This window comes from Eubalaena glacialis, chromosome 18, assembly GCF_028564815.1.
Source record: "Eubalaena glacialis isolate mEubGla1 chromosome 18, mEubGla1.1.hap2.+ XY, whole genome shotgun sequence".
Classification (NCBI taxonomy): Eukaryota; Metazoa; Chordata; class Mammalia; order Artiodactyla; family Balaenidae; genus Eubalaena; species Eubalaena glacialis.
Window position 1 is genome coordinate 49,838,101 of NC_083733.1, and position 72,089 is coordinate 49,910,189.

The following is a 72,089-nucleotide window of genomic DNA, read 5'->3' on the forward strand; positions in this document are numbered from 1 at the left end:
TGAAGTCACCTTTGGGCCTGAGGTTTTCTTTGTCAGAAGTGTTTAAATTATGAATTCAAGTACTTTAATGCATATAGGGCTCTTCGGGTTATCTATTTCTTCTTGAGTGTACTTTGGTAGTTTGTATCTTTCAAGGAATTTGTCAATTTCACCCAAGTTGTTGAATTTACTGACAGAATTATTCATAATATCTCCTTATTCTTCCTTCAATGCCTGTAGGATATGTAGTAATGTCTCTTCTTTAACTCCTGATATTGGTGATTTATGTGCATCTTTTTTTGATTGATAGATCAGTCTCTCTAAGAGCTTTATCAATTTCATTGATCCTTTATAAAAACAATATTTTTATTATTATTTCCTTTATTTCTGCTTACTTTGGGTTTCAAGTCTCTTCTTTTTCTAATTTCTTTTAGTAAAGATTAAATCATTAATTGTAGTCCTTTCTTCTTTCCAAACACAAGCATTCAATGTCATAATCTTCCCTCAATCCCTGTTTTAGCTTTGACCTACCTATTTTTACATGTTTTCATTCAGTTCATCAGTTCATAATATTTTCAGGTCATAGTATTTTCTTACTGCTCTTGTGATTTCATCTTTGACCCATGGGTTAGTTAGACGCATGTTGTTTGATTTCCAAATGTTTGTGGATTTTCCAGATACCTTTATGTTATTGATTTCTAGTTTAGTTCCACTGTGGTCAGAGAACATACTCCTTACAATTTCAGTTCTTTTACATTTATTGAAAATTGTTTTATGACCCAGTATATGGACTGTCTTGGTGACTATCTCAAAAGCACTTGAGAAATGTGTATTCTACTGTTGTAGGGTGTTCTCTAAATGCCTCTAAATGTCATTTAGTTTTGATTGATTGATGTTGGAAAATGTTTAACTGGACCCCTGGAGGGAAAAAGCCTTGCTTTGTAGCACTTGATGACTTCTGTGGAAATATCCTCCCATCGTGGCCAAATTTAAGCTACTGATGTGATGTCATTGAATGTGGAGTTGGGAGGAGATGCACATAGATCACTTTCAGAAGTGGCTAAAGCACTTGGATAATGTTGTTCAAATCTTCTATATTTTAATAATTTTATTGTTGGTCTGCCTGTTCTTTCAATTACTGATAGATGGGTGTTGAAACCTCTAAAAATAACTGTCAGTTCTTCCATTCCTGTTTTCAGTTCTCTCAGGTTTTGTCTTAATGTATTTTAAAACTTTATTAAGTGTACACACACATTATAAAATGTACCTCTTTAACCCTGGTAATATTTTTTATTTTGAAATCTCGTGTGTCTGATATAAAATATAGCTACCGTAGCTTTTCTTTCGATTAGTGGTTAGGTATAGCATTTTTCATCCTCTAACTTTTTTTAAAAAAACCTTTATTTTGGAATAATTTTATATTTACAAAAGAGTTGGAAAGAAGTACTGAAATTTCCTATATACCCTTCACTCATCTTTTCCTCATGTTAACATCTTACATAACTATGGTATATTTTTCAAAATTAAGAAATTACATTAATACATTATTATTAACGAAACTATGGGCTTTTTTCGGAATATTCCCAGATTTTTCCACTAATGTACTCTTCTGTCCCAGGACCCAATCCAAGAGTTCACATTTGTCATCTTCATTTCATTTGTTCTGTGATAATCTCTGTCTTTTTTTTTGTTTGTTATTGCCTTTATACTTTTGAAGAGTACTGGTCAGGTATTTTATAGACTGATCCTCAGTTTGGGTTTGTCTGATATATTCTCATAATTATACTGGGATTATAGAAGAAAAATTGCCTTTCCCATCACATCATATTGGGGGTAAATGATATCAAGTGACATTACTGGTGATGTTAACTTGGATCACTTGGTTATGATGACATCTGCTAGGTTTCTCCACAGTGTTCTCCACTTCCCATACTCTATTCATTGGGACTGAGTCATCCAGTTCAGGGGAGACATACAAAGTCTGAGGCTTAGTTAATGTGCATTTATAAATATTGTTGACTAGGGTCATTCCATTGTATATCTATACCACAGTTTGTTTTATCCATTCATCTGTTGAAGGACACCTTGGCGTCCTTTTACTTTTGCCCTCTCTGTGCCCTATATTTAGTGCATATTTCTTTGGGACAATATATATTGTTTTATATCCAAAATTATTTGTTTTTTAATTTAATTTAATTCAATTTAAATTAATTTAACTACAATGCTTAAGCCATTTATATTTATTGTGCTTATCAATATGCTTAAGTTAAAGTTTATCATCTTGCTATTTGTTTTTTATTTGTCTCATTTATCTTTATTCTTTTTTTCCTGCTTCTTTATCTTCTTTTGGGTTAATTTTTTTTCTACCTCCATTTTATCTCCACTACCTCTTGGTCTTATTTTTTGTGATTTACAACATACATCTTTAACTTATCACAGTTAACTTTTAAATAATTTCATGCAACTTCACAGATTTTATAACAATCTTACAACAGAACACTTACATTTCTTCCTTTCCTTTTTAGCTATTGCTGTCATATATTGTATTAATATTTTTTTTTTTTAATTTATTTTCGGCTGTGTTGGGTCTTCGTTTCTGTGTGAGGGCTTTCTCTAGTTGCGGCAAGCGGGGGCCACTCTTCATCGCGGTGCGCGGGCCTCTCACTGTCGCGGCCTCTTCCGTTGCGGAGCACAGGCTCCAGACGCGCAGGCTCAGTAGTTGTTGCTCACGGGCTTAGTTGTTCCGCGGCATGTGGGATCTTCCCAGACCAGAGCTCGAACCCGTGTCCCCTGCATTGGCAGGCAGATTCTCAACCACTGCGCCACCAGGGAAGCCCCTGTATTACTTTTATTATTAACTTTTTGTGTGAAGATTCTGGGCCAAGAAAATGCCTCTAATCAGACAGTCCATGATTAAATCCTGGCTCTATTATTTACTCACTGTGAGACCTTAGATACATCATTTTACCTATCTGTTCCTTAGTGTCATTGTCTGCAAAATGGGACTAACAGGTGTGATGTGATGAGTACATGAAATAAGGCATGATGTGTGTGGCCCACCACACCTGGCACAAATGGAGCTGGGGGACATAACTTGCCTCGGGGACCAAACACAAAAAGGCTCTCAGAGCTGAAAGTAAACAGTTTCCCAGCTCTGAGCACACACCGTTGCTTGGTCTTCATGATCTGACTCTCTGTGACACCAAGAGACAACAGCAGATGCCATAATGAACCATAGTGCCAAACAGAGGGAGCCCAGCTGTGTTGACACCAGCAGGCATAGCTGATTTTTTTTTCCCCAAGAAGGAAATTAAATTAAAAATCAATCCTACTTAATGTGAACTCCCTGAATCGCTAGGACTAGGTTACTTAGGAAACTTGCTTCTGTAAACCCCAGATGTTGAGCTTGAGCGGCTTCTGTCTACAGACACCAAGTAGGATGCCTGCTGGAGAATGGAGGCTATGGGCTTACCTCCTGGCCCTGCTGGCTGCCTCTTTTCCTGAGCTGTTAGCTTTCATCTGGAGGGATGAGCTAGTGCACTATGAGATGGTGAGTTCTAAGGTCAAACAGACCCAGTTGTGAATCATGGCCTCTTACTCACTAACTGTTACCCTGGGGAAGTCACTTAGCCCCACTAACCCTCTGTTTCCTGATCTGTAAAATGGGAGAAAAATGAAACTTATTTTGAGCAACTAAACAAGAGCGTGTTTTAGCTAAGGAGAATAACGTGATAATATTCTGAAATGTTACCTAATATCTTCCCCTCTCTCCTTCTCTTTCATTTGATGCCTCAGTTCATCTTCTTCTTGTCAGTCAGGCCCAGGGCAGAAGTAAAGAAGTAGAAAGCAGACCAAGGCGTCTTTTTCTGACTTTAAATTCCCAGAAACCCTAGGCCCAATGGGAAGGGCAAGACTCAAAGTACCAATTTGGGAGAGACTGGGAGGCCAAAGAGCAACGTGTGCTGCCAGAGTGGAGAACACTCTCTGAGCTGGAGCAGTGAGGAGCTCGGGAAGGGGCGCCAGAGCTTGAGGGCCCCCAGGGACCCTGAGAAATGGGCCCTGTTTCCAGCCACCCAGTGGCTTTTTGGGATCTATCAATGGCAGGAGCAGGGAGAAGGAGACTGAGTCCCATGGCCTGGGCCAGCCTCGGAGAAGTACTAGCTGGTGCTGTGTCCCAGCAGACAGGCCGCAGGCTGCCTCAAGATGTCCAGGAAGGGCAGGGCCACCAGAATGGTCCTGCACACCTGGGAGTTCAGATTGCCAAGCTGGAAGGAGCTTGAGGACAGGAAGGGAGCCAGGCTGTGTGGACAAGACAGACAGAGACCAAACAGAGGATGCAGCAGTGATTTAGCAGGGGGTGCCAGCAGCCCATGGAGGGTGGCATATGAAAGTTTCTCTCTGCCCTCCTTCCCTCTGCACCCGCATTTGTTGAATGTGTGCAGGTTAGATGAGCTTATAATTCTACAGTGTGACTTGACTGTGACAGTAGCACAATCATGGCCCACACCCAAGGCCCCAGGTTTGCACAGTGATTTAAAATGTCCAGAGCTCTGTCATGCTCATGGCTGCACTGAACCCCCCAAACAGTCCACCGGACACCCAGGCCCTGGCTATGAAGGATGAGCTCCTGCAAATCAAAGTCCTTTCCTGCACTCAGCATCCCCCTAAGACCTATGGAAGGGAGGCATCATCTTTTAAAAGCAGTGATACTCATGTCCCAAGCACGTACTGAGCTCTCGCTGTGTACCGGGACCCGGGGAGGTGAACAAGGCAGAGAAGAGACAGGCCCTACTCACAGGGCTAACAGTCCAGCATTTTTAACAATCAGTAGCAGAAGTAACTATATAATCACTGGTTTCTGGTGAGTGAGCAGAGACTTGGGCTCAGGACTTACTCAAGAGGCCTGCTTCTCCCCAGTGCCTCTTGTGGCCGTTTAATAATCGATCAATCAGTCAATCAAACCATTCATAGCTGTTCCCTGTGCATGTTCTGGGAGCCCAGAGCTCCTCTGGCCAAAGTGATTTCCTAGAGATATGCAGACAGGAGACCCAACCCAAACACCATAAGAGGTGTGAACACGAGCAGTTGACAAGCATTAAAAGGCTGCGATCAGGCACACACACAGTCATTTCTGCTGTCTGATCATTTCAGCAAGCACAGCGCAGGGCCACAGGGCCCGCCTTCTGGGGTTCCTGGGTCTCTTTCATGACATTCACCACATCCCTGGCCATCTCTTGCACTGTTCACTACTATTTTCATTACATCCACTTACCTCTTTTACATGAACAAGGGGTTTTTAAAAGAAACTTTTTACAACTATCATAAATGGGGAACCATTTGACATAAGTAGGAGATAATAGTAAAATAATACAATGACATAAAGCAGTATTTATACATCATGGTGAGATTCACTTCCCTGCCCCGGCTCCAGCCTGAGACAGGTCTTAGGTGAAAGGGAGCCCCAGGATTGAATGAGGAACGTAAAGAAAATAATGTTCCTGCCATGGGAACTTGGTGCTATCTGCCAGCTTGAGCCCCAGCCTTACCTCTCTGGCCCGCCCTCACTCCAGCTGTGAACATGTTGATCTAAATCTTCCACCTGGGCCATACCTCCTAGTCTTGATTCTGGTCGGGGGCACCTCATCACACCTCCAGATCAGATTGGTTTTCCCTCCTTTGCTGTTTTACCTCCCCTATTCCCCTACCTCTGCTTTCTGCGATCACTTCCCAGGTAAACCACCTGCACACAAGCCCTGGTCCCAGGTTCTGCTTTTGGGAAAGCCCAGGATAAAACATGGTGTCTTCGGGGCACCCAAAGTCACCTCGTGCACTCCCAAAGTTATGAATCCTACAGCCCCACTCCATCACCTGTTAGCTGTGAAACCTGGAGTTGGCCAATGAGCATTTCTGAGGCTGCTTCCTCACATGAAACGGCAGCAACTGTGCTTACTTTACAAAGCGGGTAGGAGGATTAAATGATACAATGGTACATAGCCACCAGCTGAAGGAAAAGGCAGTGGTTGCTATTGGTTTGAATCCAAGTAGCCCATCCAGATGCCTGTAGACTAGCCTTTGTCCCAAAGGCAGTGGCAGGGTATGCAAGGGTGAGATTCCATGATCCCTGAGCAGGGGCTCACCTGGTGTGTCCTGGGTGCCGGCCAACTGTCTGTACTGTTAGAGATGTTGGACTGTCCTGTCTCAGGGTGGAAGGTCCAGCCCCAGGAGGTCTTTATCCAGCTGTTTGGTCCAACAAACGCTCCATGGGGCTCCCTGCCTGGCTGCCCCTAAAACCACTGGAGATGGTGGCTCCTAACTCTTCCCATGCAGAGTTCAACAGCTCTGGCTTGAGTCCTCCCACTTTTCCTTTCTCTGCCTCATGAATACCACCTTGTCCTGAACTCTTCTCCCACCTGCAGGCCCTCCATGTGCATCCAGTTCATGGTCCAGCCACACCCGACAGCCCTCTGTCTTTCGACATGCAGCTTGCATCCTCTGTTCTTCCTGGCAGACTCTTCCTCTCTCTTCAAGAGCCAACTTAAATCCCATGTGCACAAAGCCTCCCCTGGTGCCCTGCGGGAGGTGTATCTCTGAGAGACCTTAGCCTGTGCATTGCACTGCAAGCCTGAGCAGGTGGCTGTATGTGTGGATACCTCTCTAGCTCCCTGGCTTGCTGGCCTGCTCTGCCCTGGGTGGAGAGGGGTTTAGAGGAGCCTGGCGCTTTCCTTCAAATGGATGAGGCTCATCTCTAGACACATGGGACTGATTGTTATTACCCAATTGTGTCAGACTCATTCCTGCCCCAGGACTTTTGCACTGACTGTCTATCCTCCTGGAAATGCCCTCAGTCAGATCTTCATGCCCCTCTTGTTATTCAGGTCTCAGCTCACATGTCACCTCTTTAGAGAGCTTCCCTGACCACCCAGTTGAATCATGTTCCTCTCCCTCCATCTGACATTATTTGATGTATTTTATTCTTAACTCTGTGTCCCCTGCCCCCACTCCAGAATATAAGCTCCATGAGGGCAAGGACCTTGCCTATCCCCAGACTCCCAGGTGCTGGCACAGAGCCTGGCCCCTAGGAGATGTCTGTATGTAGTTGTTGAATGAATTAATGAACCAGTCAATGAGAAAACAAATCAGTGGTCTCACCAGCCAACAGCCTCAGGACAGGATAGGGCAGTGGAGGACAGGGCAGGTTCCTGTAATAGATGAGGCACTAGAATCAAAGAGTGACAGCCTGGAGCCAGTGACACCGGTATCCTCACCCTGGGCTACTTCTCTGATACTCCATACCCACCCCTGCCCACCAGAGTGAGCCCTAGGGGGCATCCAGGAAGTGGTGTCCTCTCCCCATCGCTGCCATCACTCCCATCGGGATGCTGCTGGCTTTTCTCTTGAGCCATAATTCAGCCATTCGCTCCTCCATTCATTCACCGTGTCACAGAGCACAGGGCGTGGCACAAAGACGGGTGAGCCACAGACCCTGCATTTCATGGTCTAGATTTCTGTATGTTATAGCCAAATCCTGAGAGGGCTAGAACTTTTCAGGAAGAAAACAGTTCAGTTCACTGTTTCATTATTTTTTCTGTCTTCTTTCTTTAAGATCTGGGGCTGCGATGCTCCCAGGAAAACAGTAAGGCATTATAGGTGGACTTCACTACAAAACCAACCCAGCAGGAAAATGCTAAGTGAACTAAGATGACATTTTCACACTGATTATTTTAAACAATAATTCATTCAAGGATTGATAAAAGCCCTAGTGTGATTTTGAGAGTTTTTTTTTTTTTTTTTTTTTTTTTTTAATATGGTGAATAGATAACTATTTCTTCCTTATTCCAATCCCAGAATTCCTAATTTGGGGGATTTTGGCCTTGGAATTGAAACTGACCTCCTGTCCATGCAGAAATCCACAAAAGACCCACTCCTCTTATTGCTGCTTAGGGAATACAGTGCTTTCCAAAGTGCTATAAGCTCCTTCCCCAGGGAGCGGGGCTGGGTAGTGGGGGACCAGGTAATTCAGGTGTGCGGGGTAGGCAGTTACGCCACAGGCCCCAGCCAGCGCCTGGCTCTGGCATTCTGTTTGAGCAGTGTTCTTTCCATTATTCTGGCATTTAACAATATAGATTTCTCATTTTTTTTTTTTACATCAAAATCTTATGCTACATTCAAAAGTTAAGAGATGGGACCATACTGGACTTGTCATTCTCCCAAGGGAGCTGAGCAGTGCTGTTCTCCAGACCTGGGTCCCCAGGTCCCACCTCCTCCAGCCCCTACCTGGCCTGCTTCACCAAGAGGCATCTGTGTCTGTGACCCTGGTTCACGCCAACCATGCTTCCCCAACTTTCTTCCAGAAACACCCACTACCCCTTCACAATCTAGCAGCTCTGGGACACAGTCAAGTTTCTTGCATCAGCACATCTATTCAAAGGCTTCTATTTGATCTTGAAAAAATTGTGCATTTTCCATTTTACTATATAATATGTCCGAGTGTTTTAAGTAAACTTTTGTTTTTCTTCCTAAAATGTGGAATCAATGTGTCCCTCCAGGAAGATGTGCGGGGCTGTCCTGACAATTCTCCCAGGTGGGCGAGAGAAATTCTCTGGTTTGAGAAATGCAAGAATTCCTTAATCTTGTTGTTCATCAGAACTTTTGTTCCTTTTCTGAATCTTCCAAGTTACTAACTCATGACTACTTTTTATAATCAGAAATTAAATGCTCTCCTTTGAAATGCCATTAATTTCGGTGTCTTGGTCTGGCCCTCGGGGACATGAGGCCCTTTGAGCTCGCCCACAGTGTTTGTGCGGGAAGGGGCCATGACTCATGCCCACACGGGGCCTGGCTGGCCCGTGGCAGGAACTCCGGGCATCCTACACTTGGGTTGTACAGCGCTGTCCTCGGAAACTTTCGCGGGTTATGGCTTCGGAAGGGTTCCGGAGAGATCAGGAGCAATCGATAGCACGCATTACAGGAGAGAGAGCGCTAACAAAGGTGCCGGTAGGTCATGCATCTTAAAACCGCTTCTCGGGGACTTTAATTGTCGGGATGTTCAGGAGAAGAGTATGACCTTATGGGGGCATTTTCCAGAATGGAATAGTCTATATATTAAAAGGCAGCAAATGATTCATAACTGGATGGCGGCACTGGGCCTATGGGCCCATGTTTCCCATGTGGATTTTTTCTCTGCATTGCAAACTCTTACATTAAATTGTGATAAATGAAGAGTGGGGGCTACTCATACAAATCAATGACTCTAGTGTGTGTGTCATTAGCCTGAGAGATGCAAGCAGCGGTCAGTCCCATAAATCATGTGATGATCTGCTGTCTGCAACACGATGCGAGCAAGCAGGCGCATTAGGGAGGTTAAGGAATGAAATTAATCTGTGCATTTTCCTCTCCCCCTTCCGCCTTCCCCATCACCTGGTCATACGGAAAGAATTAAAATCACATGATCTGAACTAAACCAGCTCCAGAACAGTAAATTGGTTAAGTTTGACTTCACCTTTCGACTTTGAGTTAATTATGTATTAGGGGATTAATTTAATCGCAGACACTGGGAAGGCAAATGGAGACTAGGGGAAACCCGCCAGGGCCTCTCATCCAGGTGCCAAGGTTATTAATTGCTCTGGCTGTGCCACGGGCTCTACCTGGGCAGACCACGGGATGGGGCCTGCGGGATCAGCCACGCCCGCGTTTGTGTCCGTCCTGTTCTGGGACTGCAGCGGCAGAGAGTCCGCCAGCCCACAGAGGATGCTGCTGCTTGTTTGGGTTTCAGAGGGGGCCCCACCTCTTGATACACAGGGCTGCCTGTGATGCTTGGTTGCTGGAGCGTCCTAGGTGACTGGTCTGGGAGAAGCCTTACACAAGGCATGTAGTAAGATCTCACCCCGGATGGCAACTCATGCTCCTCCAAGAGCCACTAGCCTTGGCGTGAACACCTCCCATGAGCAGAAGCTCTTCACCTGCAAAGCTGTCCATTTCACATTGCAAAACTCTGATGTGGACCACTCAAGTGTCGTCCCCCTTCCCCCCCACATATGCTCTTCAGACACCTGAGGACAGTGGCTGTTTTCTCCCCAGAGGTCCTCTGCATGTGTCTCTGACAGCATCATTTCCAGTTCCCTCACACTTTCAGTCTCCTTCTGCCATGCAATGTCAGCCAGGTGAGAGCCGCTGTAAGCAGAGTAGGGCTAGTGGAAATGAGACCTGTGGTAGAGAGCAGGGTGACCAGCTCCCTTCTCAGTGCAGCTGCCTGGCAACAGCCCTGGAGCAGGACGGGAGGTGCGGCTCCCATCTGCGTGAGGGTCATGTCTGATGAAGAGTCCATTGCCTGAACTGAGCCACGTGAGAGAAATTCTTAGAACATTTGTCTGTTTGGAGTTAAAACACGAGGATGCTGAATGGATTCAACACTGACCTTTTGCTTATAAAAACTCACGAGGTCCGACGTGGATGGTAGCACTATGTTTTGTTGTGCACAGCACTTCACAGCTTCCTGAACGCTTTCCCATGCTTATGTGATATTGTTTAATCTTCCCAACTACCCAGGAGTGGGGACTAGGGACACTCATTCAACTCCGAAGGAAACTGAGACTCAGAGAGTTTGAAGGACTTGTGCCTCTGGTGCACTTGCGCCTCTGGTGGCTGGGAAGTGGCTCAGCTGCCAGGCCAGCTAGTTGCTCAGGGCAGAAAGGATGGGGTCGTTTAGGGGTTCTCTTAGGGCTCAGATGGAAGGCTGTGCAAATCTAAGTCTCCTTGCCCATCTCTGGAGGCCCGATGCAACCCCCAGACCTATGCATTGTGTTTCAAACACAGTTTTAAAAAAAACTACACTGTGTTTCAAACGCAGTTAAAAAAAAAAATTAAGTTGAGCAAAGAGCTGAAAACTAAGAGGTTTCATTTAAAGAAGGGATTACAGTTTCCTCTTGAAACCTGGGAGAAACCTCTTGAAGTCTGGTCACAGGTTGCCATCCCATTGTGGTGGTGCTGGGATAGAGATGGGCAGTGGATCCTGCTCAGAGGGGCAGAAGCTCTCAGAGGCGCCTAAGACTCACCCTGGCCAGTAGGCCACATGGAGATAGTGACCCGAGTCATGCCTCATCTTGTTGCCCAATGCCCTGATGACCCACCGCTGACCTTCCCATGTAGGCCCCTGGCCGTGCAGGCCTCTCCCCAGAGCCCAGTCTTATGCAGCTCCCTCCTCCAGGAATGCACACTCATCACTGTCACACATGCCAACCTTCCTCGTCCTCGTCCAAGTCCTTCTTGGCCTTCAAGTCCGGCTCAGGCTGGCTCACCAGACCCTCAGTTAGCCCTCTTTGGCCTCCTCCTTCCTAAGCTCCGACAGGACTTCTCAGCTGATTGACACAGGGAACACATCAGAGCCTGAAGGGCCCAGGTGATATCTGAATGCACCCTTCCTTTCTAGGCAAATGAAGTCAAGGCCAGCCGGGGTCCCGGCCTGGCTATATCACCAACCCACACCTTCCCCACGCCCGTGAGGTGTCTCAATTATGCTGCTATGTGAGTACACTTCTCGCCTGCCCTTCATTTTTCATTCTTTTGGGGAAACATAAAAAAGTACAGAGAATAGCCAAGGACCTAATTCCTCAACATCCAGAATTAGCAAATACTAACATTGGCCATATTTGTTGCAGATATCAAAAATAACAACAATCCAGAGCCCTGTCCTGGGGGGGCTGCCTGCATGATACATTTCAGGTCCTGACACCACCCCGATTCCATTCCATTCTCTCTCTCCTGAGGTAGCGTCTTTGCTGTACATCCTTCCAATCCACGTTTGTATGTGTGCACACACACACACGCAACCCAGAGCGCACAGAGCACACATGCACACACACCTGTGCACACACATGCATGTACACACATTCTTAAATTTTATATACTGTGTGGTTACATGCAAGTATAAATCTTTGCTTTTATTCCATCATCATGGCATTTTTGAGGTCCAAGCACCCACGGCTGGGAATCCATTTAGCCACGCAAGAGGCATTCCATGAGGGATGTACCATCTTGTCTCCCTACTCCCCTTTAGATGGGCATGTACATTGTTTCCAATTTCTTACTGTCACCAAGGATGAAGCTCCGGCAATCCTGTGCATCTCTGCTGGGGCTCATTAATGAGGCTTGTTCTAGTGTTTCAGCTGTTCTCTGACGTGTCCTGGGTCTCTCTCCCTAGGGGCACTGAGGCCTTTGGGGGCCTGCAGGGACGAGGTGTGAAGGTGTCCAGCACAGCCTCCAGCCAGTGCCTGGTATTTTTCCTGGAATGTGTTCATATTTCCCTTGGTTTCCCACACAGGCTGGCACAGGCTGGGCACACCGCGTGCTCCTAGCAGGTGGGGTCTGCACACGCAAGCCCCAGGGAAACCCAGCCCTCGGCCCGCGCTTCCCAGGCCCATTAAACCTCTCACTTTGTATTTCCTAATTCCTTTAAGAAATCCCAAACCTGTCTCCTTGGATAGAACTAAAATAAATGTAATATCTATTGCTATCGCTTAAACACAAATTATAGTATTTTTTATTAAATAATCTGTTGTCAAATGCTTGACATTCTTCATAATAGATAAAAAAGCAACTAAAACTAGTTATTTTCTGTTACCTTAGAGGCTTGCAACATAGTTTGTAGTGTATTTACTTGTTATGTTCTGCTTGTCGCATTTCATTATAAGCACGTGAATTATTTTCCCTATTAAATTAAATGCAGTCTCCCCTCCCCCAGCTACCCTTGAGCTTTTATCAAAGGTGAAGGTCTGGAGATGGGGAAGCAGGGAGAAGCCACCTGGAGATCAGGGCGGAGCTGGCGCTAGTGGAGGTCAGCCCCACCCCTGTGCTGGTAGCTGGACCCGGGAACCACACCCACAACCCCCCCCCCACCCCGACCCAGTGAGCCCTGGCTGTGAAGGCCACTTGTGTCACCACTCTGGCCTTACATTCATCGAAGCCCATTTCCACACACTGTCTCTTGCCACCTTCTCAGCAGCCCAGTAAAGCGGGCAGGCTGGGTCCACTGTACCCATTTTACAGCTAGGCGAATGGTTCTGAGATAAGGGGTTTCAAGTTGAGGTCAAGTTCAGGCTAGAGCCCTGCCTCCCCCCACCGCATCCCTACCACTGCCACACTCTCATTTTGATTGAAGACCTCTGCGCACCCGGCACTTGGCTAATCGTTCCACGGGCAATGCGTTGTTCGATCCCAAAACTGTTCTTTGAGGTAGTAGTGTTATGATCTCTCTTCCAGTTTTTCTGACCCTGCGGTTCACATAGGATGGAGAACTTGCCCGTGGTTGTACAGCCAGTCAGTGCAAGGCCAGGGTTCCAGCCGGGTCCGTCTGACTTCAGAGCCCAGCTCAGAAGCAGTACAGGGAAACAGCTAACCTCTTGGGGCGCACAGTTTCTTTTTAGAATTTGATGAAATCTATGCCCCCCTTCCTGGGGCAGTGTACATTTCTCATACCAATAACATTTGACATACAATTTTATGGACTTCCCAGATTTTCTGTAGGCCATCTCTGTGGGACCCATGCAGGTCTGTGTGCGCCAGGTCAGAAGGCATCCTCCTGAGAGCTTGGGAGTATTCCCTTTTTGTTTACCCAGCCCCAGCCTAAACAAACTGAAATGGGACCAGACGCGAGAGTCCCCAGTCCCTGCCCTTCCTTCCTAAACTCTTCCTGGCAGCAGAGTGTCACCAGATTTTGAAATGGACCCAAGTGGGGCTCAGGAGTGTCCCTCAAGGCTGGGGCAGGACCTGGTCTTCTCTGCATCCCAGAGGGCTTGGAGGATGCTGAGCCTGAACACCCGCTCAGACACTCCCGCTCTGTCAGCTGCTCCCCACCTGCCCGCCTACGGTGGCGCTTCTTGAGAAGAAGAGTTAAAGCCTTCAGGTCACCTGCAAGCCTCTGACGATATCCCTTCAAGAACACAGACATGGGCAGAGCCTGGCAGAAATCCAGGGAAGCTCAGTTTACTCATCTCTAAAATGAGAAGATCCTTTCCAAGGACTGCCATACAAACGACAGGGCTCTGACACCTTCATCACCAAGGACATCACACGTTTCTGTTTCTCCTCTCCCTACGTGTTTAGCTTGTGGGTCCCTGGTCTGACCCGTTCTTGCTGTTTAATCTTACAGAGAACATTCTCAGGATTCCTCCTATCTTGATGTGTCTTTCAGCACGGGCCACTCCATCATGTGAAAGCTTTGTGGCAACACAGATCCTCTCATCTGAGGCTGTTTCCAGAGCTGTGCTGATAACACTCGCCTCGGCGGTGCAGGGAGAATGGGAGCTGATAAGCCCATGTGAACATCAGAAAATTATACCTCCTAAACACAACAGCCAAATCAAAGTGCTAGGAAACATCTACAGGTACCTGTGGAGGGGAGATCAAAGAAAACGTACCTGGAAATTCTTTGGCTGGAAAAGAGGAAGCCAGATGAGAAGAATGTGGGCTTCATGCATGGGCATTTTTGGGGTCCCAAAATTGCCAACAAAGCCACCATGATGGAAGTACTTTCTCCATTGGCCAGTGGTCAGGAATGGGTGTGAATGGAAAAGACGAGGCCAAGGGAAGGGACCAGGCTTTGCGGTGGGCAGACTCTGAACCTGACATCCAACTTGCCCATTTGGATATACTGTTAGCTTAGGTTTTGTCTGTTTCATTTGGGGGCTTCCCTCACCACCATTCCTCAAATACCCTACAGCCCTTGAGTGGTAATTAAACATCCACCAGAAATGAAATAATCAGGACTGGTCATGGCACAAGAGAGATGAAGTAGTAAGGAAGCGAGGAGGAGGGATGACAAAGATAGAAGGAAGAACATGTGGAGAAGCAGAGATGGGGATGGAGGACGGGAGGAAGGCAGGGGTCCAGGAAACAGAAGGCATCCCTCAAAGTCCTCGAAGAGACACTAGGAGAATTTTGGAACCACAAGAGCAAGGCAGTGTGTCCCACCACAGTCAGTGGGATGGAGCGCTGAGCAAATGTTCTGGTTTATCCAGGGGCCAAACCACACATCCTGGAATCTCGTATCTCATCCTCTTCCTCATTCTTACCCATCCCAGTGCCAGATTTTTCAGGCCGATAAGGCATTATGGCTTTTCTCAAAGCCAGCATTCCCATGGTATTTTGGTCAAGCATCTCTGCCATCCTCCTAGGCTTCTCATGCCTTTTCTGTTTCAACCCCAAGTCTGTTTCCCCCATCCCGGTCCTCAGTTGGAATTATCTTGAGGCCCTCTCAAACTACAGCTGGTTGGCTGCTCCTTGCAGCACCCTGGGGAACTCAGCCCAGTTCATGGTCTGATTCTCATATAATAAACCCTATTCTGCTGCCAAGGTCTCCCACATAGGAGATGAGACCACCCACCCTGGAGGTGCCCTCTTCTCCCCGAGGCCAGCTCAGTCCTCCCCTGGGATGTGGCACTCTCTTGGAGAACATCTTGATGTAGATGAAGGATGCTCCATGAATCAATAAATCATAAGTCTGCTGGACAGCACTCAGGTAGGTAAATGCATGTGTGTTCTTCACTCAGCGAACCCTCCTGAAAAAGATAATACACTCAGTATCTTACTCTGCTGACATATTTCAACTCAATTGATAATGGGCCAGGATTGAGCACAGCTTAGAGAGTGAATTACCTGTTAGCCATCCCTTCAAGTTTAGGGTTGCAGTGACCAACAAAATCAATGTCAAAGGATTCTTGTTGTCTCGGGCAATACCTACAGTGACTCCTAATGAAATAAACCATTGAAGCCTTTTAATCAGAGCACCTGCCTGAAAGGAGGAAGCCATCCGGGAGGAGGCTGGGGCTCTAGGGACCTGTTTTCCCCTCACCAGTCAATGCATGAGTGATTCTTTAATTGTAGTAATGATGCGTTTACCCTGGACCCAGATGCTCGGGCAGCAGGAGGCAGCAATTCTCTGGGGCGCAGAGCTGGCGTGACCTCAGCTGGGGCTACACAGGTCCCTGAGCAGGGCTGTATCACCAGGGGCCATGGCAGCGCCTCCAGGGTAGGGACCTGCTTTACTCCCAGACATGTGATAAATCTCTATGGAAAGAAAGCCCTGCAATAAAGGAGGCCCTGCTCTGTATCTGGATCCCAGGGTCAGTGCTATGAAAGTCAGAGTCGCTGCAAATGGGCTTCTGCCCCCACACCTGCTCTGCCCTCCTCCCCTGCCTGCATCCCTCTAAAACATCAGTTAACATCACTTTAAATAAATTCAAATATTAGGAAGCTCAAGGAAATTCAGAAACAATCAAGGTTGATCCAGACGCTTTCTGAAAAGGCTTGCTTTTGTGGTCACTTGTCCACTCCAGGGCACGTTTGTGGCTTGCCTCTCTAGCATTCATTCCTCCTTCTCTGGGGCTCGTTCCCTGATTTTCTTTGGAAATCTGTCTTCTCTTACTCCTGTGTCTGAGAGCACTCTCCCCTCAGCTCTGTGATGGGCATGGGATCCATGCCTAAGCTGGTCGGTTACGCATGAATCCCATGCAAACCGACCTGTTCCCCCAACAAACTCATCTTGTCCATCAGGAAACTCAGGATGTTTGGGGTAAATAATGGAGAAAGGCCTGGTTCTCCCTTTTCAATGAAACTTGGACCTAAAGGTGCCTTTTCTTGTTCATCACCAGAGGGAGAGTCCATCTGAAAATGGGACCCACACAAAGGAAGTTGGGCCAAGAGGCTAAGGCAGCCTGTAGTCCAAGCTCTGTGGTCACTATCTCAGGCTCTGTGTCCAGCCACTCCCAAACAAGAGTTTTTTGGATTCTTCAGTTTTTGAGCCAAGAAGTTCCCTAGTCACTTTAGTCACTTAGGGTGGGCTTTTTCTCTCTTCCTTCTTTCTCTCCTTCCCTCCCTCCCTCCTTCCCTCCCTCCTTCCCTCCTTTCTTTCCTCCCTCCCTTCCTTCCATCCTTCCTTCCTTCCTTCCTTCCCTCCTTCCTTTTTCTTTCTTTGTGTCACAGGCAATGAAAGAATCCTCATAGATTTCTCCCATCTACAAGGAAATAAACCATGAACATTGGGAGATACGACTTCTGCCTGTCTGGGGAGGAAGCCCTTCCAGGAAATCCACAGGGGAGAGTCCCTAGAGTGACCACGACATCAGTCCAAGAGGTTGCTCGTTTCTGTGTACTCAAACCTAAATTTTACCAAAAGCCTTTAAACAAGCCCTAGGAAAAAGTGAAGGGCACAGATGGGAAAGGAATTGCTTTTCTTGGAAAGCAATATAAAAAGAGAGTCACCCATGTAGCTGATCATACTCAGAGGCCCATAGTCCTCTGAAGTCCCATTTTTCTGATGGGTCATAATGATGGAGACAAAGAGGAGTTTCTGCTATGGATAGCTTTGCTGAAGCCCCGGCTGCCTAGAATGGCCAAGGATAAGTCCTCCACCAGCCAGTAACCCCTAACTCTTTCCATGAGAGACTCTTCAGGTCCCTGGAGTAGATCTGCTCATATTCTGGATAACTGGATCAATGGAGATGCCAAATGAGGTAGCCAGACAAGACAGTAGATTGGAAGGAGCCAAAGTCAAGCCAATAATGCCTGAATCTCCCTTTCTTGGGTCTGTGTGGAGGTCACCTTGACTTCCAAGTACTCAGACCCCAGTAACCCGCACCCTAGGCCTTCTCTTTTGGGACCTATGCCAATAGGAACATTTAGAGAAATGGAGGCACAGCCAGAGACCACATGCCTCCTGTAAGATCCCCGAGCAGGATGCTGGTAGAGCACCCCCCCGCCCTTTGTCTACCATGGTGATGAATGGTTGTTGACACGACTAAACAAAGGTATTATTAGTAGATTACATCTGAGAAGTTGGACCCTTGCAGAAAGAGGCCAACAAGAGCCCTGGGCCTCACTGACTCCCAATCACTCCACAAAAGCCTAAACCACCAGGTCAGGGATAAAAGTGAATAAATGTTTCTAAATTCTTATCTTAAACACACTTAAGCTTAAAGCTATTTAACTGGGGCTTTAAAAGCATGTGAGCCTCGTGGAGCCCAGCTACCTGCCTCATTCTCTCGCTCTTATTTTTGCTTTTATCCTTTTAGTCTTGAAGAAGCCTAATTAGAAGCTTGAACAGGGCTCTCTCTCCCTGCCCTTAAATCAGTAATTGGCTTCAGTGCAGAGACTGTCAGGAAATTAACACATCACAACATGACAGCTGTTAATTTTTTCTCCTTATTTGTCATATGAATCACCGCTGATTTGCCGGAGTGCATAACAAATTAGTGGGCTGTAATCAGCGGTCTCTCTTCTGTGAGCTGCACCTTCTCTTTTTTTTTTCCCTTTTTTCCCCCTCTCTCTTCTTCTCTCTCCCCCTAAAGTCCATTACTTCACTGCCTCAGCAGAGACGACGGTTCCTAAGTGTGTCATTGTCAATAAATCAGAATAAGCAAATGCTAAAAGCGCAAGAAGCTCTTTAAACTTTGATGAAGGCTTTTAGTTACATTTTTAAACTTACACTCATAGCTGGAATCTTTTTTTTTTTTTTTTTTTTTTTTTTATATTGTCACTCCCTGGTAGCGATAGACTGTCAGGTTTCCAGTCATTCCCTCATCCAATGTGCCAGGGAAGGTGGAACTCCAAGTGTCATCAGCGCAAGTTCTGGCTGATGGAAGGGGGTGGAGGAGGTGTTAGGGAAGGTGGGGGTTGGGGGGGGAGTATTAGAGATTCCAACAGGGTCAGACCAGAGGTGCTTCCTCTCTGAGTGAGGGGTTAGGGGGAGAGAGGAAACAGGAGGAAGGGGAGGTGAGCAGACAGAGCAGGAGGAAGAGAAGTCGATTCTGGGACCTCACTATCCCCCACTATTCTACCTTGACTCGTGGTCCACTGTGGATCAGCCACCTGAGAAAGGGTGTGAGTCTTTGTTAAATGCCTTTGTAGTGCCACCCGGGACCACCGAGAAGAGTCATGGGATCTGGGACTTTATTCTTCATTCAGCACATTTGGTGGGTCTTACACCTAATATTTATGGCCTCCAGGAAAAAGGGGAGATAGGAAGGGTGATAGCTATGAGGTGGCTACAATGTGGGATTCTGCTGCAGGCTCTGAGATTTGGCAAGCAAATCTGTGTTCTTTGCATCTACACTGTGGAGGCGGAAGGGAGAGGAGATTCTTCCTTCTTGGCCTGGACCTTTCTGGATGGAAGAGTGCTGGTCTTTCCAACCTGAGTCCATCAGGGAGTTAGTGGGAGCTTCACGGGGTTGGGGGGTTTGGGGGGGCTCAGCCTCTTGGAGGTCTACCAGCATGTTCTCTTGGATATTGTAGACTGATGTTGAGCCTGAGATCAGAGGATTTTAGGGATGAATTTCTCCTTTTCTTTCTTCTTTCATCCACACATCCATCCATCTATCCATCTATCCATCCATCCATCCATCCATCCATCCAACCATCCATCCATCCATCCAGTGTCCTTTGCATGGGACATCAGGATATGAGCCCAGCATGTGAACAAGTGGAACAGAGGGAAGGAGTAGAAGATGGGTCTATCTCAAGATAGAACACAGGGAGGAAAATCACAGCCTTAGATAAATAAAATCATTAGACTCAGACCCCCTTCTGCTATCCCAGGATGCCTTCTTGGGCGGGATGTGGCAGAAGAGTGGAAGGGCCTTTCTCCCTCAGCCGTCACCATCAGCAGATGGGTTATTCTGTCTACCATATTGGTCTTAATTACCCTTTCCCCAGGAATTAGTCCAATGACTTTCTTGTGGTGAATTCTAATTTGACCACTTGAAAATTGGCTTTAGTTCAGTTTATCAAACACTTTTCCAGGACTATCAGGCACCAGACTCTAGTTTAAGAACCAGGAATTCAACAAATTAGGGTCTATGATCTTAGAATATCTGCACTTTTTTGCAAAACAGTAGTAATTTTAAAAACTTCTTTTTTTAAAGAATCTCAACACTTGGGGCTTGGAATACATGTCCCACCCATTGTTCTTTCCCTCTCCTGAGAGCCGAGATGCCCCATCATAAGAGGCACAAAGCTGCAGCACAAGCATCGGCCATCAGAGTTGATGAGGCCATGAGGTCCGGCTGTGTGAAAGTCATTGAACTCTTTTGGAAATAAAACAATTGTCCTTTTTCCCCCTTTTTACTGGTGATAATTTATATTCATTCAACATGTTTAAATACAGTTTAATATGCTACATCTTATAAAAATCTCTGCTGAGAACGTTTCTCTCTAAGGTCATTTTATAAGCTCAAAGAAAATACCAATTTTACAATTACTCTGTCAAATCCTAATTTAAGAAAAAAAAAATCATTTCTCCATTATCTGACGTGGAACGAGTTTCCTGGTAGAGACCTGGATTGACAGTAGGGAAGCAGCAGCTTCCCTGAAGCAGCAGTTGTGGGAGTTTGGCGATACCGTGACAAACCAGGCCCACCATGGGGGTGGAGCTCCTGGCTGGTCTAAGGAAGCCCCACAAGAGTAGGACCCATGGACACTGTGCTCCACAGGCTGGATGCCTCTGGAAATGATGGAGTCTGATCCAGTAAGTGTTTCCAACACTTAGTGAGGATCCAATGAAGCAATGAATCCCACTGCTGCTGACTGGCTCTCAAGCACTCCCTTCCCCAGCTCATGGGTACTTTGGGCACAAGCTGATGTCACTACCCCTCCATCCCTACTACCCCTGACCTGCAGTCATCTAGCCTTCAGGTTCTCCCACTCCCATGTCTTGTGTTCCTCTCCCTTCCAAATTGCTAGATGGAAGTCCTGTTCCTTGACAAACAAACCTCCTTAAATCTCCCTACTATCTTCAATGTCCTCATTCTGCTATAATTGATGTTGTGGTCTTAGTGATGTACTCTAGGGACAAGCTTCCCCTGTAGTCCTCTATGGTGGCAACTGTTCCTTCTTCCAGGCTCCGTGTACATCAGGGTCAGTTGGGAACCTTCCTTCAGTTGGGATAGAAGGAAGAATTTTTCCTTCTATCCCCGAAGATAAACACCATCTGCCTGTGCTACCCTTCACCTCTTGTAATCCCTGGCATTTACCAATCTCCTGGATACTCTTCTCACTCATTCTCATTCATCAGACACCATGAGAACCGGGTCAGCATCCTCCCCTACCCCCAACCCATTGTCATCAGTAAAGGTGACCTCAGGCTTAACATGCATGACTCATCACCCATCACTGATGCCTCACAGATGCCTGATCCACCTGCTAATTTCCAATGATCTGCATCCACTCTACATTAGCCATCTAGGTGACTGGTCACCCCCAGGTGGTCTATACCTTCCTCTAGAAACTATGACTCTCAAGTCAAATGCTAGAAGCATCACATTCTCATTCCCAAGGTCCTGTCTTAGCTCTCTTGAAGATTTCCTCATTTTACACATTTTCTTCTACTTTACTGGGATTTCTGGGCCCTGGATGTCAATACTATCTTCCTTCCTAGTAATGCCATCTGCCTTTGATTCTTTGTGTGGTCTCTATGTTCTTTTGCTTCAAACATTGTGATGTGAAATTCCTCCATATCACTATTCTTTTCATTGTCCATGCTCCACCCTGGCAAAATCCCAGTCCTGAATCAATCCATTTTCCTCCCTTCTTTATACCCACTCTGAATTAACAAGCAGCGCTGGAGAAAAACCATACTCTTCTGTAAATTGGAAGCCCTACAAGTACAAAATCTCTGGGCTCAGCTGAGCCTTCCGCACTCTGTACCACTCCTCTGAGTTTTCCCACCCTGCTTTCTCTCCAGAATAAGAAATCACCCCAAGTGATTATTTCAAAACTTCTCTATGGGGTTTTCCATCTCCTACCCTCCTTCCCACCACAGTGGAAGAGACTTCACTCCTTGTATGGGAGGTTGACCGTCCCGCTTTGCCTCTGCTACACATTTCTTCCATGTCTGCTCCCCAAGTGCTGTGGCTTAATGGATTCACTGCTTTCTCTCCTATATTGTCAACACCTTCCACTGTCTTCTCTTCCTGTTCCTTCCATTTAACAATGAAACATACTTAAATCTCTCCCAACTTAATAATTTTTTTTTCTTACAGCCCTAAGCAGCTTCTTACCCTCACAACAAGCCAAGTTTCTGAAAGAGTGGTCTACACTCACTGTCTGCACTCCCCCAGCAATTGTTAGCAAACCAAACTTGGGTCCGCTTACCCATGCTCAGTTAAGGCAATCTATTGACACCAGGCTGTGGTGAAGGAAAGTACAGTGTTTGTTGCAGGGTGCCAAGACAGGAGAACAGGCAGCTTATGCTCAGAAGACCCGAACTCCCCTATGGCTTTCAGGGAAGGCCTTTTAAAGGCAGTGTGTGGGAGGGGGCTGTAGGGTATGTGATCAGCTCGTGCACAATTGGCTGGCATCAAGGTAAAGTTTCAAGCATCATCAGCCTTCTTGTTTCAACCAGTCTAGGGTCTAGTGCTTGCAGTCAGCAGATTTCACCTTGTGGGGGTTGGCTTCCTATAAAAACAACTCAGGCCTTTATCTGTATGGTTCAGGGAACTGGGAGTTTTGTGACTCGGCTTTGTGGCAGACTTATAGTGTAAATTGTTACCAGTTTCCCAGCCTAACAGCTATTTTTTGTTTCTACATCTTCACATTTCCTAGTCATTAACTCTTGAGCCAGCCTTTTGAGACTCAGGGGATGCTTGGGAGACTAAAGCAAAAGCCTTTTAGTTCAAGGGATGGGGACACAGGGGCTTGTATACAGTTTCACAATTAACTCATCCCACAGTTTGGAGGCTGCTCCTTCAATCTCATGGAAACTTGTCTCACCAAGAATGCCAGTGTGCTTGGAGATGAGGCTGCTTTTCAGTTCTTGGTTAACCTGATTTTTCTGCAAGCATGAGGGCATAACTACTTCATAAAATTTGACTTCCAAACTTGGATTTTTGCTACATTTCTGGCTATCCCTTTCTGGGATTCTCAGTAGATTTACTTCTCATGATCTTTGCATTCTATGTAATTTCCTTGGGATTTCCTTATTCTCTCTTTTCATTTTACACACGCTGTGGGCAAACTCGATGTCTCTTTTGGCTTCAGGTATGACTTCCAATCTAAATTTTCTCAACATCTAATCTTGGATATCTCACAAGTACCTTCAAGGTTAACCTGCTACCTCTTTCTCCCCATCCTCATCTGCCTTGGATTCTTTGTCTAGAGATCAACGCCCAGAGACCATCCTAGATTCTTTCCTCCCCAGTACAGCCATTGTCTACTCAATCACTGAATTGTGTCCATTCCCATGACTCTCCTTTCTCGCCATTACCACTGCCGTGACCCAGGTCCCCACCACCATTTTCTTTCACTTGATCAATTCAACAGCTTCCATATTGCCAGCCTCTAATACATCCAGTGTATCTTCTACCCTGCAGCCAAGGTCATCTTTCTCAGTGTAAATTTGACCTCGCAGCTTGCATGTTTAGTCCCCACTACAGAGTCCCTTTATCTTTAACATGTTTTCAAAGACCTTCATGATGGGACTCACTTGCCTCCCTAGGGGGTGTCATCATTTGCCACCCAGACCACGTATTATAGTCCAGAAACACTGAAATCACTCAGTTTCCTAAAAGTACTAAATTTTATCTTGTTCCCCAATCTCATACCGCAGAGACTGGGGCCTGCGTTCCTTTCTCATACCAGAACAGCCAGACATGGCAGCTCATGCCACATGGCCTTGTTGGGGTGTCTGTTGCCACACCAGACCCTGCTTCCAGGTAGACAGTACACTGTGTCAGGGCAGAAACCATGTGCTTATTGCTGAAGCCAATCCCAAGCACAGTGCCTCACACAGGGAGGGTCTCTGGACATGTTCCTCAAATGCCTTAGTGTTCAATGTCTACAGTGACATTGGTCCTGGGTGGACCTCTCCATTTCATGAAAGCCAGTCTATATCCTGGGCTCCATAGTTTGGAGTTAAATTTATTCCCTGGGCATCTTTCAATTTTGATCAAATTTTCCAAGACAGCTGGGTCAATGGAAGGATCTCTATATTCCCAACTAACAACTTGTAAGTACCTAGGGTTATTTATCTCTGCATGAAGCTAACCAGCTGGTGATTCCCATCTCTGAGCAGATGTTTGGCCCCGTGTAGACCCCGCGGGGCCGTGCCCAGGGCTACACACCTCATACAGTTCTGAACCCACTCTGCTGTTCCGGGGAAGCCCTCTCAGTAAGGATTCTTTTCAGTTCAGCTATTCCTGAAATCTTAGAGTCCACAGATGGAAAAACTGAGAAATGATTTGCAGACTGGAGAAAAGTGAGCTGAGGCTGGGAGGAAGGAGAAAGAAGGTCAGTTTGGGGGCAGCATCAAAAGTCAGTCTGCGCTGTTAGGGCAAAAAGAAACAGAGGCACACAAACCCAAACAAGACAAAAATGCTTATCAGCCGGGGCAAGCCGGCCCAGACGACCCACTTTGCCGAATTCACCGGATCACTGGAGATTCACTCCACTGGGGCCCTACCCTTCCTTGTGTTCCCCAGGGGCAGGCAGGGCAACGTGGTGGAAGAGGAGAGACCAGCCCAGATTGGAAGGACCCTTCCCGAACCACTCAGCCAGGGGCTTCGAAGCAAACCCAGCTAGAGGTCGGGAGTGGGTGAGCTCCCTGCCTGCTGCCTCTGTTTCCCCTTTGAGAGAGCAGCACAGTTTCGTCCTTTTACCCTAATGAGTCTCAAATGGAAGTTGGGGTAGATCAGTAACTAGGGGGAAGGGCCGCATTCTTTGAAAAGGCGTATTCAGAGTATATTATGCTGTGATAATGAAAAACAAACTATTGCTTTCCTATTAAACTTTAGAAAAAGTTAAGTCCAATTAAAACATCTGACCTCCTCGGGAGACACGGAGATGGAGTCCTCATTAGCCCCTGCAGCAACTCTGAGGGCAGGCGAAGGAGGGACAGGGAAATTTCACTTTGTTTACTGACTTTTCTGTCTCTCTCCGCAGAACAGAAGGGTAGAGACCTGCACATTTTGTTCATCACTGTGTCCCCAACACCTGGACCTGGGCCGGGCTCACAGAAGATATTTGTCAAATGAACTGATGAATGAGAGAAAGAAAGAAAGGAAGAAAGAAAGAAAGAAAGAAAGAAAGAAAGAAAGAAAGAAAGAAAGAAAGAAAGAAAGAAAGAAAGAAAGAAAGAAAGAAAGAAAGAAAGAAAGAAAGAAAGAAAGAAAGAAAGAAAGGAAGAAAGGAAGAAAGGAAGGAAGGAAGGAAGAAAGAAAGAAAGAAAGAATAAAAGAAAGAAAGAAAGAAAGAAAGAAGGAAAGGGCATCAACCCCCCAGGGACAGGAACGGTGATTGGAGTGCCTTGCCTGACACAGGGTAGACGGACACTGAATATTTGTTGTGTATTGTTTATCAAAACAGAGCTTAAGTGAGAAGAAAAACAAGAACTTTTAAAGGAAGTTTTTCTAGAGGGAGGTCCACGTTTCCCAATCGAGATACTGAGGCCCAGGGAGGAAGGGAAGTTTGCTGCAGTCTCTGAGCTTGTTAGACTCCAGGCTGTGGCCAAGCTGAGGTCCCTGAGCCCCAGGTAAAGGCCCCGCCCAGGGCCTCTCCCTGCTGGGGGCCTCCGGAAGGCTGCACCCTGCATCTGCTGGGGAAGCTTGTTAGGAGCGAGAGTCCCAGGACCAGGCCTCGGGGCCTCGCACCAGGAGAGCAGAGCCCTTTCCTCCTGAACGTCCTCCGCCTTGTCGCTCCCTCCGGTCTCAGCAGCGGCCCCCACGTCTGCTCTCCTCTCTGGCTCCCAGAGCTCACTTGCTCACATGTTTCTGGATTGTGGACAAAATGAAGGCCAGACAGGTGTCACGTGAACGGCCGAGGCCCAAACACAGGAAGTGCTGCTGCCTGGCCTGGAGGGCCCCCACGAGCTGCCTTGCTTTTCAGCCCTTGTAGGAGCCAAGGAGGCTTTCAGCAATTCAGGAAAGTGGTGAACTCCCAGAGAGCCAACCTCTCCCTTCCAGGCCCAGATCAAATGTCACCTCTTCCAGGAAGACTTCGCTCTTCCCCAGCATTTGTGAGGTGCACTCCCTCCTCTGGTGAGGCACCCCCCTCCTCCGCGTCTCTGGACAGTTCTCGGTGCCATCCTTCCACAGCCCAATCATGTTCCTGTGTGTGGGACTGTGCCTTTCATCACAAGGATAAACCCCCACGTCCACATGGTGCCTGGCTCTGAGGGCGCAGGTCCTTGGGAACCACTCATGACAAGTGGACGAGCCTCGCAGCATCTGTAAGTCCAAGGAAGCAAAAGGAGACCAAAGAGATGCTCTCTGCGAGGCTCAGGGCCCACAGGGTGAAAGACCAGGAAGGCAACGACAAGGGCCCCGAAAGGACTGAAGAGGGAGGACTCCCCCTTCCTGGGCCTCCAGACCCAGAAGCCCTTGCTCTGCCCTGGCATCGTGTCCCCCTTAGGTCAGACCCCATGTCCCACATTAGATAAAAAGCTGAAGAAGCAGATGTGAACAAGGGGAGTAAGATGAATACAAACCTTTGCTTAAAATGCCCACCCCTGATAAAGGGAAAGTCTATTTAATCAACCCCTTGTTTGACCCAGAGTGTGGAACTTGTTCGTCTGGACCCAAGCATGTAGACACTGCTGAAAAGCAGCAGTCACGCCTGAAGGGTTGGCCTGGGTCAGGTCTCAGGAGGCCGAGGGAGGGGCAGGGAGACAGGACTAGGCTGTGGTGTCTGCCCCAGGGTGTGTCTTCACAGCTCTTCCCTCCCCTTCCCAGCCTCTCTCCTCCTCACAGGCCGCTTGTCGGGGGCACAGGTGGGGTTTCCTGGGAGGGAGACCCTAGAGAAGGAGTTGGTTAATGAGCATTCTTGGGATCCCCGTGGAAGGCAAGGAAAGGAAGGAAGGAAGCAGGACTGGGCAGAGGAGGAAGCTGAGCTGCAGGGCGTCCCAGTGCAAGGACTCAGCCAACATGGCGGACTGTTCTGAGGCCTTTACATCCTCCACCTGGACCACTCAAGCCTGGGAAAGGGCTGAACCTTGGGCAGGGCTGGGATCTTCAATCCAGGCAATCCTCAAAGGGGCTGACAGCTGAGGGCTGTCTGTTGGAGCCTCTCCAAGCAACTGGGAGAATATGTCCTCTACTCCTGAAGGGGGATCTGGGCAGTCCACCCTAGCATCCCCCACATACGGGCCTCAGCTGGCGTAGCAGGAGAGATGTCGGGCTTGGCAGGAAGAAGGGGCAAGGAATACAAGTGGCAAACCAGGGTTAATTCTCCTGTTCATCCCCTCTTACCCCACCCACGCATCATGCCTGGCTTAGGGAGGAGGGAAGTCAGGTGTCAAATTTAAGACTATTGTACTTGAATGACCCACATCTGACAAACACAGACATCCAATCTGGAAGCCCTTCCTCCTCATTGTTCAGAAGGGAATTGAGGCCTGGAGAGGGGAAGTGTCTCAGGATCACATGTAAGTCAGGGTAGGTCCAGGAGGAGAGCCCAGGGATTCTGGCTCCCATACCAGGGTTGAGTTAAGACCATCTTCCAGCCTAAGCCTTGTAGAGGATGATGTTTCTCCCCACCCAACACTTCACATATAGACCCAACTTTCAGATTTCTTGTACTTTCACAAAACAATGCAAATCAATAAGCCTTCATGGAGTTCATATGGAATGCTCAGGACTGTCTCAGGCCACAGGGAGGCAAGAGAAAGAGGACTCAGGGCTGTAGCCTGCAATCCAGGAGACAAGAGGCATTGCCAACAAGCAATGCACCTGGCAGGACAGAAGAAAACTTCCATGGGAATATATTCACACCCCAGGGTTAAGTCCAAGCAATTCAGTGTGGGCCTGAACGGAGGCTGTGGATGAAGCTTGGGAATGGGCTTTTTGGCCCAACAGTAGTATAAGGGTCTCAAGAAAGATGTACAGGACAGAGGTATCATCCAGGGCAGGTGGTCCAGGCACCTCAGCCCCTCACCTCTCAGCCAAACTTGGGTTGGGCAGGGAAGTCACACTGAGGAAGGACAGAATTCGGTCAGATGGTCACTGGGGAGAGCCCCTGGGGAAAGGGGAAAGGTCATTCTCTTTGGAGTCCAATCAGTGAGTGGTCCAACTGGAGGGCAGAGATTCCTTGATACTCCCCTGACACCCAGAGGCCTGCAGGGACCCTCAGAGGAGTAGGGTGTGATCCATGAGGAAGCCACTCACCCCAGGCAGGCCAAGGCTTCAGAAAGAGACACCAGCGAAACAGAGGGAGGCCCTAGCTAGGGGACATCCACACCACAAACATCACAGTGGCTGCAGTCCTGGGACTCCTGGAGGAATGGAAGCCACCAGAGATTAGAGTTCATGACAGAAAAGGAAAATGGGGGGACTCTCCAGGGATGTCTGGTCTTGACCATTGTCGGGGTCACCCAATCCAGGCAGGCACCTTCTCCAGGCTGCTGTGGAGGTGGGCAGCACATGGGTGCTCACAAGTGGGGAGCAGGCCAGCAGCAGCCCAGGGTCATGTCCAAGTCCAGACGTTGCACTAAGTGAGATTCCCCCCTAGCTGCTTTCTCAGAGCTCTATCCCATCTTCTGGGGAAAATTTAGAGCAACAACTGCAGTCTCTACTACCACATTAGTGATTAAACTCAATAGCTGGATTAGCCTTGTTTAGGGGGAAAATGATTCTAACTGGATGAACATTGGACCATGGAGTCCACGATTACAAGGACACCAGGGACAATTGCTGGGTCCCTGGGCTCTCCCTCCACAAGCAGGTGCCCTGTGTGGTAGTCATTAGGGCTAGCGATGCACCTTTCTGAGGATAGGCAAGAATGTGTGACCTAGTTTGTCAACGGAAAGTGATGGAAGTTGCCTGTGTCACTCCCCGAACTGACGCCTTTAAGACAGTGGGTAATTTGCCACCTGCCCTTCTCAATGACATGGGAACCAGCAGGGCTCCAGATGGTGGATCGTCTGTCAACCTGAGACTGCTAACGTGCATGATGAGAAGCAAATCCCTTCCATTGACTTAAGATACACATATGGCCAGAGGGAGAAATTATTTTAAGATTGCGAATTTTCAGAGCTGTCAGTTGCTGCAGCACAACCTCTCCTATCCAGACTGATAGCACCGTAGAGCTTAAAGCTCTTCAATGCGTTCCTTCGCAGCTCTAATACAATCCCAAAGCCTCACCATGACCTGTAAGGTTCTACACTATCTGGTTTCTGCCTCTCTCCCAACCTCATCTTCCACTGGTCCCATCTTGCTCACCTGTTCCAGCTACAATGGTCTTCTGTCTGTTCCTCAAACAAGCCAAGCTCATTCCTCCCAGAAAGACTTGGCACTTACTGTTATCTGCCCCTGGAATAACCCTCTCCCAGACCCTCAACCCTGAGTGGATTCAGATCCACTCAGATACCACCTTCTTAGAGGACTCTTGTCTGACTACTGTCTTAAAGAAGCCCAGTCACTCTCTATCCTATTACTCTCCTTGCATTTTCTTCTGAGCATATATTACTTTCTGAAATTCTTGGTCTCTGTTTATGTTTGTCTTCTCCCCTAAAATATGAGACAGGAATGTTAACCGATTATGGTACCTAGTACAGAGTTTGGTACACAGTAAGAGTTCAGTAAACATTTAATGAGTGGATGAATATGCAAACCAGTGAAATTCATTGCCTCATGGATCAGATCCAAGAGAGGGGTTAAATGAATAGCATTCATTTTTACAAACAGATAGCGACTCAGCCCAGAAATCCAGCAGAGCTAGCCCTACTCGGTTCCTGGCAGGGAGACTCCTATCCGATTTGGAGCAATGACCATTTCCTCCCAGATTTAGGCACTGGATTCACCATGATAAATGGCCCGAGCTCTTCGTTGCATTTAATGGCAAACGCTGATCCAAATGGAACTGCAGCCAGGTGGCTCGTGGGAGCCCTGGAATACGACTTCCAGATAGACCACAAAACCTGGAGAAGCCAACACCATTCCAGATACATTAACTCATAATCCCCAGGAAGTACACACTTCTGGTGAGGGAAGGGGAGGCTCCCCCTCCACAAGCACTAATAGCCATGGTTAATCCTCATCCCAGTGAAAGATTCTTGCCCAGGCGTCCAGGGAAGCTTCATCAATGTCAGCACGAGGGCCCAATGCAGAGGGAGACAGTTGCCCTGAGAGCAGCCGTCTGAGTTTATGGATTGCGCGTGATTGTCCTCCAGCATCTGGGAGCCACCCAGCTTAGCCCACCTGCCTGTTCTCAGTATCCAGAGGAAGGTGACTGTCTCTGCATCTCGAGCTCCAGCCTTTATTCTCTGTAGGGATACAGCAGGCTGTGTCTCTACCCCTAAAATGAATAGGATGGGATCCAGACAGTCCGAGAGGCCCATTGAGCCAATGGACTGCTTTTATCCTGCCGAGCACATCATCCCCCGAGCGCCGGTGCCCCCTCCCCACTGCACCCACTGCACTTTTTATCTCCTGCTCTCTTTCTTCCCCAAGACTTTGATGGAGAACACCCTCCGGGTCCTGGAATAGAGCCTCTGCTTTCTGTTCCTCTCTGTCTTAGCGTTGCTGGGGATTCCTCAGGCTCACAGATTCACCATCTCCCCTCTTGTGACTGCTTCTAAACTCCAGCCCAAGTCTTTTCTTCTCAGCTACTTCTGGAGGGTCAGAGTAGTGGTTCTCAAACAGCAATCCACGGGCTAATGTCCATTCTTGGTAAAATAAATAAATACATACCAGCTAAGGAATAACTATTTTTATTAAGCTAAATTTTATTCACTTCAAAGGACTATCATGAGATAGGTTCTTATTAGAGAAGATTTTCTTTTTTTTCTTCAGCAAAATTGACATGGTTTCTATTTATTTATTTTCAGGTAGTTACCTGGCCAAATAAAAAGTTGGTGACCTCAAATTGGTCTCACAATTTTTATAATGTCTACCTGCCTGGGAAGCACAGAAGCCCGAAAACATGCAGGTCACAGGGCATCCCTCCCTACCTGTCCTCTTTCTACCTGGAGTACCTGATGCAGAAATGCTCACGGTCACCTTTCCCATGTCCCAAATCCCATAAATGAGTTCTCTCAGCAATTCTGTCCTCATCAAAGGCACCTTTACCCTCCTGACCCCTGGACTCTCCAGTTAGAACTTTCTTAGGTTCTCCCTTCGTTTAATGGACCCCATTCTTTTTCCTCCACCTCTTTGGGCTCCATTTCTTTCTCTCCATGTCACTGCCGAACCCATGATTCAGGGACCCAGCATCTCACACTAAAATTGGAGCAGAGCCTCCAACTCTTCTGGGCCAGTGTGTTTCTCAATCCACCCTAAAGCACCATGCACAAGCTAGCACGCTAGTCTTGGGCAAACAGTGCCTTAGTCTAAAAGTCACAGACTGGAGGCCATGGGGCTGTGCCCAGCAGGACACATATTAGATATAAAAGAGAGGGTTTTTTTCTTTTTTGGGGGGGTCAACATTTGCATATGTACATATCAGAAGACCTGACGATGCTGGGTTTGCCATCCTGCATGCCAACATTTCTCTGGAGCCAAGGAAGGCATCCCCTTCTGGGTGGCTGGCCCACTCCGGTTTGTCCAGGCCCTGCCACTGCCCACTGGGTACACCCGCCCCGCCCCGTTCATGAATGTTACTTGCCATTTGTCTGAAGGCACTCGTGTTGCAGCCCCTACATGAGTCCCATCACCCTGCTTTTCAAGGAATTTAAGCTCATACATTCTGCACGGAACTGAAAAACAACTATTAAATGAGGAGACGGCAGTTAAGTTCCATCTGTGCTTTAGGGAGACACAGAGAGCCCTCCGCCTTTGTTTCCCTGTCTGCGGAATATGGGGCTATGACCTTTGCATCTGGAGTCCGATGAGACACAATGAAGACGTACATTTTGGTTTTAATGCTGTGAGCTCCTTGGAGAGCAGGTAACATCAAAATTCAAGGTGTTATTATTAGAGGGTAAGAAGTTTTGTTCTATGCTAATTGAACTCACACCTTACCACTTTGCACACAGGGAAGAGGCAGCATGACAGTGTGACATGCTTCCGAGCAAGAAGAGTTCTGCCTGTGAGCGCAAGACAGGCTGCCTCGGCCGCCTCGCCTGCCGTGACGTGCCTGCAGACCTGCCTCCCGCTCCCCACCTCGCATCCAGCCCGGTCTCCCGCCGCTTTCGGGATGCAGCGCTTGGCTCCGCACGGAGCGTTGACTGTTCTCTGAACCTGTGAAGAAGTTGTCAAGCTGAGGTCAGGCAGGTGAAGATTCAGGAAGGCAGCCCACAAAGTTTCCCTGCCACTGGGCTGCCACCACTTATAGAAACATTGGCAGGACGCAAGTGAGAAAACAGATCTTTCTTTCGCGATGGCTTTAGCTCTCCTCTGGGGGTGCAGACGTGGTCTTCCTCCACTACCAGGAGGCTGTGACAGGGCTGGCTCTGAGGAGGCAGAGTGCCCACCGAGGGAGAGTGGGCGCCGGCACTACTGATCTGGTGGCCCTGGCGTAAGGGCCAATTGCGGGAGAAACATCATTTTTTCCTGCTTTTTTTCAGGGCCAAAGAAGAGACTATCCATGGAAGGTAATGGAGCTGTCACCGAGGAGAGAGAAGTGGAAATTCACGGCTCTCTTGTGAGCCAAAGACATCTGTGTTATTGCACCCTAAGCCAATAGTTTTTAAAACAAAGTCATAAAACAAGCTACTGTATATAAAAGAGGTGGAAGCTACACAGGGCTCCCCTCACACTGTGTGGGCTTCCAAAAAGAAACAAACCTTAAAAAAAAAAAAAAAGACCAGGATGACGATGAGTGACGACAGGACACAGCCCTGGGGTAGAGGTTGGAGCTGAGAAGCTGGGCCCTCCAGGGCTGCTGCTTCCCTCCAGAAGGAAGTGGCCTGTTTGCACTTCAGGGCTGAGAGACACAGCTGTGCCTGAGAGAAGGCACGAGGTGGCAGGGACAATGAGGGACAGGAAATGTGCACAGCCCTGTGCCGCCATTGTCACAAGCCCTGGAGATGTCACTCTTAGACAGGAGCGTCCCTGGATATGTGACCACCGTGTGCACCTCTGCTGAGCACCAGCGCCTTCCCGGGCTTTTCACAAACATCCACCCGGTCAATTTCCAAACCAGTGTCCTCATTTTCAGATGAAGAAATGTCAGCTTGGAGGGATCACTTGGTTGGCCAATGTCACAGTGCGGGGCTACTGACCTCAAATTCAGTGTCTTTTTTTTTTTCTTTTTAATAACTCCTTCTTTTTCCATCTTCTTTGTCAAGATAAGTCTGACTGTTTCTAAAAGCCCATCCCCCTCCAATGTGCTTGTGTACCGATCCAGTAGAAAACCACGAGAGGCACTGATGTGCATTGTATGTTAGCAGGGCCTCCTGACCTCTTGTCTACAGCCTGCTGGCTTGACTAGGAAGACATCAGCAAATGGACCAACTATCCAGATGGTGAGTTGTCCTCATGGCTTGTTTCTAAGGGGTACAGTTTGGGCCTTAGAATCACAGAATTCAGAGTTGGAGGAGGCTTAATGTAGCCTCCCCTGAGCATGAGGGTCTGCCCCTGATGCTCTGAGAGGTGATGATCCAGGTCCTGTGTACTAGAGAGTGCACAGGGCCTGCCCGCACAGACCCTGTGAAAGGCACCGGCCACCCTTTTGTATCAGCTAATTCCACCCAGTGACCTGTGTCTGGATGAACATCAGAAATGCAACAATCCATATATATGTGTTAGCATACGGTATTTGTTTTCCTCTTTCTGACTTACTTCCCTCTGTATGACAGACTCTATGTCCATCCACCTCACTACAAATAACTCAATTTCGTTTCTTTTTATGGCCGAGTAATATTCCATTGTATATATGTGCCATATCTTCTTTATCCATTCATCTGTCGATGGACACTTAGGTTGCTTCCATGTCCTGGCTATTGTAAATAGAGCTGCAATGAACATTGTGGTACATGACTCTTTTTGAATTATGGTTTTCTCTGGGTATATGCCCAGTAGTGGGATTGCTGGGTCGTATGGTAGTTCTATTTTTAGGTTTTTAAGGAACCTCCATACTGCTCTCCATAGTGGCTGTATCAATTTATGGAATCTAAAAAAAAAAAAAAAAATGGTCATGAAGAACCTAGGGGCAGGACAGGAATAAAGACACAGACCTACTAGAGAATGGACTTGAGGACAAGGGGAGGGGGAAGGGTAAGCTGGGACAAAGTGAGAGAGTGGCATGGACATATACACACTACCAAATGTAAAACCGATAGCTAGTGGGAAGCAGCCTCATAGCACAGGGAGATCAGCTCGGTGCTTTGTGACCACCTAGAGGGGTGGGATAGGGAGGGTGGGAGAGAGGGAGACGCAAGAGGGAAGAGATATGGGGATATATGTATATGTATAGCTGATTCACTTTGTTATAAAGCAGAAACTAACACACCATTGTAAAGCAATTATACTCCAATAAAGATGTTTAAAAAAAATTGATTAATTAATTAAAAAAAAAAAGAAATGCAACAATCTATAGACTGGCCAGTGACATCTGACCCAGCATAAAAAATGAGGTGAGCTAACATCCTTTGAGGAATGGGAGTAGGAGAAATGTTGGAGGGCAGGGGCAGGGACTGCCCATTAACAGGCTGGTTTTAGGGAGTTAGGTCTGGTTAAAGCCAGAGCCATAGTGACAAGCCAAAAACCATTGCAACTGAAGTTCTGAGGAGCAGAAACTTTGAGAAGGAAAAGAAGCCAGTGGGATGCAGAGTAGAATGCAGGAGACCAGTGAAGTACAGCTGACTCAGTCTAGAGGGGACTCCCCAGGGTCACTAGGATTGTCTGACCCCAGCTAAGGTCAGTATGAGCGGGACCTCGGTGGCTTCATACAGTTGCACAGGTTGTGCACTTCACAGAAAATGACTTGGGCTCCTCCTCTGGTGGTGGCACCAAGGGATCTCTGCCTGATTTCCAGGACCCAGGGCTACACACTGGAGAACTGTGTTTGAGTCCCTAACTCTGCCTCTAACTGGGTGACTTTTGGTGAAGTCTGGCCACTCTTAGGGCTCAGTATTCTCCATCTATGAAATGGAATAGCAATGCCAATCCCACCTACTTCAATGTGGGAGATTGCAGATGAGAAAGGGCTTGCAAAGAGATTTTTTTAAAACATGCAACTATAAGAACGTCCTTTCTCTTAAAAAAAATCATCTGTGATGATAGTTCAGACAGGAAATGAGTGGAATGAGTCTCCTGGGAAGAGGGTGGACACAGCTCATAGGAGACAAGCTTCTTCCCTGGCATCAGGACAAGCGGTACAGTAGACACTGTGGTGCCCCACCCACTCCCCAGGGTACCGGCTCTCCGTGCCCCTTCTCTGGAGAACTGCCCTTTACCATGGGAGCTACCCCCCAGGAAGCTGTGTGCCCTGTCTCCCATCACCATGGCAGCCACAACCACTGCCTGACAAATATAAAAGGCCAGGCATTGGCCTCCAGTTGTGGTTTACACTCCAGAACCCTCTCCCCATGGATCCAAGACTAGACCATCCCTGAGACCCTATCTTGTTGGGATCTTCCTCCTGCTCTATCCTGCACCCTCTGTCTCCTACAGGCTTCAGCTCAGAATGCTCCCTCAGGAGCCATTTTCACAGGAACCCCTGGCTCAGGCTCTGCGTTTGGAGAGCCTAGCTCAGAGCAGCAGTGGGCTGGGAACTGAGCATATGAATCAAATCCTCATGCAGTGAGAATCCTGCTCACGGCTCAGCCACCGTGCAGGACTATGGGGTAGGGGATCAGGAAACAAACTCTGGAGCCTAGATTTTCAGGCAGGAGACTTATTCAGGGGTGTCATTGGAGTCAACCACTACTGCAGGGAGGAGAGCCGGACTGAGCAGAGGAGAGGTTGAACCGGGATACGGTCATGCCCAAGCCTCGGCCAGTGCCACAGGGAGCTCTGGAGCTGGGATGGACCTTTGGAATTGCCTACCTTTGTACACCCACCTGACTCGTCACTGGAGTGGGCTTCCCCCTGGACTGCTGTATGACCTTGGGGAGGCAACTATCCTCAACAGAGGGCAATTCTTGGAGAGGAATTCAGCCGAGAGCTGTCTACTGCCAACATTCCCAGCAGCTGGGGGAATGGGTCCCTCGGTCCTGAAGGGCCTGTGTGGGTATCTTCCATGTCCTCCCATCCTGGGGTGAGCACAGCCTTCCCCCAGGGTCAGATGCTGCTGAGTGTAAAGGATTCAGAGGTTTTGCAGCAGTAGTTCCAGTGCATAGCTCGGTATCTGCTGCCACGCAGGTGAATCAGGTGTGGAGTTTGTACATGGAAAGGCTGCCACGTGGGATGGAGCTGGTAGGATGGGGCCAATACCTTGGCCACACTGGCTGTAAGTCTGCAGAATGTCGGGGTCCTTCTGTGAACCCACCTGCCTGTATAGATACTGAAGGGATGCCAAGAAGTGAATGAGTGATCTTCCTCTGCTCCACTGCAGTAGACTTTTTTTCCCCAGTATTTTCCCAATATCCACATGCAGGATCTTTTCCTGTACACCCTCATGAAGGGTATTCTGAAGGAGTGTAAGGAAAAAAAAGAAGAATCTTTGTAATGTATATTAGTAACATTTAATTAGCCTTGGATTCCTTATTAAGTGACGATTATTCCTATTACGTCTGTCACAGATGAACGACTACATAGTGTCCATGGTTTATGGACCTAAAGTTCTCCACCAAGTGTGACAAATCCCCATTATGTCCCCAGCGCTGGGCTTTGCATTTGTAGTTTGGACAGAGGCAAATGGTCCCCTCCACACAGCCAGATGTTTCCCCGTTGACCTGGCAATGAAGTAGGATTAGATCAACCTTACTTCTGGTAAAAACAGAGAACTCATTAGTGAAGAATTAGTGACACATTCTTTTTTTTAAACTTTGGTTTTATTTAATTAATTAATTAATTTTATTTGGCCGTGCCGCACCGCTTGCAGGATCTTAGTTCCCCAACCAGGGATTGAACCTGCGCCCTCAGCAGTGAAAGTGTGGAATCCTAACCCCTGCACCACCAGGGAGTTCCCAGCGACACATTCTTGATGGGGTACCCCTACCGGTGGGAGGGATTCAAGCCACTGAAACTGACAGAATGCCTCCAGGGCATCATCCTTGGAGGTGAATGCCATCCGAGTCTTGTGGATGTCCCACTAGAAGTCCTTTGGAGATCACAGTCTTCAAATTTTTCTTTTACTGCTTGGAAAACAGACTTCAGAGAGGAACTGGATGCGGCCACAGACCAGGGCTACAACCCTGAAACTTCTTGGTATTCAGGAAGCAGGCCCTGGGTATAGAAGCCAGGAAAGATTCCACCAGGCCTCTTTCTGTTTTCAAACCCCTCCCCAATGAGGCCCTTGACATATAAGCTGAAGAGCTTGGAAATATCTTGCCAGCCCACTGTGCCAGGTTAAGACCTCCCCACTCATCACCACCCCAAAGGTCAAGGTGATACATGGATAGGCAGGTGCCCTATTCCTCAAGTCTTATGGTACCTAAAATCTCACCTTTTGACTTTTTTCTACTGAATTCATCATGCCCTTTTTCAAATGCATACCACCCCGACATAAGCCACTAACTCTTTAGCATAAGTGAGCTTTCCAATTCTTTTCATATAATGTGTTTAAAAACAGTAAGCTAAGGTCTCCTAAAGGTCAGACATGGGTTGGGAAGTGGGATCCCGAGACTGTCCTGGAGGAGCAGCTGGTCCCGAGAGAGGACTTGCAGGCCACCGAGAAGGGAAGAGGGCAGGCAACCAGAGGGTGGGGAATGAGTGTCTCCAGAGAATGTGGCCAAGGACAAGGAGGAAGGCAACTGGAGGCTGCAGAAGCAGCCTCCATCTACCAATCTCATCCTTTTGTACACCTGAAACTCAGAGCTTTGGTACAGCTGAAAACTAAGCAAATTTGCAAATGAAATGTAAACGAAACCACAACCAGAAAACTCATTAAATTTAAATTGAAAATATTAAAAACCAACCAAATATAAATCTACAGTATGAATTTAGCATGATTGATTTGTCCTGCTCCAAAGCATAAGGCTATTCACAGTGTCCAGGCAGCAGTAGTTACCACTCAGCGTGTTGTATTGTGTCCGAGAGCTCTCCAGTGCCCTGTGGGTCATGTGACCTATCTTTGGAAAGGATATATCCTTATCTATGTCAAGTTCTCTCTGCTCCTCTTATTAGTCTTCCACAACTGGGATTGTACTCCTTTGGCAAATTGATCAAACTGTAAAATCTGACACCACATGATGGCAGGCAAAATGGGCTTACATAATTTGCGTGAACATAACTTACGACACAGTTCACAAATAATAGATGTTTATGACCCAGCAGTTAAAAGCTAAGAGCAGTGGCCGCTCAGGCCACCAAGTGCTTATTACTTCACAAAATGGCCCTGGTGCCACAGGCACTGAACTTTCCCAAACTGGGGTTCATTTCAAATGCACTAAGGCACAGAACAATTCGGAGGAGACTTAGCCCATCACTGTGTGTGTGTGTGTGTGTGCACGCACACACACGCTTGCACAGAATCACACTAGAATTGTTCTAGCTCCTGCATCAGGGCAGGTGGACTGTGTATGTGGGAGCAGAGCCACCTACAGTGGCAACCACTCATTTTTTGATATAAAAATGCCCCTGGTTATTGCCAAAGCGCCACCATCTCTGCCGTTTCACACCTCTTGTCCTCGGCTCCTCACCTTACCTGATGACGTGACACGTTCACAGACAAAATGTTTGGGGGGATGGCAGAGACTGAAGAGATCTCGGATGGAGCCCCCGGCCGGCAGCTCAGGGCTGCTTCAGAGAGGATGGAGCAGAAAGGATGGCGGCCAGCATTTAGCTCTGCACTTAGTTGCTTCTCATTAACGAGCTCTCTAGTGGAAGTCTTCACAGCAACCCTCTGACTCCCAGTCTTTGTCATCCCACCCACAGCAGCCTCTGTTAGTCAATAATAACAGCTTATTTAAAAATAGCAGCATCAACTTGTTTGCACTGTTATCATCGGTGTCTGGCTTCTATTCCCGGAAGACTCGGGAAAGGTGTGCGACCTACTTCCTCCAGAGCTTCCCTTCGCTGAACCTGCTTCCAGATCTGGGGAAAAGACAGGCACGTCTTTAGCAAAAACGCTCACAGTGTAATTGCCAGGCAGTTATGGTCGACAACAGTAAAATACAGCAGTTGGCGGCACGGTGGGTTCATTAGTCAATAAAGCATTGCCACGCGTTTTATTGAATTGTAACCCTATTTTGCCCTGATGCGGACCTTCTGGAGCTCCCACCTCCATATAAATCTGAGTGATTCATTTAGCATTCAAAGTCGGGTAAAAGGAGGATTTGGTCCAATTCCAATGCAACCCTGCTCCATTAGCTATCTCTATTATTATCTGCCTTTGCCCCCCTCTTGTCAGTGGGGACATTTTGATAAAAGCTCACATTGGAAATAAATCAGGGAGTGAATGGCAGGATGTGCGCGAACCAGCTTTCCTATTGGCCACCCACTTACGCATAAGCTGATTCTGCTCCCCGGATGCCCCCGGAGCATCACCTAGCCTGGTGAAGAAGCCGAGTGGGCAATCTCCCAGCTGCCCTGTGTCCAACTGGCACATTTATAGAAGCGACTCATTTTTCTAATATCTGATTCGAAATAAATTTGCCACGACCTAATTCGTGTTAGAACACTGTGAAAAGCATTTCTTTGTTGAGGCTGTTTATTTAGGGACTGAAAATTAGCCCTATCACTAACATTTCCACCCCAAAAGTCAGCTGAATACTAAAAGTAAAAATAACAATAGGATGTAAGTCAATTTTATTCATTCCATATCTGTCTAAAATATCACAAATAGTTTGCAAATCTAAAAACTCATATCCTGGTTGTAAGCAACATTCTCATATGGGTTGGGTCTGAGATAATCTAAGCAAGAAGGTGGATTTAAAAGTTGTAAGGAACAATAAATAGAAAAATACTGATCAAATATTATGAAAATATGGATACTGATGAAAACCATTCCATTTGCTTTTAGGCAATGTTATTTTTAAGGTGTAGGAAATGTGAAACTTATTACTGAGATCTGGGGTCCATAATCTACTAATTATTTTAAAAAACTGTTAGAAAATAGAAGGAAAATACTAAAAATTAAGGCACATCCAAAGAAGAGTATTACAGGAAGATTGAGGAATTTCAAAAAACCAGCATCAAGTATATGCTTTGATCTGCCTGGCCAAGTAGGATGACACTGAGCCTTTCTTTTTACCCATTCCTGGTCAGAGAGCCCCAGAGGGTCTGGTTATTTCCAAGACTTTGACACAGAGCCCCACAGCTGCATTTTGGGGTGCCACTTGGCTTTTCGACTCCATTAATCACGTGTTTGCTTCCTCAGAGTGGCCTTTCAGGCCGGTGCTCCCGTTCAGAAGCAGCCACAGCAGCATCCCTGGGAAAGCATCCGCTAAGGACACCACAGATGCACTGTTTGTTTCAGACGGTTCTCCTATTCTCCAGGCAGCTGACAGTTCGACAAAGTGAATAAGGAACACACATGGGCAAAGAACAGAAGAGATTTTTTTCTAGCCAGTGAGTGCCATAAGAAAGTCTGTTGTGGTAGCAGCAGACCCGCGTCCTCACCTCCCAGAGCAGGTCCTCAAGGAGAAGCCTGCCAGGCAGGGCGAGACTGTGGGTTTTAGCGGTCCAAACAAAGCTGGCATGGCCGTGCAGACCAGAGGCACCCGGATACAAGGAAGTGCTAACTTTACTGCAGTTTGGGGTGTCAATTTCCAGAAGGTGGTGTCTGTTGCCCTGCCAGCCAGACCACAAGAAGCAAAGCCCTGTGTGCAGGCAGCCAGGCAAGAGCTGTTGTCTTCCTCTGCCTCTTTATTCCCGCTTCTGCCACACGCAGCCCTGATGCCTATAACTAAAAAACACAAGTTCATAATTTAATTTGAGGGGATCAGTTGGCAAATGCTCATTAAACAATTGGGTCTTTGCAAACGCTATCTTTAGATTTTTTTAAATTGACCTATTATTTTGCTTGCTCTGGCTGCTAGAACCCCCACTGCACACAAGGAGATGCTCGCTACCTGGACTTTCTTTGATGAATAGTTTTAATTAAAAAATTCTGTACCATAAGTATGTTAATGTTACAAACATACCAAAGGTATGCAGTCATAAATTTAAAAACACATTTAAATTAATCTATAAATATGCCGCAAAATTGACAGGTTATATTTAAGCAGGGGGATGTGGCATAGATAGCTAATGATGACAATTAAGAATCGTGTAAAATAAATGAAAATCAATACTCAGAACAGTTTGGAGAAAAGGGAAAAAGAGAGGAACTAAAACAACATGTAGTTTGTCTTTTAGAGGAAAAATTAGTAGCTGCTTGTATCCTGAAATGTCTGCTGTAGTAAAGGAAGGGAAGCTGGTAGCATTCTTTTCTCATTGTCATGGATCATAAAAATTCCCAGGGCCCTGCTGGGGTGACAAAAGGGACCTGCTTGGATCCGTTGGTCTGGGAGGAGGACGGCTCTCTTTTAATTCCCTAAACAAAACCTGCACTTTGCCAGTTATACATCTGAAAGGAAACCATCAAAGGTTCCTAGGTGCTGACATGTGGACATACTTTTTTGCACTTCTAATGATTTGTTTTCTGCATTTTAAGCTCCATGACAAGTCATGGGGGTGCTCATATACTAGGAGGCAGGAGGCTTCTGGGGTCAAGACGACCAGCTAGCTGCCTGCGCTGTGGGCACTTCATACCCGGCACTCAATGGGGGGAAACCCACCCGGGGCCTCTGTGAGCATCCCTGTACAAAGCGCCATCTGCAAAGAGATGTGTGTGCCGCTGCCACTAATTCACAGAGTGCTCTGCTCAGCCAAACCAGGAGCTAGGCACTAACCTTCATTACTACATTCATATTAAAAGACAACTCCACGTCTTTCAATCATGTATTTCCCTCTAATTAAGGCATATTCACTTTTTTCCCCTAATTAGGTATTCTTTGTTGCATAATGTTTGCTCTAATCTTTTGGAATCTTTCTCAATATCCAGTCATTACAGGCTCCCCTCGAATTCAACCAAAGCATGTTATTTTTTCTGCTAATTATATCCTCATTTACAGATTGGCGCCTCTTCTGATTGGCTCTGTGCACCAGTTGCTATGACTTCATTAGTTGCGTCTCCTGACCCTGTTATTTCTTGTGACAGGACTTGCTCCTTGTGTCCTGTGGCTCCAGATCCCAGGGTCACTTCTCGCCAGGGTTGAAATAGTGTCAAACACACGGGGGTTTGGGGGGTGGGCATTACTGCTGCAGTCGCTAATTACTACACATAGCCACTGTGTACATACTACACATACTACACATCGCCATTGCTGCTGGGCTTTCCTTTCTTCCTCTTTTTTTTTTTTTAAATGAATGTTTTAAAGGTGTCATTAACAGGTTAGTTTCATTTAAAAAAAAAAAAGTGCCTGATTAAAAAAAAAAAAAAAAAAGGAAAGCTAAGTGTGTCTCCCTGCTAGGGCTCCCAAAGAAACCATCCTTCAAGTACCAAACCTCACAACGTTTAGTTTTGTATGGGGCGGCCACTGTGTGAGCAGGGAACTAAGGCTTCAACTGAATTATTGCCAATCTCAAAAAAAGTTGAATTTTAAAATCTTGAAAGTGATGCTAGTAGAATTTTCTCATTCCAGGGAGACACAAATAAAATAAATAGAAATCAAGCAAATTAAAAAATAATAATAATTATATAAAGCTACAACAAACTAACACAAATTGTCGTTGTCAAAAAATAGCAAGATGAAGCTCTCTGGGCAACCAAATTAAAAAAAAAAGAGTTTACCTGATTAGACAAGATATGTATATTAAGAGATCATTAAAACGAATGAATTACATTTGCGTACCAATGCTATCTTTTTAATAAGCAGAGTAGAGTAATGGGACGTGAAAACTGGGGGGGTTCCCATAGCAGACAGTGTGTTGTGATCCCCACTTTTAAATTCTAGGCCATCGGAATAACCTAGTTTCCTGGAATCAGAGACCAAGGAAGAATCAAGCCTGCAGAGTTTAAATGCAAGTTAGTTAATATGAAAAATGCTGTATCTAGTTGTTTGCGAAATTACTTTTGTTGATTAAAAGGCTCTTCAGAACTTCCGGCTGGTGAAAGGGTTTTAAATTGTCTAATGCTGATTGTGATTGCTATGCAGAAAAAAGGCAGTGCAAAGCAAACCATTATATCACTGAATCTTTGTTAAGCAGGCCTTGAAAGTGTCTGACAGCATAATTAATCTTGTGATATGAACAAAGAAACCAACTCAATAGTATTGAAGATGCTTATTAAAAATACTAAATACCTTTTTCCACTTAAAAACCTTTTGAAACAGTGTGGGAAGTGGCATTACCTTTTTGTTTTTGCAGCATTTTCAAGTAAAATTGATACTAGGGTCTACAGTGCAGCAGCAAAATTGTGAAATGGACAACAATAAGAATTCGTTAAAAAACAAAACAAAACATGATCCCCGACCAAGGATGCTGGCTGGGCTCACCAACCTGGCAGCTGCAGGTTCTGACAACACCCCCCTGGCAACAATGCCACCTGCCAAAGTTGAAGGAGAATAAATGGTTGACAAATCCTACTTTGATACCAAAAATGTACGCAATCTGGGACCTTCCCCAAAACTGCTCTTTTTGTTCTTGGGGATCTCAAGTGAGGGCTGTTCATATAACCATTTATGATTCCAAAGAGTTTTGGAGGCACAGGACATGTTTGGATTATTTGGGGTTCCTTTTTATTAGGGCAGAGTTTGGGGTCCAGTTATCAGGGTTTCAGGAACTCAGCCATGCCTACATCCTGGGGAAGTGACCCAAGGAGGCCCCAAGGAGCCACCAGCATCATTTCTAACCTGTGTGTGTGAGACAATGGTGCATTCACTGCATGCAGGCAGCATAACTGTGGGGGCGGGGCAGGGGCTTTGGTGAGCAGGGGTTTGGGCTTCCTCTTATCGGCTGGAAGTTTTACCTGGAATGGTGACTAAAGAGAGCACTGATATGTGACACTTTGCAGTCGGCAACTGCAGTGTAACTAAAAACCACATAATTTCAGTGCATATAGCAATAAGCCTTTATTGAGCTCACACATCTGTGGGGTTGACTGATCTTGACTGGTCAGCTCCACTGACCTTGGCTGAACTGGCTCCGCTCCTGCATCTACAAGTCAGCTGGACTCAACTGACCTGAGCTGGACCTAACTGGGGCAACTCGGCTCCACGAGTCTCTCATCCTCATTGGTCCAAGTGTGTTCTTCTTATGGTGATGGCAGAAATGCATGAGAACAATGGAAGCATGGGAGGGCTCCTAAGCCCTAGGCTTATAACTGGGAGCTAATGCCATGGAGTGCCCGGAAATTGTCACTGGAACAGAAAGCTTTGCAAAGGGGGTCAGGGAAAGGACTGAAAGAGACACCTCAATGCATCCTGCACTTTTTGGTTAAAGAAAGTATTAACATCTAGTTATAGCTCAAACTCTTTTGTGAACTAAGAATGAAAGGCAATTTCTTTTCCTTAGTATTGAGGAAAATAAATTGGAATAAGCTATTAGTTTTCCATGATGCTGATAATCGGAAGAGAGATCACTGAGAAGACTATAGATTGGAAGGGGATGGTTTAAACCATCATCATTTGCAGTTGATATGCTCATCTACCAAACAAACACATAAAAAAAAAAAAAATCCATAATCAACAGAATTAATAGGAAAGTTCAGCGAGATAGCTGGATAGACCACCAAACTACAAAAATCAATAGTATTTCATTTTATCAACTATAACCAACCAGGAAATACAATTAAAGAAATAAAATATCACTCACAATGGCCACAACACATAAAGTTTACAGAAATAATACTTCAAAAACTCTGATGATAATGTTATAATATGATAAACATGGTCACATTCAAGCATGCCAATTCTCCTGTACCTAAATTTCATTCAATTCAAACGTAAATTGCAGTTGGATTTTTGAGAAAATTGACGAATTTGCTCTAAAATTTAAATTTACTTTAAAATTACTCTAGAATTCAGTGAAATCAAAATATAAAATAGCTAATTCAGTAACAAAAAAGGGATTAAAGACTTAAGAATTGTTGTACCAAATGTAAAGTCATATCGCGAAGTCATAACAGTATAAACAGTGCGGTATTGGCAAAGAGTAAATAGACCTGTGGACAGATAGTATCACAGATCTAAAGAGAGAGGGTACATTTATTAGTAGGTGTTTTTGAGAAAACTAGATCACTCCACAGAGAAATGTAAAAGAAGAAATCTACTTAATATCACACTTAAATGGACTCCACATGGGTTGAAATGTGAAAAGGTGAGGTGTGAATATGAATGGTAAAAATAAATAATTATTAGAAGAAAATATAATATTGCTGTGACATAGGGAGAGAGTATTTTCTAAACAAAATTTGAAAAACTCAAAAGACAGGCAACAATATCTGACAGATTTGCTTACTTCAAAATTGAAGGCCTCTGGGGGACTTCCCTGGTGGCACAGTCGGTAAGACTCCATGCTCCCAATGCAGGGGGACCGGGTTCAATCCCTGGTCAGGGAACTAGATCCCACATGCATGCTGCAACTAAGAGTTCACATGCCACAACTAAGGAGCCTGCAAGCTGCAACTAAGGAGCCCTCCTGCCACAACTAAGGAGCCCTGGAGCCACAACTAAGGAGACCACCTGCCGCAACTAAGACCAGGTGCAACCAAATAAATACATAAATATTAAAAAAAAAATTTTTTTTAATTGAAGGCTTTTGGTTCACTGGAGGACACCTCAGATAAGTTAATAAACCAAGGACAGAATGGGAGAAAATTTTGTAATATTTTAAACTGAGAAGGGTTGAATACCTAGACAGTAACCCCAAGAGAAAATGGTCAAATTCTATGTTCAGGCAATTTACAGAAGAGGAATCTCCAAAAGCTGAAAAGTATAAAAGGAGAGGCTGAAAATCTTTAGTTATCAGAGACATGCAAATTCAAACAAAGAAGATACCTTTTTATACCTAATGCATTGACAAAAATTGGACTGCTAGAAAATCCTCAGTGTTTGCAGGGATGAGGGAATACAAGACACTTATGCTGTGCTGGTGCATCCATGACTACTTAGTCCTATTAAACGTACATACTGCCCACAACTCAGTTCAGTTCCCTGGCAAATAGATGCTGAGAGTGTGCAGTGCATGCTGGGAGTTTCCTGAAGAGCATGCTCAGAATCAATGTCCCGGGGAGTGAAATTGATAAGAGAGGTTGAACTGGAGTGCAGCTACCACAAAGACCTCACCTGTCACATTATTCTACAGGGAGCTCCAGAGCTGGGATGGCCCTGGACCTTGAGTGAGGCAGCTCTCTTAGTCCCCTGGGGAGGGACTCAGTGGAGAGGGCAGCCAACCCTATTAGCAGCTGGGACTCCGTTGGTCCTGAATAGGCTATCTGGGTGGCCTACTCTAGCAACCACTGTACCCTACAATCCAGGAATCCTAGCAGTGGACCCACCTTCCAAAGGACACATGAGTATTGGTCACAGCATTAGTTGTGGGGGCAGGAGTTGGGAGCCTGTATGTCTAGTCCTGGGAAGATGGGTAAAATATAGAGACGTGAAGTAATTCAAAGCAATGGATTATATGTACACATAGCGATATGGAGCTTAACATTTATATAAATTAAAATACACTGATAACAATATGCACTTGTCTAGAACGGAGACTAAAGAACAGATAGCATTAAACGCACTGCAGTGGTTGTCTATGGGGTAAGGGAATGGGCTTAAAGAGAATAAATAAATAGACAAATCAAAAGGTAGGTTTTGCATAGATGAATGGTAAAAATATGCTGTAAATTGAGGATTACAATGATCTCAACCCTCTGCTCTGGGGTCCCGGAAGATAAAAAGAAGGCAGTGTAGGGCCAGAAATTTCTAATGATTATTTAGATCAACCTCCAGATCATTCCACATGCCATTTTTTTTTTTCACATCTAATCCACATAAGTCTCTCATGGAGTTGTGGTCCAGCTGGTATATCTATTTTCCAGGGAAGCAGGACTAGGGATTATTTTCCAGATGTTTTGGATTTAGGTTTTCATACTTGAATCTAATTGAGGGTTTGTGAAGAGCATGAAGAAAGAAGTTTAAGTTCTTCACACTTTTGGAGTTCATTTGAAGAGAATAAATTCAAGCATGGGCTCAGAAAAGATGCTGCCAATGGAAAGTAGGCATGGAGAAAATCAGGAGTTCGGAGAGGCGGCGGCTCCAGCAGGGAGGGAAGGCATTCCTGGAGCGAACACAAGTGAAAAGTACAGTCTTACAATGAGGTGGAGAAACAACGTTCAAGAGATGCTCAAGTATTTTTAAATTGTGAAACTGCCAAAGAGAATTTGAGGCAGAATGTATACAGTCCACATGGAGAAAGGTTTTTTTATAGAAAAATCCAGTTTCTAGGATATTCTTATCACCGTGTTGGGAAGCAGGAAATAAATTCAGAACAATGGCTTTGTGCAACTCTTAATGCCAAGAGTCCAGCCTCCAGTCTCAAAGTCTGGGCTCTTGAAAGTGAGAAAGTATATACAAGAAGATGTGTGAGTAGGCAGTCTGGGTTCTAGTACTGATGGCCACAGCCATGTTCTGTTATCTCAGATGAGTCCTGTCCCTCTTTGGGTGTCAGCTTGCTCATCTGTAAAAGAAAAAGGTCAACTTTTTTTTTTTTTTCCTCCTGAGTTTGATGTAAGAGAGTGAGGTAAGAAAGTGTTGATAAAATCTCTGCTCCTGCTGTCAGGGAGATGCAGCAAGACATCCAAGCCCCATCATATAAGCAACTGATGGGATTCTTTGCTGAAGAGAAGGAGGAGGAGGAGGAGGAAAGGAATAGGACTGGGAGGTGGTTGGTGCAGGAGGATAAAAAGAAGGAAAAAGAAAAATAATAATTTAAATAGAGTGTCTGGGAGCGTTTGCCATCCCTTCAATTTGTTGTAGTGTGAGCATTCACTACTGTAGTATATGTCTAGGGTTTTAAAATAAATAAATATATATTTTAAAACTTATATGACCTCAATGCAATCCAGTTACATCATCTGCTGCTTAACTAACATAGCAACAATTTATTCCAACACTGGTGAAAAAAAATGGCCCTCTTGGACTTACTGAAAACTGGCATATTTGTACACGGACGTACAACTGAATGATTTAAGGAACTTTTAAAGGAAATTTGAATTAGATGTTTTTCATTTTGCTTATATGCCTTATTGAGCATGTGGTGTTACAATTGCCCCAGCATCTGATGTCGCTTTCTACATTTGAGCTCTTCCTCACGTTTATGAGACAGAGCCTGCCTGCCTCCATAGAGATTGAAATGACAAGCTATTTTCCTAACTTCTTTTACAAATAGGGCACAGGGACATGAGTCTGTGGATTAAACCTTAATGAAACCATGAAGTGGGGACTGTGTGTAATCATTCTAGGTTGATTGATTGGTGGTAGCAACAAGTGTCCACACCTTATTTCCTGAAGCACCAGTAGTGTAGTGACACCATGAGGGATGGATGTGTAGGGTCTGTGGTGTTGGTAGTATTAGTCATAAGGTCTGGGCTCAGCAGTTGTGACCACAGTGCGTCTGTGGGGTGATTGGGGCTTCCTTTCCAGTCGCACAATCCTTAAAACCGGCTCTACAGTCCTGCTGGATATAAAGGTTTCTCAAAATCCTTTTAGTAATTTTTTTTAATTTTTGGTTTTGTATTATTCTGATTTTACTTCTAACTCTTGAAGATAAGAATCCTGATGGGGGATATTAGAACTTAACTCCCATGTAAGATGCGATGCTATATCTTTAAATGCCTGATTTAATTTACCAGTGAGGCCATCTGGACTTGTTTTCATTGTGAGAAGTTGTTTAATTCCATTTTTTGTTGTTGTTGTTGTGGTTCGTATATAGAGAGTTTTTAAAATCCTCTATTTCTTCTTTTTATTAAATTAATTTTTATTGGAGCATAATTGCTTTACAATGTTGTGTTAGTTTCTACTGTACAGCAAGATGAATCAGCTATACATATACATATATCCCCTCTTTTTTTGGATTTCCTTCCCTATTTGGTCATTAAGTAGAGTTCCCTGTGCTATACAGTATATTCTCATTAATTACGTATTTTGTACATAGTATCAGTAGTGTATATATGTCAATCCCAATCTCCCAATTCCTCCCACCCTCTATTTCTTCTAGTGTCTATTTTGGCAATTTATATCTTTTAGTGTCTTTCATTTCTTCTAAATTGCTGAAATTACTTACATTAAATTGGTATAATATTTCCTCTATTATTTTTTAAATGTCTATGGGATCTCTGTGATGCCCCTGCTTTCATTCCTATTATTTCATTCTTATCACTGTCCATCTGTGTCTTCTTTTTTAGCTTTATTGTTCTATCTAGAAGATTGATGATTTTATTCATCTAGTCAAAGAACAACTTATGGTTTTATTGATTTTTTTCTAAAGTTTGTAAATTTCTTTTTTTTTATTGAATTCTGTTATTATTTCATGTTTACTACCTATTTGGGTTTAATCTGCTTTTTTTCTAGCTCCTTCTCTTATTTTAGATCCTTTTTCTCCATAAAATAAGAATTAATGGTTATACATTTTCCTGTAAATAATTGCTTTAGCTACATCTGATAAATGCAGCATGTTGTGTTTTCATATCCATTCAGTTCTAACTATTTTTGATTTTTCTCTTTTGATTTCTTTTTTGATCCACAAGTTTCTCAGAGACATTTTTTCCAAATGTTTGGAAATTTTTCAGATATCTTATTATTGATTCCTATTATATTAGGAATATATCCTGTATGATTCCAGTCCTTTCAAATGTATTCACATTTTAAAAATCACTCAGCATGTTATCTATCTTGGTGAATGTTCTATGTGCAATTGAAAAAAAATTGTATTTTGCTATTATTGGGTGAAGTATTCAATAAATATGGGTTAACTCCTATTGATTGACAGAGTTACTAAAGATTTCTGCATCCTTATAGATTTTAAACTTGTTCTGTCAGTTACTGAGAGAGGAGTGTTAAAATCTTCAACTATATTTTGTATTTGTCTTTTTTCCTTTTAATTCAACAATTATTTGCTTTATGTACTTTGAAGATATATTTTTAGGTACATGCATGTTTGTTGTGTTTTTTGAAGATTTGAGCATTGTATCCTTAAAAAATGTCTCTATCTCTGGTAATATTCTTGCACAGAAGTCTACTCTGTCTTTTAATTTAGTCCTATGTCAGTCTCCTTATAATTAGTTTCTGCATAATATACCTTTTTCTATCTCTTTCTTTTAAGCTATTTGTGTCTTTATTTTTAAAGTAGGTTTCTTATAGGTAGATATTAATCTTTGATATTCAGGAACAAAAAATAGAATTCCAAGGAATTCTTGGATATTTCTTAAATCAGCTATCCAATATTTTTCATTACACTGTTTTTTTTGTTTGTCTGTTTGTTTTTTTGGTGAAGTACACATTTATACATATATTTTTCAATAACATGTAGAAATAATCTCCATTTGAAAAGGGAACATTAACACAAAATAAATGTCATATAAAATTTATAAATTTGAAAAAGAAAACAAAATAATACCATAAAATTTAAAAGTTATCATTCTTTAAAAATTGTCATTCAAATATATTTAAAGAATTAATAGAATACTGTTTAAGTTTATACTTAACCAATTGATGTACATGGGGAAAATGTTAAAAGATTCATAAATCCTGTTCTTACTATTGCAACTATTGAAATATCATTATTTAATGTCATTTTTCAATGCCTTCCTTTGCATTTCTGCTTCCATCAAAAAGATATGATTAAACCAGTAATAACAAAGTTAATAGCTGTGTTCAATAAAAAAAGTATCATTCTTTAAAAAAATGGTAAGAACACAAAGCTCCTGTGCACTAGTATTTACCTTTTTTTCATGACAAATATTACAAATGTAGAAAATTTTCTTTCATTTTTTTCATTGATGTTCGTTGAATTGTTAAAAGTGCATCTAAAAGCATCTGCAAAGTAGGCTTTAGGGGACATATTCCTTCATACAAAATTATTTCCTTTTTAACAATAAAAATATTTTGTCAGCTTGCCTTGATTTTGGTTTTCCATTGAAATTGGTAACATTCAGATTTTATATCAGTTTCTAATTTTATTTTAGAGTATTATACAATATTCACATATTCTGCTATTTGTATTTATCCTATTAAAAGTACTTACAAAGAACTATAGCCTATAGTGATTATTAAGCCATTGGAATATGCTAGTGAACATTATGGGATAGTAGTCATATAATGTTAATTTGAATCACCTATCAAGCAATGTATATAGCACTGCACAAGCTCATGTGCTAAAAATACCAATTTAAGGACTTATTTTTAATTCAAAACTTGTATTTCTTGAAATACCACTCATAGGATTTACATAAAGTATGCTTTATAAACTTATTAATAGTTATTATATTTGCAAGAATGATTCACCATTAGTAGAAGACAGGGCCATAATCACAAATTTACAACATGACAACAGCCTGCTTCTCTCTTACCTGCTCCTTCCCTGGTTCTTGTAAATGTTCATCTTAGCTTTAGACTCTACATGTCAGTGTTTCCCACTCTTGCTTTTGGGTTGACATCAGTAGATTCCTTAGAACCAGTAACGTCTCTATATTTATTGTGAAGCTTTAATTTGCATTCAAGATTTATAATTTTCCTGTTTTCCAAATTTCTTGACTGATATTTATCAGACTCATAATTTGGAGAAATATATAAATTTCCCTAAAATGCAAGGAAGCAATTCCATATGGAAATATTTATCATATATTTGAGTCTTGCTTTTTCATCATCTAATAATCTCTGGCTTTTAATTGGTATGTTAGGCCATTTACATTTAATGTAATTATTAATATGGTAGAGTTTATGTCTACCATTTTACTATTTGTTTTATATTTTCTCCCATCTTCGCTTTTTTTTTTCTCTTTTCCTATCTTCTTTTCAATCTATTAATCATTTTTTAATATTCCATTTTATTTCTACCTTGGTCATATTAGGTATACCTTTTTGTTCCATTTGTTTTAATTACTCATGGTTTTCCAAGTGTATTTTTACATTTTTATAGGCTACTTTCAAATTATATTATACCACTTTCTGTATAATTTAAGAACTTAGAATACTATATGTCCACTTTTCCCTTCCCATCTTCCCATCCTTTGTGCTACTGTGACCTTGAATTTTAATTCTGCAGATATTATTAACTACACTGTTATCTATATCTATATTTATGTTTGTGTCTGTGTCTGTATCTATATCTGTATCTGTATATTTATCTCCATCCTTAAAATGTTATCTTTTTAAAAAAACTATTGTATAATTGCTCATCTATTTATCATTTCTTGTGCTTCCTCATCACTTTTTATAGATCGGAGTTTCTGTTTGGTGTTATTTTCTTTCTACCCAAAAAAGCTTTCTTTAATATTTCTTGTAGCATTTCCATATGATTTGCTCCCACTTGAAATGTTCTTCCCCCAATTACCTGTGTGGCCAGTTCCTTCACTCTTTTGTCTTTTGCTCAAAGGCCACAGTCTATGTGAAGTCCCTTTAACCGTCTATTTAATATCATAGTATCCTGCCCCCACCTCCCGGCACCCTCTATAATCCCTCCTTGCTTTATTTTTCTTATAACCCTTAACATCAGATGACCTGCCTGATAATTTCTTTTTTGCCTACCTCCCTGCAGTTAGAATATGAGCTTCATGAGAACAGGGAATTTTATCTATTTTGTTCACTGATGCACCTATATACTAGTGCCTAGTGACACTAGTATTAGTGATAAACCTATCACCAGTGCCTATAACAGGGCCTAGCCCATATAGATTATCAATAATTGTTTGTTGAATGCATATATGAGGCTCCTCTCATGCCCTTACATGGAGCAGAGTCGCCTTCTCAACTCTTAGTCTGAATCTGCTCTCACTGTATATAAGACTCTAGGACTAGTCATCTTGTTCTAACCAGGCGGTTAACTTATTTAGTGGTTGATCCAATCCAATGATTGACCCAATGACACAATGACCTGTAATGAATGGGTTATTTCAGCTCATTCTCACATTTTCTGAAAACTGTCTCAGAGCCAGTGCCTGTATCAGACAGTGAGAATACAGAAGGAGGCTGATGCTGTCTCAGGATGCTCAAAGGCCTCTAGTCCAGAGTATGATGAATTCACCCAGAATCACAAGGTTGAGTGATGCCACAGAGGCATGAACAAGGGATGGAACTGGTGCCCACGTGGAGGAGACCAGTAGGATTATTGGGGGAGACTTTCCAGATGAGGTGACAAGTAAACTGGGTTTTGACAAAAATACAATGGGAATTTGTGTGTAAGTACATATCTAAAGTGGAATAGTTTGACAGTTTGAAAAAAGAAAAAATATGTGGTCCCAGGTTCATGTTCACTGGCCAGAAGACTGGTTCAGGCCTTCCATGACTGTGAAGTTCTCTCACCACACAAGACACCATCTCATGCTCTGCTTAAACACAGGTGCTTGAACCAGAGGAGTTTCTGCAGCTTCAGGACCTGTCCTCTCTCTACAGGCGGCACAAAAAAACCCTGAGAGGAAAACTCTTCCCCACTGGTTGAAAGAGCTTGCCTGGCTCCTGCAGAGGGTGAGCAGTTCAGAGCCAGCATAACAAACTCTCTTAGACAACATCTGATTTCCAACAGCTGGGCAACTCCTGAGGTTCTGTGCTCTCAGCACAGTCACAGCCAACATGACACACTCAGGGTTTTCGTGTTGGGTACCAGAGATCCTCCTGCCAGAAGCTCTTGATGTAATCAAGACAATGCTGTCAAGGACTTGCACGACTCTAGGATCTGAGAAAAGAAACCTTACCCAGCTCCACTTGGGTGCTGTCCCTTTATCAGTGAAGTAGTCCTCCATTTGACTTTGAAGCCAGATTCTTGGGTCAGCTCCCACCTTTGTGTGTCCCAAACAACTCCTCCAAACTCTTCTCTCTTCAACCCATTTCTACAGACATGTACCCTAATGCCCTTAACCTGTCCCTAATCCAGTAAACAAAGCCTCAGTAACATATAAACATGATTTAAGTAAACAAATCTTCCCCCAAATCTGTCACATAGCTGTAAACAAAACTGAAAGGCCATGATTAACAGGACTGACATCTGTCAAAAGGGAGGATGCAGCTTGGTTCTCTGCCAGAAGAGTATGCACACTAGATTGATAATGAAAATAATAGCCAATCTGTACTGAGTGCTTCCCGTGTGCCATGCACTGTGCTAAGTGCTTCCCATTGACTAGATCTCACTGATGTTCACAACCATCCAAAAGGAATGGGGTCTCTTTTCATCTGCATGTTGCAGATGAGGTTTAAAAAGTAGATTACAGGAGGTCACAGAGCTAGTGCATGGAAGAGCTAAGACAAGGTGAGCAGTAGTAGAGAGAAAAACATTTACTAGCAGAGCTGTGTAGTCAAGCCTGCTCTAGATCAGCCAGACCCCAGCTAACCCACATACATGGTTGGTAATAATAATTGTTATTTAAGTCCCTGAATTTTGGAGTTCTCTGTTACACAGCAATAGCTAACCGATCTACTTACCTTCTCAGTTCGTTCTCAATTCCTACAGCCTGGCAAAGCCCCCAGAATGGTGTAAATGTTCAATAACTGCTTGTTGTTTGAATTAATTTTTTTTAAAAGTCACCTTTTTAAAAAACCAGTTCATCGTAATGTCTCACTAATAACTGTCATACATACACTGTGATATTCTTCCATGTGGTTTTGGAGGAATGAAAACAAACAAGTGAAGACAATGCTCTCTCTTGATATGGGTCACTAAGGATCCGAGTTCCTAGGAGTCAGGGCCTGGGACCACACAGTTACCTTTGGCATCGCCTGGAGGCGGCTGATACATCCCACACCAGCTCTGATAAAGCCAGCCTCCTTCCTCTCCCACTGGACTCCAGTGGTGTGAAACGAACCAACATGGCAAGGCATTTATTGGGATTCCATGCTGATTCTGAAGGCATGGCCACCTCTACCCCAGGGCACGTGAGTCTAGCCAGAGGTTGCCAGTGTGAAGTGAGATCCACTTTTCCTCTGATTTTTTCAAAGGCGATTTTCCAACACATCTGAGGGGATACATCCTTCTCAGGCTGGCTTAATGCTGTTTCCCAGGAGCAGTGTTATGGAAGGTGGACTATCAGGTAGAAGAAGTATTCTTCAGAGAGCTGCATTCCCATGGGAATGGTGACAGCTTGAGCCTCCCGGGGAGTCGTGTTGCATTCCGAGGTGTGAAGGGAAGGCATGAACTGTGCATATGCTGTACCATACAGTTTTGCCTACTGCTGCTGGTAGCTTCATTGTAGCTGTGAATACTCTGCTCCTCTCCTCTTCACCCTTGAAGATTCGCGAACATGCAGGATTGGGCTGCGTGAGGCAGAGCCTTCCCCGAATGGTAGGCAGTAGAGGATGTGGTTCTGATCGTTCTACCCACTGGGGCTGATGGCATGTGTTAGGGAACCTTAAAGCTTGTGGCTAAACAGCCTGCCCTTCCTCAGGCAGCCTTCCCACCACTGCAGGATTGAGAATTTTGGTTTCATTGAAGGTTTTTCTTGATACAGATTTAAAAAGCAAAATTCCTTCTAAAAGAAACAGACAGGAAGGATATCTAATCAGAATGGAGAGACCATCCATTGCACTAAAGGAAACACAGATTGGTGGCCCATCGTACAGCCGACGTGGTTTTGAGGCTGCCCCTAGGTAGGCTTAAAGTCTACAGTCTAAAAACCATGAATGTGCTTCTATCTTTGCCAGGTGGAACAAGGGAGCCTTAGAGACTCTCTTCTGACTGTGAGAGAAGGAGAGAAAAACAGGAGGAGGGAGAGGGGAGGAGAAGAGAAGAAAAGAAGGAGGGGAGAGGGAAGAGAAGGAGAAATTCCTGTCAAAATCTTTTTAGCGCACAAAACTAATTCTGTTCAACTTGGATTTGGTGAGCTGGATAATATTCTGTGCACGGCTCCTAAATGAATTATTAAATGTCAACTCAAGATGGCTTAACTACAATATCCAATTTAATAACCAAAAGTATCTAAGGTAACAATAACAATTTTACAGGTGAATGTAGAGTTGTCAAGTCAAACCATTATAGACAAGCTTTGGGGGTTTTCACATAACCTTCCTCCACATCTCATCTTCTGTCACTAAATACCCACTCCGGAGAGTGTGCTCCATTTCAATAAAGATCATCCTTCCGGTGCAGGCTTTGCTATTCAGATCAAGCCAGCAAACCTTTTTTTTCCTTTCTAAAATATAAAGCTAAACAAGATCTCAGTCACAACCACCAAATCTTTATTAATGCATTCCTTGTGCTACTTCTGAATATTAATAAAAATTAATAATTAATTTTGCCTTTGGCATTGCAAGATATACTAGTTTTAATTAGTGTACTGTACTCCTATACAATTAAAAAATAATTGATGTCCACGCTTATTGGCGGTGTCTGTGATCTTCTTTTCTGTTGTTGTCAACAAATGCCTTAAAAAACAAGTCCAAGAATGTTGTGCTGTCCGCTTGATTTACACAACCAAAGTAACAGGCAAATCTTTTATGATGAAACAGACCAGTTTTCTGTTTAAATTATACACAAGTATATTAACTAGAAAGAGAAAATTAAAAGCTGATGGCTACAAGGAATAATGGAAAGTCTATAAAAATGTTTTATCTATCAACAAATTTGCCTGGAAAATATCAATGGCTGGAACATCTCTCAGCTGAAACACGGAGAGGCCATCTTGGGTTTGTTATGTCAATTCCATCAAGCATTTAAGTCTGATGTCCTCCTTAATCAGCTTTAGTTATTTAAATTCAGCATATCATGTTACTGTTCTACTACATCATTTTAATTGTGCCATGAACTACTTTATTATGGAATGCTAAAGTATCTCCTTGTGTCTCTCTCTTCCTCTTTCTTTCTTAACAATGCAGACTGTAGAACTCAAGACAGAACTCCTGTGGATAAAGAGAAAACAGCTTCCTTTGAAAACACTTGTATCGGGAATCTTGAACAGAGAGAGTGGTTGCTGTTCTAGAAGGATGTAATTCAAATTCCACTGAATGTGTGTCTCTTGGCTTTATTTCTAAGAATCAGGAGTCTTTTTTTTTAGGAACTCTCTATTGAACAACTACAAATATACCTGGGATACCAAGAAGTGATACACTAAGAGGAAACAGACTTAGTAAAGCAAAGGGCAAAGAAGAAAAGGGCAGCACGAGGTCTGGATTTCACCCTTTACCTCAACTCAGTGAGTGCTTTTTAAAGTAGAAAATCAGAAATTGATGGAAATGTTTCTTTTATCAGGACAATGATATTAATAGCAATTTTAAGCAAAAAAAAAAAAATAATAATAATAATAACTATGCCAAAGTATCTGCCCTAAAAATGTAATCTTTGGTTTATTTTTCATAACAGTATTGCCTTCATAGAACTTATCTTGGTCATGTATCTAATTACTTGCTCACAGTCTGTGTCTCCACCTAGAATCTCACTGCCATGAGGGCAGGCAATGCTGTCATTCTATCCACAGCTGCATTCACCATGCCCAGCACAATGCCTGGCAGAGAGCAGACATTGAGCAAACACCTGTGGTTGAATTTATTCATTCTGACTTAAAATACATTTTTTTCTCCCTTGAATGATTTGAATTTTCTTTTCCATGCTTATCAAAGGGAGAACAGATAAACAAGCTGTGGTAGAACCATATAATGGTCTATTACTAAGCAATAAAAAAATAAACTACTAATACTCACAATACCACGAAGGAATCTCAAACAATAGGCCGAGGAATGAATGCCAGTTACAAAAGAATACACACTGCATGATTTAGTGCATTTGGATGTCTGGAGCAGGGAAAGCTATGCTGTGGGGAAAGAAATCAAGACAGAACTTTGGTTGCCTCTGGAGGGAAGTCATTGGAAAGGGGCATCAGGGAACGTTCTGGGGGTCATGGAAACGTATATCTTGATTGGGCTGGTGGTTACATGGTTGTGTACATTTGCCCAAACTCATCAAACTGTACACTTAAGATCTGTGCATTTATGCTATGTGAATTTTGCCCTGAGTTTTTAAAATCTTAGGAATACACATTTTTTTTCCATGGGTAAATGAAGGAGGCAACTCAGAAAATGTATACAGTTGCGGGGGGGGGGCGGGGGGATTCTGGAATTCCTCTCTCCACACCACCACCTCCCTCCATAGGTCCCTGGACAAGACAACCAGGCAGTGGAGGTGACAGACGTTACATCCCCTCCTTCATGCTGGTGCATTTTCGCAGCTGGAGTCCCCCTGACCTGGGCGCTGTGCCCTGTCTCTCTGACCTGATGCACAGGTAGGAAAGGCAGGGGTTTCTCCATCACAAGCACGCAGTTTTGGATGCAGAGACGTGCCTGGCTCTTCCACCAGAAGCTGTGAATAACACTCTTAACAGCCCATGCAAATGCTGTGGTCTGTGTCTGCGTGCCCAGCCGGTCTGTTGATCAATTTTTACTTCTCAAATTGGGTCAGTGAAAAAGGCTGGAGCTTTCCGTTCCTGTGATCTAAATTCTCCCTGCGATCTAAATTCTATGAACACTGAGAAGCCTGGAAACACCAAGGCAGGCCTTTGGCTTTGCTGGGACCACCTTTGAAAAGTCCCATTGACCTATTTTCTTTTTAGACTTTCTTTTCATTAAAAGGCCCAAATTTCCTGGGTGTTAATGGAGGGATTAGCTTGAGAATTAAGAGGCCGTGCATCGTGCAGAGAACAAGCAAGTGATAAGGTGAGCCATGCCTCTCTTCTAATTGGTGCTTAACCACATCTAGAGGGTCTTCTTGTCCAAGAAATCACTATGTGACCTCCTCATGTCTGGAAGAAGCACCAAGACAGGTGAGAGGGCTTCCAGATACTGCACCCTGGTGGGGGCATGGGCTGTGGACTTGGGGATGCCCTTTGGGGATACTCTGTTGGCTTCTAAGAATTACATCTTTCCCTCTTCTTCTACCTGAGAGGCTCTCACGTTCCCATCCTGACCTCGCTTTCCTATTTTCCTTTAGTCATGGGTGATGCGTGTATATTCAGGGCTGGGAGTCAGAGCCCACCTTCTGTCTCCTACTCCACTCTTGTTGGTTGACTTTTTGGGGGTTGCCCAGGGCCCTCTGGGTGTCTGACCTGCACCCAATGGCCTCAGCTTCCTACAGTGAGTTCTGAACCTGACCAGAAACTCTGGCTTGTCCAGAACTGTCTTGTGGATAAGTTTCTGCTTGGTGTCCTTCATGTTCCCAACCTAAGCCTTGTCCAAAGGATGTCAAAGCACAGCAGCACCTCTCAGGTGGCACAGGCACCTGAGAGCAACTTGTACGCATGCGGTGGGTGGGAAGTGTCTGAGGAGGAAACAAGATACTGTGTTGGGCCAGAGCAAGAAGGTGGTCCAGAGAGCTGGGACCATCAGAGAGCATCTTGGAGGAGGGAAACTCAGGCTTCATCTTCAGGGAGGAACAAGTTCAGCTGAAGGGGAATGCTCCAGGCTCAACAAGCAAAGACATGTTGTCTGGGGAGAGAATGAACACTGTTTTTGCCAAAAGCAGCTTTTCTCCCCTTTAATTCATATATTCCCATCCTAGTTTCACAAGTGTTGTCGTATCACATAGCACCTGGCCACATACGGCCACCCAAGATGGACAAAGGGACAAAGCGAGAGCTGTGGGTGGCAATAACTGCCTCACAGATCAGGGAAAGGCATCAGGCAGCTGTGGTTTGAATCCTGGGTCTATCAAAAGCTTCTCCTCTCTGCACCCCACCTGTAAAATGGGATCTGTGGCATCAGAACCGTCAAGAATATTAATAAGGCACTTTGCATGTAGTCCTTCAATACAGGATAGCTATTATTAATGTTCTCCTAGGGTGGGATCAAAAGCATATTTACCCTAAATAAGGGGCCATTAAAAGGTGGTTCTTAAAGCATAAAAACAACAAAAAATCACAGAATAATGCAATGTGGCCACTCCAGTCCTCACCCACCTACCTCTTCGTGGTCCAGCCCTGGCTCCCAGGTGAGCACTTATCCTGACCCCTGAGCTCCACCTGCCGTTCCTCAGTGTTCAGTGGCATCTTCCGAGCCCATTTTGGCAACATCTACCTTTAAAGAAATGTATGTTTCCAAATGGACACTGAGAACGGAAGCCCCAGCTGCAACAGCACTGAGCTCAGCGCTGCTTCGGGACCCACAAGGCCGAGGAGGATGGAGCGGTGGCATTTTCAGCTTCGTGCCCAGGATTCCTTGGCCGCTCTGAGGTCCTAGCCTTTCTCTGCTCCTCGTGTTCCAGTGTCATCAGGGGCATGGTGGGCTGGCTGGTGTCTGCAGATGCACCTGTGACGGAGACTGGGACAGGGGTTTAGGGGGAGTCCTAAGGAGCTCAGACTACAGTGACCACTGTGCTAAAGGCTTTAACATGCTTACCACATGGAGCCCTCATCACTACCCTTCGAGGTGGAGACGGTTAACAGTTATTTGTGTAACAGTTTGCTTAATCCCCTACCCCCCATTAGACTATAAGCTTTGGGATATCAAGGGCTGGGTGAGCCTCGAGCCTTGCTGTGCCCCTGGCCCTGGCACAGTGTCTGGCATACCCCTAGTGCTCAATAAGTATTAATTGGAAAAATAAATAGTCTCATTCAATCAGTATGCATGTCAAGTCCTCTCTTGAGTCCAAAGCTAAGTATAACCTTCATGTCCCAGGGCATTGAAGCCCTCTCAACTCCTGCCCCCAACCCCACCCACCAATCACCTGGCAAAGCTGAGATTCCTCTCTCCTTCTGGATCCTTACATCCTCTTGTGCAAAGCTCGGCTGCCACACTTTCCACATGGACTGCGGTGTTCACATAGGCTCTGTCCCCCCAACTGGGTCAGGGACTGCGGGAGGACAGTGGGTGGCACTAGCCGCTATCAGGCTTGTCATTTTCCAACCCCACCTCCTGACAGAGTTGACTACAAGTGGGTTTGAATCCTGATTTGCCACCACGATCATGAAGGACCTGAACTGTGTCTGCCAAGGTGATCCCTAATGGTGCTCTTTGGGAAAGCAGGCAGGCGCCCATCACCCTGAAGGACTTCCTTCTGTCAACCCTGCAGAGAACACCCGCCGGTGTGGGGAACCGAGGTCTCTCAGGCTGCTCTTCTCTCGATGAGATCTCACGTCCAGCCCAGCACATGCCTTGCCTGTCTGTGGCCAACACAGTCGGCCAGATGAGGGCTGGCAGCCTGGCCTGCAAAGGCTTGAATATTGCGTGTGCTTGACTTTTTATGTAACTGGCCAACGTGACATGTCTAACTACACAAATGGAAGTTTTACGATGATAAGATCAGTTGTTACTGAGATATTTATGTGACAAGCTGACAGATATAAAACTACAAAGCTTGCTTTTATGCCTCCCATCCTTTCAGAAGAAAAAAAAATAAATACTGAGATGATGGGTCACTTTGAAGAGAATTTATGATCGAAATTACCTAATACCTGGTAAACTTCTAATATGCAAGATGAAGTCTCTCTATGCTATTAAAAAGATAAACTTCATTTCCCAAGACTGCAGCACATGAATTCTTCCTGGAGAGAAATTTGAGGCTCTTGCCTTCCCCTGCCCCAGATAAAGAGCCCAACTCTGCCGGGAGGAAGAGGCTTCACTGGGCTGCACTGCACAAGCATCTCCCCAGCCTGTCACAAAACATCTGTCCATCCTGTAGAGAAAAACCTAAATCCTGAAATGAGTATTTGTTGAAAGCTTCAGTGATAAAGCATGGCCTTCCCTTGCCACTGCAGACTATGTGGCATCAAACCGGTAAAGAACAGAGGGAGGCTTCAGGACAGTCCTGGGTAATGGGACAGTGGCCACTGCCAACATCTTTCCTTCAGTGCAGGTGATGACTGAGAACACAGCATCTCACCTGGTAGCAGCTGGGACCACTTTTCCTGCCCAGATGGGTGTGGAAGTTGGTGCCAGGCTGATGCTGGGCTGTCTGCAATTGGATATGAGCAGCCTGACAACTTGAACTTGCCTGTTGGCTCAGGTGCCCCTCGTTACCTGCTTCCGGGGAGCACAGCCAAGCCCCAGGGACATGTCTTTTGTGCCAAGCAGTGGGCAGGGCATTCCACGGACCCCGCCTCCTTTCACAATCGCATCTGCTCTGCAGGTAGAATCATCGCTGTCCTCACCTGTGGAGGATAAACCAGAGGCCCAGGAGGGAGGTAGCAAGCCCACCCCCTTGTCCCATCCTGGTTGGGAAGACTCAACAAGGCCATGGGTGGGGAGTCTTTACCAGAAGGCTCCAGATAAATGTCTCCTTCCCATTCACCTTGCTCAAGGTAGCACAGTCATGGTGGGGCTGATGTTGAAAACATCACCTCCCTGTGTCCAAAAGGTCCTCAGATCCTGGTTGTCTGGAGAATAGGAATTAGGGATGGACAAGGCAGCAAAAGCCTAATTCTCCTTCTGTGGTGTTTCCTTTACAATGATGTTCCTTCTGGGGACCCATGCAGGGTCAGAGTTGAGTGGGCTAATTTCTAGATAGAGAGATGGAATGCCAGAGAGAAGAGGTGCTTCTCCATGGCCCACACAACCAGCCGGTCACAGAGGAGACTGCAGCTCATGGTCCTTCAAGCCCCAGGCCAACCCCTTACCTGTGCTTTTTGCCTTCTTCTCATTTCTTCTCAAGCATCCTGCCCCCTTCAGCACATCCTCAGAGTCTGATTATCTTAGGGGTGTTGGAAGGCTGCTGACCTTTCTGCACAACGTGTTTGTCTCTCAGGAAAGCATGGAGGTGGGTGTCAATGTGTGTGCGTGTGTGTGTGTGTGTGTATGCACACGTGCTGGGTATCAAATCCAAATTAAACTCTTTTACTGTATTTTATCAGATCGATCTTCTGTGTACTCCTCAGCATTGTCTCATTTAAATAAAACTTCCATTTGTAACAATCCTATAAATAGAAAGCTGTATTGATCAGGGCCCCACCGGCAGCTGCACTTTGGTTATCACTGAAGCCTGACCGGTTAATGTGAGGGCTACAATTTATTATGCAGCAAGGTACAATGCAAGGCCATGCCATTTAGGGCTCTAAACACAAGTGTGCTTCGCTCAGGCACGCAAGTTCAGTGGGGCTGTCCTTGGGATCACAGTTTGCTCCTGATTTGCCATTTCACAACCCCAGATGCTCAGTGAGCAAGGCTTTAATGGACACCCCCTGGCCCCAGCTCTGTCGGATAAGTTAGTCTCCCCAGGGCAGTGAAGATGTAGTCTGAGAACCACACAAAAGCTGAGTTGCTTTATACTTGGAGGAAAATCTGCAGAGAGGTGAGTGGGCCGACAGCTGTGTTCTGTCTGCCGGGGGTGTTGAACTGACCACGTTGAAGCATCAGCAATCCCAGCATCCACTAAACGCCTACTGTGAGCAAGGCGTGGTTGTCTGGGAGTGGAATTTATTTCATCAGGAGCTGGAGCCTTAGAACATGCAACCATTGCTTTGTTGACTAAGCTACTAACCATCATTTTCATCTGTCTGCTGGGCATGACTGGTAGCTGCTTATTATCAAATGGTTTTTCCCAAAGTCACGGAAACTAGGCGTCAGTGGGATGCTTGTCTGAGAATAGAAAGATCGCATATATATTGATGCACAGAGAAATTTGGCTCAGAGACCCTCTTTGCCTCACTGGCAAAACCCTGCTCACTTTCAGGGTCTCTGCCCCCCCACCTGTGCTGACACTGCCTGCCAGGGCTTGCCCAGAAGTGAGAATTCATCCTGGGTTCTTGGACAGGTGTACCCCTGGACCCTGAACACCTTAACCAGGAATGTACAGCTGGATGTGCGGGAAATTCGTTGCCACTGCAGTGTCCCAAGGACCCATCCACCCAGGAGTCGGAAAAGCTGGCCTCTCACTTCTGAGCCCAGTGGTTCCAGGACTGCTGACCTCGCCTCTGCGGCCTTTCTGCCAGCCCTGGACGTGGAACCACCCTTCGAGTTCAGGTGGCACAGCAGGCTCCAGGTTGTGACTTTCCTTGGCTTCTGTCCTTGTCCTTGGCTCTCTGTCAGCAGAGGGTGAGGGGATGACGGTAAGGAGTCACTCCAGGCCTCCTCTGCCGCTGGGCACTTATATTTCCCGCTCGGCCCCTTCCCTGAAGAGAAAGACACATGGATATATCTGAACATATTGGATCCAGCTTGTCTACCCACTGGATCACCTTGGGGCCTGGGAACCCTGAATGCCACAGTGAGAGAGGAAGATGCCGGTTCCCTAGTATCACACAGCAGCCCAGGTTCTGCCCAGGGAGTTTAAGCAGAGTTCTCAGGTCATTCATCTGGGATCAGTGTCCAGAGGGGAGGGGTGGGGGAAGGGGCATGGGGAGGGGGAGGGCCCTGTCCCAGCTGGCTCTGGGCTTCTACGCAGAGCTGCTCGCAGCCCCTCAGAGCCCTCACCGTGCACATCTCAAGCTGCAGCTTCTTCGATTCCCTTTCACTGTCCACTGCTCCTTCCGTCTCCAGCTCCCACTAGCCTGCAGGCACCCTCACCTTCTTGGGCTTCTCCTGCCTCTGTGCTCCTCTACTTAACTCCTCCCTTAAAGTGAGGTCATGCACTCCACAGGAACTTGGGAGGCAGCAGAGGTCAAGGTCAGCTCTCTGCCCTCTTGCATCAGAAGCTCTAGGATACAACTTTGGAACGGCCCAGGCCTTACTGCATGCGAAAAGGAAATCAAAAGGTGATCACACTCAAGAGGGTGTCACAGCTGTGCCATCTCCCAGACGGCGTTTGCACAGCCCAACCATCCTGACAGCATTCCTCCAGGGGCCAGGGTGCTGGACCCCCAGGCAATGACACAAGTGAATAAGTCCTCCTCGGAGTCCGGGTCCACGTGTACAAGGGCAAGCAGAAAGTTCTCCCTGACCTCTCTGCCAAGTCCCCATTTCCCACCCCCAGGGGAATGGCCTCGCCCCACCCTGCCCCCCGACACCCACCAAAACCACTTCAGAACACGATAGTATATTTCCCAAAGGCGGGATTAGTCTTTTCTAAATCACACAGTATATAGGACACCAACTATATAATGTAGTTGAACTTCACTAAGCTTCACTCATTTCTCTATAAGTGTAGTTCCTCCACCCTGGCATGCACTGCATGCTTCCATGTCTTTCCTACAGACCTGGTTCCTGACCACTTGTGAGCTCATACACACACAAACACACACACGCACACAGACATACATGCACGCCCAACGACCATAGCAAGAGCATCATGCTACATGCACCAGGCTGTCTAACACCATATCAGAAAAAATAAGCACCACCATACTTCTCTCCAAAGCATCCGTGAGGCCTGTGGAAACCGAGCCGTCTGAACACTCCACCTGAAACATCTGTGTTGCCGGCTTTCTCCAGAAACAAAGGGTGCAACTTGAGTGGGTACATGTTCTACACCCAAGTAATTCACAGCTGCATACTGGTAGGTGGTTGTCCCAGGAAAAATAAACTACATACCAAAGGAGTAATCACATCCCCTTTGGAACTATTTGCAGACCGAAATCATGATTTTCCAGTTCCCACCAGTTCCATGGGAGTTGTAAACCTCACCAGGTGAAAGTTGGGGCTGGGGTAGTGGGTGTTGAAGGAGCTGTGTCCACGTGGCCTCCAGGCTGTCATTGACACACACGGTGTTCGCTCTCCAGTTAAGAGCAGTGCTGAACTTGCTTATCTGCTGCACTGCAATACAGGTCTTCATAAAGTCTTTTTTACTGTTAAATTTTAATAACTTGGGTTATAGGTAGGATAGAAACAATATCTAAGTGGCATTTGAAAGCAAATCTATTAAATTTTAGGGTACCTGTGTTACATGGTTAGAAACATTATTGTTTAGATCCTGCGGGGGGAAATGGGCACTGTATGAGAGAAGGAAAATTTTGTACTTTGGAAAACACAATCCAAGTCCAATATCGTCTGCAAGAAGAAGATTCTCTGCTCATTACCAGGAAGATTGTTTTTATCCTACCCATAACAAAAGTTATTAAAGTTTGAGAACTGTAAAATGCTTAATGAGAAACTGTAGAATAAATGATAACGTCTAGGGTCTGGACTGGTATTTGCTGATGATAAACGTTAAATCTCAATTGTGAGTTAGAGCCACGACCTACACGGGGTACCCCCCTGTGAGTGTGAAATGACTAAATAGTAAAATAGTAAGTGGGTAACCATGATGCTGTCCAACAGAGGGAGGAATTTCTAGTTGGATTCAAGGGAAGAGTTGACATTCCAGCGAAAAGCCCGAGCAGTTTGGCCCACCTTCCCCCACTTGCCTCAATACCATTCTCTGTCCGTGTCCTCCATGCAGTGGGGACCAGGACACATTGGACAGAAAGAGTGGCAGTGCCTTGCACAGGAGAGAAAACAGCAGAGACACAAGTGAAGGAGAGCAGGCACGTTGCCACACAGCTGATAAAGGTTTAGTTGGCACTCTGGGCATCTACTGAGACCAAAATGCCAACACAATCAGCCAAGGATGAATTGCCTCCCTGCTTCTTTAGTGGAGGGGTGATGAAGTTGTTAACTGAGCCCTCTGCCCTGGGCCAGGGATGTTTCTTCAGGCTGCAGCTTGGTGGGACTCTGAAATGAGTGGCCATCATGCCATTACATGGTTGGGTCACTTTCTACTAAGAAGTTCATCGTCCTCTTGGAGTCCCGCTTTAAAGAACCTCCTGGACACTGCCGTAGACCAGTCGGTAGACTCAGTTGGGAGCTCTTTAAAAATACTAATGGCCGAGAGCCATTGGAGAGTCTCCTTTTATTAGTTCGGAATGAGGCCTGAGCATTTGTGTGTTTTAAAGGCTCCCGAGGCTATGCTGAGGAGCCTGGGTGGAGATTCATGAACTTGGAGCAGTGCTTCTCAATCTTGACTGCATGCTAGGCTGCTTTGAACCTACGGATGCCCTGTCCCACTGCGAGGAATTCTGATCTGATTGTTCTGAGGTGTGGCCTGGCCACTGGGATCTTTCAGGCTTCCAGGTGAGTCTAATGTACAGTCAGGGCTGAGACCCACTCCTGCCTTGAGGATGCTCCTGAGCCACTCTTAGCAGGTGAGGGGGCAAGTGCAGGTGGCTCAGCGTGTCACTTGGTTAAGCCCAGGGAGATGTTGCAGCTGTAGAGATGGAATGGCAGCTGGTTGGAGGTAGCAGCTGAACGTGAGAGGGTCACTCAGTGTTCCTGTGGACCCCAGCATGGCTCAAAGAGAGAGAGAATGGTTTCCCATGCACACAGGAAGAACGTAAACATGTTGGGTGATCTTACAGCTCCCTACTGCATTTCCTAAAGTCTCAGAGTGCAGTCATGGAGCAACCAAGTTCTTTCTGTGCTCCCAATGGGCACAGGACCTGAGACAGGGCTGGGGGAGGGATGGTGTTATGATTGGAAAGGTGTGTTGGGACCAGGTGTGAAGGGTCCTGAATGCCAGGTGGAAGGATCTGGCCATCATCCGCAGGCAATGAGCTTCTCTGAAGCGTTTGGGGCACAGCTGGGGAGTGTGCAAGGAGCTGACTTTGGGAAGATTCCTTTGCAGGGTATGATTTGAGGAGACAGTAGAATGGAGTGGTTGTAACAGTTCAAGAAAGAGGTGAAGTTTGTCATCTTTTTTCTTATGAAGACCAAGAAGATCCACCCAAAATTGTTTCAGGGTCTAAGGTCTCTCACTGGTCTCACTTGGTATGAAGGATACAAATATGCTCAGACAAAGGGGGTTGCCAACTCCAGGGACCAAACTGGTAACATAAGTGTGTCCATCAGGCTGCAGAGAAGGCACTGGTGAATGGTGGGTCCTAGGGAAAACTGGAGAATACATGTGGCAGGAGGTATTTTGATGTAAAATTATTAAAACACTGTGTCAGCCAGATACTACATCTCTCTGGGTGTTTTTGAACCCTAACTTAGAGGATGGGCACTGAAGTGAGTGACCCCAATTCTCTTGCAACCCTTTCTTCTCTTTAATAGGAGGCGTCATCTTCCCACTCTTCGATCACTCCCATCTTGTTCTCGCCCCTCCTTTGTAACGTGGGGGAATACCTGCATAAGGCGATGGTGCCTGGAGGGGCTCAGGATTTCATGGATTGTCAACACCCTCCATGTGCCAGTGGCTGTGGATGGTCTTCACACCAACCAGGTCAGGACCAGCCAGCTGAGACCTCCCTGTATCCTCCATCAAGTAGAAAGCACAGGCTCTCATCACCCACCACCAACAACCCCTCCATGGTCCCCTTTCTGCTCTGTTATAAGCACACAATTACCCACAGCTCCAAGCCTGAGAGGAGCTGGAGACAAGAAATAGCTCTATTAATAAAGTTCTGAAGATTGACTTGTATCACTTTCCTTTAACTATGAAAGAATGTTGCACAAATCATTAGGTAAAATTTTGATATAACTCTTCTTTCAATTAAACACAATGATGGCAGCAAAGTCTGTATTAGTGTTCAAATTTCCCAGAGAACATCCTCTCTGCAGAGTGGAATGTCTATTAGTTTTCTGCCAAAATAAAGGTCACCAGACAGAAGCCTTCCCCATGCAACTCTTACTTCCTTGAACAGGCAGTGTAATCAGGCAAGATGTGTCACACTCGGGAAACCAATGGTGCAATTATATTTAATATGCCCAGTGCATTGCAACCTGGTCCCTTATTCTCCCAAGGTTTTCAGAATGTCATGGGGCCTGGGGCCTGGCTCAGGGAGGGGAGGGAAGGAGAGAGGTCTGTTTACAGAGTTTATCCTTCCTATTGTCCTGATTTAGGGAAGAAGCAAATAATCCCTGTGCATCATCTGAGCCACCCCGAGTATCAGAAGTTTCCTAGGGATGGTGTAATCTGCTAAGAACAGATAGAGAATATGAATCTTGATCCACTAACTCATGTGTGCAAGAATGAAAATTTCTTCATTTTTCTACAACTTAATGACTTATGTGAGTCTTCATTCTCTTGTGTGGCAAACTAATCTCAGGTAAATCGAGATTCCTGCCTAGGATTGGTTTAAATTCCAGGAAATTATGCAGGGCTAAGTGCCTGGGGAAAGAAAGAAAGATCTGGTCCTTGGTCCTCAGTCTATGGTGCCATCCACCACAAAAAAAAAAAAAAAAAAAAAGGCATGGTCCTGACTGATCCTTGGTTATCCATCTAGGCTGGTCACAGCTAATAACATCTAGTTCATCTGAACAAGAAATAGGATCTTGGACATGCTGAGAGATGAGTGTCTCTAAATGTAAGATCATGAGCACCAAGCATTTTCTAACTTAGCCAGCCCAACATCCATCGTCCCTACTTCTAGAAACACCATTTTGATTTTCTTTTGGGGAATCACTCCTTCTCACGTCTCAGTCTGAAACCAAGCAGGACCCTGTGGGGTCTTCCCAGTGACAGACCCTTCTGTGTCTCCAAGTTCCAAAGAGCAGACTCAATCAGTTAATGATTAGAACAATAGAGTCACGGGACTCCTATTTCCTCTTGAAGGTATATATAGAGAACAATTTGACATATACCTTTGAGTTGTTCTGCAGAAACTAAGACCCCCACCCACTGAAGGATGGTGACCACATGTTGAGCAGAAACACACAGACCCCAGACTGGTTGGAACCAGAAGGTTAAGTTTCCTGAAATATCACCCTCATCATTGGTTATTTCACCATCAACCAATCAGACAAATGTCTACGAGCTGATAATGCTCCCTGCTACCCTCACCCCTAATGTTGCCTTTTAAAACCCCTTGCCTGAAAGCCATCAGGGAATTTGGGTCTTCTGAGCATGAGCTGCCCATTCTCTTTGCTTGAAGCCCTGCAATAAACACTGTACTTTCCTTCACTACAACCCAGTGTCAATAGACTGACTTTGCTCTGCACCTGGGAAGAGACCTGAGTTTGGTTTGGTAACAAGTCCAGGTGATTTGGATGGAGCTGAATTCATATCCCAGCTCTAGAAAGGAGACGTGACTTAACCAAGCAGCCCACTTCATCACCCTGGCCAAACTGGTTGGTTCAGCCATGAGCCCTACAGGATTGTCCACTGAGGATCTTACCCTTGGAACCTGGCTGGAATTACAGGGGAAGAAGCACTATTCTTCTGGGGAGAAGCACTATTGTTCTGGGGAGCTTACTTGTTCAGCTCCCAGGAAGGCTGAACCTGGGACTTTCTGGGGGCAATCTGGCACTATCTAAAGAGAACTTTCCTGAGAAAGAAGGCAATATGCAAGACTGAAGAGCTGAAGGATAGAAAGAGATAGGGCTCTGATCGCATTGTTGAGATCTTGGTCCAGCTACACCTGAGGTTTCTTGTACTTTTCAATTACATGAATTGGTATCCAGAGAAAACAGTAATTCAAAAAAATACATGCACCCCAACGTTCACTGCAGCACTATTTACAACAGCCAGGACGTGGAAGCAACCTGAATGTCCATCAACAGAGGAATAGATAAAGAAGATGTGGTAAGTATATAAAATGGAATATTACTCAGCCATAAAAAGAATGAAATAATGTCATTTGCAGCAACATGGATGAACCTAGAGATTATCATACTAAGTGAAGTAAGTCAGAGAAAGACAAATATCATATGATATCACTTATATGTGGAATCTAAAAAAGTGATGTAGGTGAACTTGTTTACAGAACAGAAACAGACTTAGAGGGAGGGCTTGTGGTTGCCAAGGGGGAAAGGTGGAGGGAGGGATGGATTGGGAGGTTGGGATTGGCATATGCACACTACTATATGTAAAACAGATAATCAATAAAGACCTATTATATAACACAGCGAACTCTACTCAATACTCTGTAATAACCTATATGGGAAAAGAATCTGGAAAAGAATAGATATATGAATATGTATAACTAAATCATTTTTCTGTACACCTGAAACTAACACAACATTGTGAATCAACTATGCTCCAATATAAAATTAAAAAATTTTTTAAATTAACCAAAAAATTACATGAATTGGTAATTTCTGTTCAAGCTCATTTGAGTGAATCCAGAAAAATCTGAGTAGAACACTAAGAATCTAAAAGTGAAAATCATTTGGGCTCAAGAGACCTATGGGCAGGACAGATCCAGGTGTAGTGGGGTCCCAAGCTTGTGAAATTTTAGCCCTCTTTAAGAAAAAGAATATCATATTATTAACACAAAAATAAGCACAGGGCCTTGGAGGAGCCTCATAAAAATAGGGGACTTGAAACTTAAGCTTCTTTAGTTCCATTGTAATTGGGAGGCCTGGGGACTGATCTCCATTCCCCCAAAAGGCCTTTGGTAAAATCACTTACTCTCTTTAGGTCTCAGTTTCATCATCACAAGCAAGATGGATGATCTAAGGCAAATCTTAAGCAGCTTAAAAACACCATGTCTTTACAATCTTTGTTGAAGAAATGACATCATTTAAAATTCGTTTTTTCATTATTTGCTTGGATGAAAACCTTTGTCTGTCCAGGACTTGCCTGGATATTCTGATGGGTCTGGACACCTACATAACTCTTTCCTACCTCTCTTCTGCAAGAGATGGGCCAGAAGATTCAGGACAGTCATTCATTTCCGCCATCTTGGTAGGCATAGCGCCCACCAGGGAAGGGAGGGGGCTGATCTTGGGAGAATAATGCCAAGCTATTGTACTCTCTTAGGAAGTGTTTCTTCCTAAGCTGTCTCACAGAGAAGCTTTCTTAAAGAATGTTTTCATACAAAATTTCTAAAATGCTGAGAATACAATAAGATTAACGGCCCCTGGAGGCTATAGCTTAAATATTTTATCTTCTTAGATATCAGTTACACTGCACTTTCCTCCAAGGATCTAAAGTCTTTTAAATATAGCATCTAATTAATCCTCCTGTCATCTGTGGATGGAGCAGCATCATTACCCTGATTTCACAGGTGAGGACACAGAAACTATGGGAGGCTGTCCACGGGCAGAAGTAGGCTGATTCCAATCAGTGGAGACCCTGGCCACACCCGTGGTGGCCAACTCAATGGGGGCATCATCTGTAAAATCCATTTGAGAGGTGCCACTC